This window comes from Acomys russatus, chromosome 5 (assembly GCF_903995435.1).
Source record: "Acomys russatus chromosome 5, mAcoRus1.1, whole genome shotgun sequence".
NCBI lineage: Eukaryota > Metazoa > Chordata > Mammalia > Rodentia > Muridae > Acomys > Acomys russatus.
In genome coordinates, this window is record NC_067141.1 from 11,528,188 (window position 1) to 11,599,247 (window position 71,060).

General features: G+C 48.3%; 1 protein-coding gene across 2 annotated transcripts; it reads left to right on the forward strand.

The window, feature by feature from the left end:
* Window positions 1–1,988: 1,988 nt before the first annotated feature.
* Htra1 (HtrA serine peptidase 1) lies at window positions 1,989–54,911 on the forward strand. 2 transcript variants are annotated; one of them, XM_051145437.1, is made up of 9 exons: window positions 1,989–2,571; window positions 30,224–30,323; window positions 30,683–30,887; window positions 48,287–48,481; window positions 48,968–49,000; window positions 50,708–50,822; window positions 51,355–51,412; window positions 52,843–52,941; window positions 54,210–54,911. In XM_051145437.1, exons 1-9 carry the CDS (start codon window positions 1,992–1,994, stop codon window positions 54,376–54,378), a joined length of 1,554 nt encoding a protein of 517 aa, XP_051001394.1. In that variant the 5' UTR covers window positions 1,989–1,991; the 3' UTR covers window positions 54,379–54,911. The 2 variants fall into 2 exon arrangements, with proteins under 2 accessions (XP_051001394.1, XP_051001395.1); XM_051145438.1 differs by having other exon boundaries at window positions 1,991–2,571; window positions 52,846–52,941.
* The last annotated feature ends 16,149 nt before the right edge of the window (window positions 54,912–71,060 follow it).

The following is a 71,060-nucleotide window of genomic DNA, read 5'->3' on the forward strand; positions in this document are numbered from 1 at the left end:
AGTCATACTGAAAACCAAGATCTAGTGAGCTTTGCCCCTTCTGCTCCGCGGAAGGCTCTGTCTTCCCTGAGCTCACCTGAAAGAGTGTTCATGCTGTTAGCTCAAAGCTGATTCCCAAGCCTCTGCAGTGACACAAAACTAGTGAGTCTACTGTGTTCTCTACAGTGTGGGTTTCAGTACAGACTACAAACGATGGTGGTGCTAACATGTCTAGAACTTTTTGTAAACTTAAAAAGATTCCTGTAAGCTTCAGGGAATCCACTCGAATCCACCTCTCATGAGTCAAAGAGACTCCAGATAAGACCCTGTCCACCAACAGCCTAAGTTTCCCACCTATTGCTTATTCCAGAAGGGTGGGTAATCAGTCCAGAAGACCCAGGTGTATGGAAGTGCAGCACAGTGAGAAACACATTTAAGTCTATACTAAAAAGACAACCAAAGGACATTTAAAACCTCGAGCTTGTGGCTATGACAATGGATCTATAGTGGAAGGCTTTACCAGAGTTAGACTAATACTTTACCATTGATTAATGTCAACACTCTGAACTTTGACATTTCTTTCTTCCTTTTTTTCTTTTTCTTTTTCAGTTTTTTCAAGAAAGTTTCTCTGTGTAGCCTTGGCCATCCTGGACTTGCTTTTGTAGACTAGGCTGGCCTTGAACTCACAGAGATACTCCTGCCTCTGCATCCAGAAGTGGTAGGATTACAGGCATGTGCCACCACGCCTGGCTAACTTTGAAAATCTTAATACAACAATAGCATAGTGACAGGAAAAAATCAGAAGCATTTTTCATTCTTTTTATGTACCTTACATCACTTTGTTATCACCATTTAAGCCTTTATGTATTCCAAGCATCATAATTTCCGTTTACCAACCTTAAAACACTTTCTTAGACCCTAAAACACCTTCTTAGATCCTCACAACTTAAATCAGTATCTTCAGACCTTACATAAACCACACTTTTTCCACTATACAATTATTTACCATGAGACACAGGTGGGGTGGTTGATTACTGGGAGCAGTCACTGTAAAGTGAATTCCTTTAGATAAAGGAATAGTAAAAAGTTATATCTGACACCTGCTTATCTTTTAACAAGCCTGTGAGCTTATCTCAGGGGCATGTTTTGAGGGGAGTTGTATTTGGGAATGTATATATTTGGGAGATATACATATATATCAGGGCACACAGGGGCAGCTCAGATGAGGGCAGCACAAACAGCTTAATTCTCTGGCCCTCCAATACAAGAGATTTGTGTTCACTGTTGGCCAATGGGTGCGCCAGGCACAGAGACCCGCCTCCAGGGACACAATTGCTTTTCCAGATGATTCTTAGACTCTTCTCGGTCCCAAAAGTCACTGAAATCCTCACGTGAGAGTTCAAAGGCGAATATTGGCACTGCAGGCGGGGGGCTCGGGCGCTTCTGTGTAGTAACCACACATTCCCTGACAACTCAGGGTGAAAAAGTACAAAGCGTACAAAGCCCAGCGGCTGCTGCACGCTCCACGAGTCCCTCCTGGTACCAGCCCCGGATACCTGCAGCGTGCGATGGCATGCACTCCGCTGAAAACAACTTTATACTGTCAGTTGCCTCGGCTTTTTTGCTTTTCTCACTTGAAACTAGGTCTGGGCACTGGGTTTCTGCCAGCTCTGCTGATGCTGCCTTCCCACGGCGGCGTCAGGTTCACCACCACATTACCCCTTGCTGGGCACCGGTCCATTCTAGCTATGGCTGGGGTCGATGTGACCGCCCTCCGCGCTGGATGCTACGGGAACTTTCCGAGGCGATTGCGCGATGCTGGGCGGGTTTCCCTCTGCCAAGTGTCACTTTGGTTTTAAAGTCGTCAACTTCTTAGGAAAAAGAAGCCGAGATTGGGAAACTGAGCCAGCCAGAGGGCGGAGTCGCGCTCCGCCCCGCCTCGTCTCCGCGGGCTGTCCCCTCTCGGGAGCGGTGCCCGTCCCCCCCTACGCCTCGTCACTGCCGCTAGGCCAATGGGCTTGGCCGCACGGCCGCGCGCACTCGCACCCGCTGTCCCCAAGACCCCGGCACACGGTCACCAGCTCGGGTTTTCGGCTCTCGTCCAGCCCGTAGCCGTCGGAGTCGCCATGCAGTCCCTGCGCACCGCGCTCCTCCTTTTGCTACTGCTGGTGGCGCCCTCCTTAGCTCTGCCATCAAGGTCCGGCCGCTCGGCCCCAGGTGCCACTGTCTGCCCCGAGCGCTGCGATCCTACACGCTGCGCCCCGCCGCCCACGGACTGCGAAGGCGGCCGAGTCCGGGACGCGTGCGGCTGCTGCGAGGTGTGCGGCGCGCCTGAGGGTGCAGCGTGCGGCCTGCAGGAGGGACCCTGCGGCGAGGGGCTGCAATGCGTTGTACCCTTCGGGGTGCCGGCCTCGGCCACAGTAAGACGGCGCGCACAGGCCGGCCTGTGCGTGTGTGCCAGCAGTGAGCCGGTGTGCGGCAGCGACGCCAAGACCTACACCAACTTGTGCCAGCTGCGCGCCGCCAGCCGCCGCTCCGAGAAGCTTCGCCAGCCGCCGGTCATCGTCCTGCAGCGCGGCGCTTGCGGCCAAGGTACCCGCCCTGCCCTGCACTGCACTCCTGGGTGGCTCCCGACTCTCGCCAACCTAGTCCGCCTAGTCAGAACCGTCGGGAGGGCATGCCGAGGGCCAGTGAAGCACTGCGGGGTGTTCTAGGCATCCAGTCGGTCGAGTAGAGACCCGGCTGGGGGGGGGTGACTGTTTCATGGGCTCCCTCGGGCCGTATTTCTGAGCCCAGTATCGGGTCGTTCCGCGCAAAACCAAGCAGGTGCTTTGCGCGCTTTGGTTTCGCGCCCCTAGGCTGGGGTGATCCGGGATCCCTCTGGAAAAACCGCTTAGCACAGGAATCTTGGCATGTTGACACACATGGCTTCGGGACCACAAGAGCTATTGTCTGTAGCCTTCCCTTCCTTCTCCTCTGCTCCTCCTTTTCTTCTTGGAATTATCCAGGCAGTATTTTTCTCGTAGATCCTCTTCGTGAAAACTTTCACTTTGGGAAGGTGGGAAGAGGGACCGGCTCTGCTTAATTCAGCCCGCACTTTTCTTAACCATGCCTCCTAAGCAAAAACCAAGTTGGTAACCCTGATCCTCTTGCTTCCAATGATTTGAGTCGACTTTACAAAAAAGTCCCACGGCTTGTTTGTTCTTTGACTCTTTTGAATGAGCTCAACCTGGTACAGGACCGAGAAATTGCCGAGGTAGAGGAGAGGCCCGCAAAGGATGAAGAAAAATGTACCCCCTCTTCCCTCTATATGTGATCTTTCTGTACCAAGAGCTGGAGTGTCAGGGAGGTGGTAGTGGTGACGGGGTGAAGGACATTGGAGAAATGTCCAGCTCCCTGCAGAACCTTCCAGAGAAACGCTCCAGTTAATTGAGGAGATAATCTGTGGAAAAACAGTAAATTCATGCCGGCCACTCCAGCGGTGTGGGGACCAGCCAGCTGGGCTCCGTAGTGTACTTGGCTTCAGCTACAGGGCTCCTGCCCAAACCTAGCACCTCCCCTTGGGCATGTGGTGGGGAGACTGGGAAAGCACAAGACAGAGGGATTCAGCTAGATTTTTCTTTATAGGAATAGGGTCCCGTATGACCACATTGGATTTCACAAAATTTTACTCGGGTGGACAGGAAAGTATTAGAGTGGTGTAGGAGAGGTGGCCAGATGTTTATATTCTTAACCACCAGAGCTGGAAGCTGAACTCCAGGCCCAGGAAACTCAGTCTCATTAGAGAGAGGAAAGTCCCCCCCCCCCCCAGAGAACTGATCCAGAGGGCTTCCTAACGGGCACAGGCTTGGTGGGGAGGCATAGCCACCAAGCCCCAGGCCATGCCACCCCAGGTGAGTTACCCTGTGACTGTATTTGGTCCCACTGCCTCTGGAGGAGGATGCTTCGGGCCCCGTAATTGTCTTACACAAAGTAGACTTAAGATTGAATAGCTTGACCAAGGTGGTTCAGCGGGAACTTGAACTCAGGCAGCCTCCCTCAGACCAAGCTAGAGCTTGACCCCCAGGGTTGTGGGAGATGGGCTTCCACGGTGCTGGCCGGACCATCTCACCCTGGGGAGAAGCAGAGAACAATGCAGCCGCTAAGGTGGAGGATAGATTGGTGCTGCAGGTGACAGTTAGAGATGGGCAGAGGTAACCTCAAGTGGCTCAGGAGTCCCCTGGGGAGGAAGAGGCGGGGCCTATACATCCTTCAACAGTTCTTGAATAAGCGCGCCACCCAGAGGAGGGCCGGTGTAGGACAAACCTGGAAGAGGAACGCAGAGGGCAGGGCGTCTGGGCTACTTTGGCAAGAATCTGAGTGTGTGGTGGTGACATTTTAAAAAAGCTTATTTTGATGAAAAACAAAGCAGCTGTTACAGTCTTGCCGCATGGGGCCCTGAGTTACTGACACCATATGAAACGCCTAATTTGTTGCAAGTGAAGCTGAGTCAGTTAAGGCCTGGAGGTAGCAGAGGCCAGACCTTTTGCTGGTTGAATTGCTCTCATTGGCTATGAGCCCTCCCCCGCCCCGCGCCGCAGTGGCCCCTCAGTGTGGAGACAGCCGCAGAAGAGTGAGATTGGTGCCTCTGTGTCCGACATAGTTGTCTGTGTGCCTGGTGGGTGGGTGGGTAGAGAGATAGGAGATACTTGGAGTACCAAACTGACCCTTCGCCTTGCATTGCTCTCACTCCACATCCGAGGCTGCCTCCTGAGGTATCTCCAGGGTCGGACCCTGGGAGTCAGCTGCTTACATTCAGTCCCATCCTGGCTCTAGCTTTCAGTAGCTGGCGCCCAGGGCAGCTAGCTCATTTGATGTCACAGCTGAATAAGGACACTTGGCTGCCTGCGCCTGTGTGAAGGGAGTGCTGTTGAGGCTGGGTGGGCACAGAGGTCCTTTTTTGAGAGGTACCACTGAGTGGACGACGATGAGGGGAAGTGCTGTGAGAGCACACGGAGGTCACAGAGGGTCTGAGGCAGGATCTCGACTGAAAGCTCAGGAGACAGGTGGGAATGTGGTGGGAGGAGATGTCCCAGGCATTGCTGTGGGAGGCATGGTGGCCCTTTGGATGGAGAAAATGCCACCGCTCTGTATAAAACTCTTGTCTATAACTTGGTTAATGAAAACATCAGAAAACTTATCTTGTGTGGAAATAGGGACAAATTATTAGTGCTACAGAGTTTGGCTGAGATGTCCACAAGTCTACCAGAGGACAAGGATTTGTTATTATTGACCAGGAGAGTACAGAAAAAAAAAAAAAAAAAAAAGTGAAAATAAATGGATGTGGTGTGGTGGTTCATACCTGTGAATCCAGCAAGAGCTCCAAGGGTTGGAGGCTAGTTTGGACAACAGATTAAGACCCTGTGCCAAATTAAAAACAAAACAAAACAAAACAAAAAAACTTTCAATCATATAGGGTAACAGCAACAAAGCTTCCATATAGTCTATACTTCTGACCCAGACATCTATTTACTACCTTTGTGGTCCTCCTAACAGAGCCTGTGCTGTAGTTGTCCCGGAACAGCTGGACCATCCATCACACAAGCAGCACCTTGAGCCCATGCGTGGATCATGAGTCCGTTCATAACCACCGCTCCGTGTTGTTGACAGAGCAACGCGGATTATAAAGCAGATCCAGCTAAGTAGCAGCTAAGAGCTGAAATAAACAGTGCCTCCAGATGGCCATGGCTGTGGGACGAGGGGGACAGGCACAGGAGTCAGGATAAGGCTGCTCTCAGTTACTGGCCAAGGAGAAGCACCAGAAGGGGTTGTAGTTAAGAGGTCTCTAAGCCAGAATCCCAGACTGCGAACTGTTCTTGGGCAGGGAGGGCCCTTCTGGATCCAAAAGACTAACGGGCAATGTGATGTGCTGCAAATCTCTCCTCAGATAGGAGAAGGCTACCCTATCTGTTCCAGGAAGGCCCATCCTATCCAAGCCATCCCAAACCGACAAGCTGAGAGGTCTCCAAGCCTCAGGTGGGGGCAGAGGTGGACTGGGGGGGGGGTGGTGCTGGCAGGCAGCTAGAGGTTTTCAAAAGTTCTCACTCCTGGCCTCCACCCCAGAGCCTCTGAAGGCAGAGACGAACAGAACCCTTGGAGGCGTGAACTATTTGCAGAACTGACTTTATTTAGGTGGCTCTTTTATGCGAGTCCTGGGCAGGGCGTCACTGTGAACTTTACATGCCTGGCCTTGCTTGACTCTGGATGTACAAGAGACAGCGCCAAGTGCCTTCCTGAGGGAGCTTACAGTTAACACAGTGCGGGGCAAAGACAGTCACTCATTTCTGGAGATTGCCTCCTCTTGTCTACAGTGCGAGTTTCTGCTATTGGCAGTTGGATGCTTTTGTCACTTAAAAAGAAATGCACGTGCTCCGGACAGGGTTGTAGAAAGAGTGAGTGGGGTTTCCGGCATCTGAAGCTGTCTCCCTAGCCTTTGTAGGGTGCTTCTCATTGGCTGGTGTCTTTCTTTTCATAATGCTCTTAAGGCATGCAAAAGTGTTAAATAGTAAGGCTTGGTAAAATTAATAAGTCAACAGGATCAAAAGCCAGGCGTTTGTTTTTACTTTATTTCATCCTGGGGAGCAGTAAATAGATTGCCTTGAAACTTAAGCTGTGATTGGTCAGGGACGGCGGGACTGTGAGCTAGCTGGCCAGAGGCCTCAGCACAGTTTGGAGCCTGGTGATCCTGGGCAAATTTTGTGCCTTGGATTCAGACATCAGACTTTCCATGAGCTTACATTTCTCATGGACAAAGAGCTCTGGCCCTGCATCCTGTGAGGGAGTGGTCATGCCTGGCAGTGCTTTGGGTACCAATCCCTGGCTCTGGCCTGTGTGGGGCCAGAACTGGCCAGTACCAGCCCCTTTGTCTCCCAGGGCCACAGCTGGGAAGGGCCTGGACCAGTGGCTTCTGAGATCCCTTTTAGCTAAAATGGCCTGTGAGTCCTATAGGGAAACCAGCAGTCTGTGAGGAGACTGTCCCAGTATACCTTTCAAAGGCTTGGCCATCTTAAGAGATGCTCCCCGCTTTATATTACTATGGGTAAAGCCAGGTTGGCACTGAAAGGATGTCCTACCGCCATCTTGACTGTAGCCACCTTTACATCAACTTCCTGTTGACTTAGGAGTGTTTCTGGGAGTCAGTGGGAGCCACATGCCCACTCCCAAGAACCAATGCCGGAGGGTTTGGCAATTCTTCGCTCCTTCTCCATGACCTTGAGCCTTCCTTTTGGTTTTGTTGGTTGAGAGCCCCACTGAGCTGTTCCTTTGTTCTCCTATTTTCTCGGGCCATTAGAAAAGAGAAGAAAAATGCTTCCTACAGAGCAACTGAGAGGGTAGTAGGCAGCATGGATGCTTTTCCTCAAGACTTTTAAAACCTCTGGAAAGTTGATGTGATTCAGTCCTGCTCAGTGACTGCTTTCTAGAACCAAAGGGAACATTAGCCAGGACAGCGTGCTTCAGAACCAGGTACTTAGGGGGCTTGTGTAGAGTGTTGGAAGGGCAGAATTCAGCTTTCAGAATCAGTGCTGTGCATCCCAAATTTATCCAAAGCATTTATTGAACAACTGCTCTGTACTCAGAAATACGCAAAGCACAGGCAATGAGAGGTCAGGTTGGCCGGCCCTTCTTAATTGAGGCGAGAAGCTTTCACAGTGCCCCAGCTGTGGGCTAAGCTTCTTTCTGAACTGCCCTTTCTGGATGCGTGACTGGTTTCCTCACCAGTAAAACAATAATGGAAGTAACGTTGTGTTGGCCCACACGTCTCGGAGCATTCAGCATGGAAGGATACCGTTTCATGAAGTGTTTAGCATCATCCGGTGCATTTCTAGATAGAACTCTGTCCTGTCAGCTGTAATGATAACGGCCGTCCATCCTCAGCATCAAAGCTCCAGTGAGGTTGTCAGAGGAGAGGTTCAGGATGTCTTTGTTCCATGGAACTTTGGGTTGGTGAGTGGGTGGGTTAGGAAAGATGCACAGAGAAGAGGTGATGGAAGCTAGTGCCCTGAGGCTGACATGGAGTTTGCTAGGTTAGAAAGGTTCCCTGGGCCAAGGAAATCAAATGCCACTTTCCCAAACCCTCTGATGGCTTCAGTCATTATGTGGCTTCCTTTGAGTTAAGAGCTGCATGCGTGGGACACCTGGGAGTGTGACTCTGTCCCTCCCACCCACCACCCTCTCTTACACCTGGGAATGTGACTCTCTCTCCCTCCCTCCCCATCTTCTTCTCTTCTTCCCCCCCCCCCCGTGTGTGTGTGTATGTGTGTGTGTGTGTGTGTGTGTGTGTGTGTGTGTGTGTGTAGAGACCAGGGTCCATGTTGGGTATCTTCCTCAGTCATGCTCCCCCACCTTATATTTTGAAAGAGGGTCTCTCACTGAGCCTAGAGTTTATAAATTCAGTTAGACTGCCTGGCCAGCAAGCCCCACGGACCCTCCCCAGTGCTGGGATGATTAGTGGTGTGCCACTGTGCCTGGCCTTTCCCCATGGGTATAGGAGATGGAACTGGAACCTCAGTTTACTGACCTGGGCATTTCCCTAGCCCTTAAGACTTTTATACTCTCTATCTCATTTACTGAGCTGGGCATGCAGGAGAGGGCAGTTGATAGACACTCCAGGTCCCTTTTGAACCTGGCCTGGTTTTGTTTTTATGTTCTGGAAATTCCTCACAGGGAAAAACTTGTTATGTCTCAAGAAAAGAAGGGAAAAAATAACCCGGTTTGGGAGCTTACAAATGCCCTATTATTTTGATGACTAGGATGGCTTGTTGAGTTAGCATATTTTACAAATGGTCCTGTACGGCATTGCTTGACAGTAATGGCTCCCTAGCCACAGGACAGTCACATCTGTGCACTGAATTCTCACAGGGCTGGTTGTCGTGGTTGGAATTTTTGATAATTTCCAAATTTGAATAACTCATGTCTTCATGAGTCAGAGGCTTGTGCAATATTTGAGACTTCAGGAACGTCTTCTTCCCCAGTTGTGCAATGAGCCCTCTAGAAGGAGATGCTAGGCTGCCTGTGCAGCGAGCGTGTTTGTCAGTGTGGATGAGATGTAGGATTCTCTTCCATACCGTCTTGGGCAAGATGCTACTGGATCATCCAACACTTGGGCCACCCCACACCCTGTGACTAAGATGAATACTCAGTCATAACTCTGTGTGGACAGATGGGTACGGAGTGCTGCCAGCTGGGGTTGCCTCAGTAGATGTTGACCAGCTGGATGTGGGAGAGGGAAGGCTCATCCAGCAGTTAACAGCTGCCTCTTTCACACACACACACACACACACACACACACACACACACACACACACACACACAATACACTACCTAGTGGTGGAGCATTATAGTCTTGGGTCAGGATGCAGGAGATGTCACCAAACCACAGCAACCTAAAGAGTGACCACTACCATTCTAATTGTGTAACTGGCCTTGTCTTGTTCCTTCATGGATACCCAGGAAGGCAGTGGCATGAACCCTGCTGCCTAGCTGAAGAAATAGAAGAGGCTCCGGCGAGGTTTCATCCTCCCAGGGCCACCCAGTTAGGAGGAGAGAACTAGGATTTGAACTTGGCTCCACCTCACTATTAAACAAGGGGACTTCCTTGACTCAAGTGCCGTTTAAAAGGATGCTGATTCATCTCTGAGTGTTTGGAGTCTTTTCCAGCCTCTTCCCTTTTATGACTTTCTAGTTTAGTTCCAGTGTGGTCTGAAAATATGCTTTGTGAGAACTGCTCCACATGGGCTCCAGGAAAGCCTGTGCTGGCTGGAATCTTCCAGATATCAGTTAGGGCAAGTGTCTTGGTAGTGCCGGTGATCTACTAGACGATGGTTTTGTGAAAGAAGGATGCTAAAGTGCCCTCAGCTACAGTCTGTCTTCTGGAACTCCGTTTTAGAAAAGTGCATCTCCTCTGCCCCAATCCCCACCCCTGGATGAGTTACTGACTCTGAGGTCTGTTTCCTGTGTCTTGCACAAGGATCATGATACTGCCTGGGGGCCATCGGCAGGATGTCCTGAGGTCAGACAAAGTAATGTGACAGTGAAACAGGCTTTGTCAACAGGGAATACGAATGATTGATCAATAGCTGGACTGTTAGACAGTAGTTCCAAACTCTTCCAGATATCCTGCTAGGAGAAAAAAACAAAACAAAACAAACCCACCAAGACTGAGCCAGAAAAGATGGAAAAGTAAGGCGCATGCTTATTTGGTCTCTTCTGACCACAGTCACCGCCATGAAATACCTGAGGCTGGGTACTTTACAAAGAAAAGAGGTTTATTTTGCTCACTTTTCTGGAGGCTCAGGTGCATGTTTGACTCTGGTGGAGATGGCATGGAGGGTGGCCTCATAATGGTGGGAGTATGAAGCATGCACGAGGCAACATGGAAGTCAGAGAGAGATCAGCAGAGGCCAGGCTTGTTCTGCGATAACAAACCTCTTGTCAGAGCCAGCCAAGGACCCAGGAGAGAACTGCCTTAATTCCCTCTAAGGTCCAGACACTCAGTCATTGGCTGCTTCCTCCTAAGGCCCTGTCTCCTAAACGATGCACATTGTCTCCTAACAGTACCACGTGGGGGACGCGTTCAATTCACGGCAGCTCATCACTTTCCATTCCACATCTCTAGCCACACCAGCTCCTCATTTCATGTTTCCTTGGCTTTTTGTGGACCAGGACATTGCTTTGTGGAGACACACCAGAGGCTGGCCAAAGCCACCAACTGATTGTAGGGAACACAGTATCTCAGGGCACACGGCCTGGAGCTAAAAGGTGCCACAGACCTTATTGTTGAGGGATGTTTTGTGCACTGTGTATTCAAATGCAGGGTGTTCTGTGCACGGTGTATTCTAATGCCAGTTGCTTGTTACAGTCTGGACATTGTCGTTGTCATTATTATTGAAACATTTGCTATCTTAGTGTTGTGTAAAAATTGTTCTCCACAGTTGAGTGGAGAGTGGGATATGACTTTCTCACGAACTCTGGTGCCTCACATTTGACCATGTCCCCTGGAGGGGGAGACCTGGTGGCACTCAGAGGAAGGACAGCAGGTTGCCAAGAAGAGACTTGATACCCTATGAGCATATACAGGGGGAGGTAATCCCCCCCAGGAACAGTCATAGGGGAGGGGAATAATGGGAAAATGGGGGGGGGGGGGGGGGAGGGAAGAATGGGAGGATACAAGGGATGGGATAAACATTGAGATGTAACAAGAATAAACTAATAAAAAAAAAAAACCAGATAAAATAATGGAAACACAGTAGGAAATTTGAAAAAATGCAAAGAATAATAACAAAAACTTAGATCATTAAAAACAAAATTGTTCTCCATTATCTCTGATTGGTTAATAGAGAGCTGAACAGCCCACAGCTGGGCAGGAGAGTCAAGGCAGGACTTCCAATCCCAGTGAGGGCATCCCAGGTGGAAAGCAGAGAGAGGGGGGAAGGTCATGATGAAGGAGTCACCATGAAGACGTGGATGGAGCAAGAATAGCCAGGGCTATACTAAGATGGCAGGTATCGGGACTTGTGGCTGGGAAGTAGGCCAGGCCAGTGTAGTTGGGTTAGAATAGACGAGAGTCTTCCCAGCTATAGTGCCTAAGGCAATTATCAATAAATATAATAGGTCTCTGTGTCATTATCTGGGAGCAAGAGTGGGTGTAGAAAGCCCATAATTTTACACCTTATAGTTCAATCCTTTACTTTATAGATGGGGAAACTGAGGCACCCAAAAGGGCACTCAATTCTCACGAGCTGTGTTATTAGACTTGCTAGGGTCAGAGCCCTGGCAGTCCCCACACCCATATTCAGCTGTGTGGTCTCAGTAGGTCAACGAAAGACACAGAAAACAGTGAAAAGCTGAAATAAGGTATTCAATGCAGACACACTGGGAAGAGAGACCAAGTACTGATCCTTCCCAACTTTACCTGTGGGAGTTCTGACATGAGGGTTATATAGATTTAAATAGAGCACAGGAGGTATGCAGCTTAAGCAATCCAAGTCATGGTGTGGTCCCGCCCATCACTGACCCACCGTTGTCTTAGCTCCAGTCTCACTTGTAAGATGCTCTAATCTGTCAGAACTGCATGAACTTTCTTTCCTGAAGACAAGTTGCTCCTTTGGCTGGCACCAGGCCATACCCTTTTCTATATCCCAGCAAGACCTGGGATGGGTGAGATTTTCCCATGAGGCCTGAGAAATGGGGGATATTTTCACTTACTCTCACTTTTCAAAATGTCATTAAGAGATTGTTGCCCCGCCCCCCTCCTTGAAAAGATGACTACAGATGACTACAAAGCAATCCGTGTGGTAACTGGCTTCTCCCCTCCAGCGGTTTGAGGCCCGGAATGCTAATTACAGTGCACTTGCCCCAGGGGAAAAATCTGCGTAAAACTCAAAGTGAATGAATCGGGGCTGAGCAGCCTTGGTGTCTTAACCTGCGCTTTGAGCCTCTTCAGAGTGATTCTGTTTCCCTCTCTTTGTACAGAGTCGGTTTCTTTGCTCCATATTGCTTAAGCATTGTGGGAGTCCATGTGTGTGTGTGTGTGTGTGTGTGTGTGTGTGTCTGATGATAAAATGTCTGATGATGATCTATTGTGCTTCATCAGCTTTTGAAAGTCAGAAGCATACTGACATCAAAATACACAAGCGAAGAGGTTCATGCTCCCACTGTCACCAAAGAACACAAGCTCACAATCCCCTCCTCACCTCAGGGGCCTGTGGTTGTTAACATGTCAAGGATGGACACTCAATGCTCTTGGGTGTTTTTGAGTGTTGAATTCTTTTAGGATAGACAGTAACAAGAGTGATAGCTGGAGAAGAGGTTGTGGGTTTCCTGTAGCCTGTGCTGTATATTGTCAACCTCTTTCCCCAAAGGGATGCTACAGTATTTTGTCACTAGTGATGAATATATTTTTTCAAAGTGGTTGTTGGGGGAGGGTGTGAATATATATGTCTGGGTGGGGGTGGGAGTGCATGAATCCAGTGGTCAACCTTGGGTGTCACTCTTAGGTGATGTCTGGGAATGTTTTTATTATTATTTTATTGTTTAATCTCATTGGCCTGGAGCTTGCCTTACAGACTAGACTGCCCGGCTAATGACCAGGGCTCTGCCTGTGCCAAGCTTCCCAGTGCTGGCATTACAATCACCTACCACCATAGCGGTCTTCTTGTAGGCTCTTGGCCTTGAACTCATGTCCTCAGTGCTATTTTCCCAGCTCAGCTATTGAAGGAACATCAGCCTCCCAAGTCACGGAAAGTCAACAAGAAGTTCCCTCAAAGGAAGTCCTTCATAATAAATGGCAGATGTTGGCTCAGAGCCAGCTATACCTCTCAGTCGGCCAGTTTCCCTGTTGCCTGTTCATCGCCTGTAAGGGGAAGCAGTGTTGGGGCAGAACGAGCACTTTAGACATTTGGATTCACTTGGGGTAGTGAGTTGTGGTCCTAGACCGTCTAGGCTGGAAGGGCTTGTGACTGCCACGTCAGTCATCTTGTTCATCACTTGTGTTTTTGGGTGAGGAGCCTGGGGCAAGTGAGAGGGTATGAAGGACCAAGGGCATTAGTCCAGCTCAGGGCTCACTCCATGGAACTGTCTAGATGCTAGCTCTTTCCAGGATGTGGACTAAGGCCAAACTGTTTCTGTTCTGAAAAGCGAAGAATGTGTTTATTCAGATGTTTTGGACACACGTAGGAGGGTAACGTGAGCCACATAAATTTAGTTTTCTAGTTCGATAGTTCTATTCAAAAAGAAAATAAAAGCATGACCTCATTCATTTTTATTTTAATGACATATTTTCAAGACATAATTCACATACAGAGTTTTTATATGTCCTTAGAGCCATGGACTTATCACCCCTAGTCCCAGAATACTCTAAAATAAGCACAGCTCACGTTAGCAGTCACCCTGTACTTCCCTTTGTCTGGCTGTAGCCAGCTACCAGCCTACTTCCTCTCTCTGGGAATGTGCTTTTTGAGGACATTTTCTGTAAATCCTATAACATGATGCGCTGTGACTGGCGTCTGTTACTTGGCATCATGTGATCATTTTATGACTGAAAGAAATCTCCTCATTGTGTGGTTATGGCAAGACAGCTCTCCCTGCTGGGGACGCGTAATCCCAGCCATGAAATCCCAGCCATGAAAGTCCAAACTGCTCAGGGAGTGTTTATGTATTAGTGCTTATTTGGGAGGAGACTGGTACCCAAACCATAGGAAGCCATAAATATTCCATAAAGTTGAGAATCTCACATTGGAAAGACCAGGAATTGTACCTTTCAGACTTGTTATTTGGTCGTATAACTTTCTTTGTAGCTATAAAGAGGATGTCGGAAATGGGCTAGTCTTTTACCTCATCTGACAGGCAAGAGGTCTAGAAAAAGGAAGTGCCTTGTTTCTGGACCCAGGGCCCCTTGACACTTCTTGCTTGAGACTTCCTTTCCTTCTGGTGTGGCTCAGGTTTGTAAGCCCCCACCCCCTTGCTGTCTGATTTGTCCATCGAAACAGCAGCTCCTTAACAAGTGGGTGTTGGTAGTCTCTGGCCTCTTGGAGGCAGGACTTTCCCATCTCCCTCCCTAGGCTCTAACTATACCCCCCACCTCCCCCAGCTCCCACCCCCCCCTCACCCCCACCTCTAGAGAAGCAGCCCCCTGGGCCCCACCTCCCAGCCCTGCCCCGGAGGTTGGAGCTTCAGGGGTGAACACCCAGGCTGCCCCAGACAAAGCAACCGGAGGAATCAGAGCAGGAAGAGAGCTCAGTCGAGAAATCTGTGAAGGCCAGGACCGGAGCCAGCCGCTTATCAGGGCAGAGTGGATGGAGATGGTGTGGACTGAGTTGCCAGCTCCTTCCCTGCAGTTAATAATAGACACTTGTTGAGTGTTCAGAGATGTCTAAAAAAGATGACCCACGCCAAGCACTCACCATGGGCACACAAACAAAATTAGTACCATTTTCTTTTTTCTGGCCCGTGAGACTGAGAAGTAATTTTTTCAATGAAAGCATCATTCAACATAGATGTATGCTTCTGTAAAAGGCATCTTTCCCCAGGAAAGCCGAAGCTACAGAATTAGGTTGAGCTTGTGAGTCACAGTACAATTAGGGGCTGCAGGCCAGCTGGCCAGGTGCCCCCAGTTGGGTCCTGATGTGACCAGGTGAGGGAGATAGCCTTAGACTTGTTTGGGTGACCCGCCCCCTTCGCATTACCTGCTGTGAGTGTCTGGGCACCTGGCACTGTTGCCCTCGCCCCCCCCACCCCCATCCTACCTCCTGCAAGCAATCTCTTGCACCACCCCCATCACAGCCTGAGCTCTGGCATAGGGCAAGCTTTTCCCACGTGGAGCCGTCTGGGAGACTGTACCGGAAAGAGGGTCTGCCAATGCTTGGAAGTGCCAGTGTGGGCTGGAAATCAAGGCCAAGCTTCCTGGCTCCACCTCTTCTTCCTTCTTTATTCATCTGGAGGAAAGAAAGAGGTCACAGGAAACGCTCAGGAATTTTACGCAGAAGACAAGGGCAGAATCTGTTTTCTTTCTCTCTCTCTCTCTCTCTCTCTCTCTCTCTCTCTCTCTCTTTCTCTCTCTCTCTCTCTCTTTCTGCAAGGTCTCAAGTATCCAGGTTGTCCTTGAACTCACTATCGACTCAAGGTTGGTCTTGAATTTTTGATCTTTCTGCATCCACTTCCTAAAGGCTAGGATTACAGGGGTGTGCCATCTCCTGAATTGGGGATTGAACCCAGGTCTGCGTGCATACTAGATACTCCCAACGGAGCCACATCCAGTGTGCCCTCCCCTAAAGTTTTTCATTGTAGGAAAGAGAAAATGGAGCCAGGCATGATTGCACAAATCTATCACTCTAGCATTTGGGAGCCAGAGGCAGGAGGATTGCCACACATTTAGCCTGGATTATGTAGTGAGACCTTGCCCCTCCCCATCAATTAAAGGAAAAAGAGGACGGCTCAGTGGGCAAAATACTTACTGCATAAACTTCACACCCTGGACACTAAGGACCATGTCTTTTCTGTTTCCTTCTTGCATCAGTCCTCGGGCAGTCCCCGATGATGGCACGGGGTTCTGTTTGCAGGTTGATCTTAGCTGTCCCCTGGCTGTCCCTGCCTCTGCTCAGCCTCCGCCCTTTTGCACATCTTTTCTCTGCCTAAGCGCCTCTCCCCTTGCCGGTATCCCATGCTCAACCACCTGGAATTTACAGTCACAGCCCCACTCAGAAAAGTGGTTCTGGTTTTTCTGGAATGTTCAAGGTCTTCCTTCTGTTTCTGCTGCCTTCCCACCTCAGACCCGGCACTGGACCCACGGCAGCTGGTGATGACACGGAAGCTAGACCGAGCGGGCCCTGCAGAACACAGCCATGCAGGCTGAGTGTGGGCCTTCTGAGCCCGGTGGGGCATCTGTGGTGTGATTGCCAGGTTATGCTTTTTCTTATTTTTCCTTCTTTCCTTCAGGCACATCTGTTTACTACAGGAGGCCCCCATCTCCTCCTCACTTTAGATGCATCAGCCCTACAGACTTCCCTGCCCCTCAGAGAAAGCTGTCCAAGTTCACTGGCAGAGGAGGAGGCCCCGCAAGTTTCCCTGAGGCCCACGCCTTTTTCTTGGAGCTTTTCAAGCCGCCTCCTCCCCACTCTGCTAATCTGGACGGTTGCCCTAACCCTTCCGGGCCCTTCTCAAATTCAGCAAGAACTCTCTCACAAAGGGAGCTTTTCTTGGGTGGGACAACTCGGCTGTTCCCCTCCATGATTATACAGCACACCTCTCTCCATCTATCTATTCCTCTCCCTCTCCAGCCACAGGTTTGAGTCCCGTCTCAACATGGCACCCACACGTGCCTTGGGTCTCAGCTGCTTGGGTTCCACCCTGACAAGGCAAGTTCCGAGGTGTGGACTTGGCGAGTTGTGCACAGATGTCCCAGGTGCTTTCTTCTTTCTTCCGGTGACTGGCTGGTTCCGGCACTTGGTGATAGCTGATTTGATACCACAGGTTGCTCTTTCTCCCTGCTCTGTTGTGTCTCACTTTTAGAGCAGGCACAACAACCCCAGCAGAGAAGTGTGGGGACCTGAGCTGACTCTCAGCACCTATGTAAAAAAAAGCCAGGCAGGGTGGCATCTGCTTGTTAATCCCAGCACCGGGGAGGTGGAGGCAGGATAGATAGGCCAGCCAACCTAGCAAAATTGGCAGGCTCCAGGTCCCAGTGGGAGACCCTCGTCTCAAAAACACAAGGTGATGGCTGGTCTGAGGGATACCATTTGTGGCTTACCTCCAGCCTCCATGCACATGGGCTCATGTGGGCGTGCTGACACTCAGAGAGAATGGAGAGAGAGGGAGGGAGAAGGCAGTGCACTCCCGATAACTTTGCCTTGAACTGGGAGTCTGGGGCTTGTCTGAAGTTGCACTCCCGGGCCTCCAGCTGCCCCATTCTGCTCTGTACTCCAGCACAGATGCTGCACTGTGAATGGAGCAGCTGGGAACACTTACAGATGTGCCCTGGAGTGGGGGTGCGATTTTTCTTCTGGTCCTGCATTAGCTTAGTAGCTCTTCGTAGTTACTTGTCACTAGGTCATGCTTCGGACTGACCAAGATATCAGATACAACATCTGGCTCTTGGACAGCTTAAAGATTAAGAAGATGACAGACAACACACCCAGTACGCACTCACTTGGCTGTAGATTCTCAGCGGGGACTGGGGGTGGGGGGGGGGGATGGCATTTGTATTTAAGGCCCACTGGCATTTCAAGGCTATGGCATCAGAAGCTGGGCCTCACATGGTGACTATTGACTGTGGGAGGGTGCCGGTGACAGCTGCGGAGCATGTCCTTTACACACTGGGCCTTTCCCAAAGATCACTCCTCATTTCTTCCACACCGGCAGGGTGCTTGCTGTGTTTGCCTGGGTTGTTTATAATTGCCCTGCCAGGGGGAAGAGTGCTTCCTTGTGTCTGCGGGGAGCCTGGGCAAGATTTTTCTTCCCCCCCCCGCCCCCGACTCCTGGGCAGGCTCATAGCCAAGACTCCAGATGGCAACCTCCAAGATAATACAGTCTCCTAGACCTCAGGTGGTGGTCAAGGGGGCCTTTCCAGCACACATTTCCCACTGGCCTCCCTCTCCACTTTCTGTACACGGCATCCTAGGCCCTTTGCAGTGGCTTGTATTACTTGGCCAGCCCTACATGGCAGAAGGAAGCCATTCTGAACATAAAGTGTCAGAGAGGAGGATGTTTTCCCTTCATGGGACTGTCCAATCCTTCCGTTCCCTTGGCCCTCTGCTGAGCAGGCCCTGGCACTTTCCTTGTGTCTTTTCATCTTTTCCCCCCCACATTTCTCCTTTTCTTGAGTCCTGGCTTCTGGCTCAGTTGATCTGTGCTTGGATTTGCTGTCTTTCAGATATGAGTTCAGGCATGACTGCCTGTGCTAGGATTTGGAGTTGAAGAAAGCAGAGGGGAAAATTAACAATGACTGGCTTGAGATCTGGGAGGGACCCTAGAGGCCACACCCAGCAGAACTCTCCCAGTGTGATGTAGAGGAACACCCCGCCCTCCCCTTCCCCCCCCCCCCCCCCCCCCCCCCCCCATCTGAGGGCCATGCCTGTGGTTGTATAGCTTGCCTCTGCCTATGCACACTGACCCACATTGTAGATCACCACGCACAAGGAAGGCAGCAGACGGATGCTGTGTGAGGCCCTGTAGACCGTCAGTGGGCTCGTGGGTTCACAGAGATGGAATATTCCTCTAGCTTTAAAATCAGGTGAACTTGAAATGTTGGCCGACTGACCCCTTCTTTCATGGACCCGTCTAGTCCCACAGGGTCTTGTAACTACAGTTAGAAGGGTCTCACCTGTTTTGATGCTCTGCCACCACTGCCTAGAGATTCGTAATCTTTTTGAACAAAAGCTTCATTTTCATTTTGCCCTGGGCCCTGCAGATGATGGCCAGTGCTGAATGTAGGACAGGGCATTAAAATGCCCAAGGGTTGATCAATCTGTACTTGCAACTGATTTGAATTTGGGGAACAGGCCGTTCCCTCAGAATAAAGGAGGATTCATTTCTTTTTCCCTCGAATACACTGCGTTCTGTTTTTCAAATTAGCTGTATTTATCAGAGAAATTAGATGGCCGGATTGTTCCTGCTGGAAGCGAAGGCTGGACGGTTGGACTTGCATCTTGGCCCCGGTCTTTGAGTTCAGAAGGGTGAGTCAGGTTCCCACAGTGGCATGGCTTGTAAAGCGCTGAAAGCTGAGGCTGAGAAGGGAGGCTGCTGATGTGGACTGCAGAGATCAAGCTAGAAGTCTCTGTTCAAGACTCAACCTCCCGCTGTGCCACTCACCAGCTCTCAGGCTTTTGTGTGTGGGGGGGAAGGTGGAGAGCAGATATGGGACTTCCTTAAACTTGATACACAGTCAAGGATGACCTTGGACTTGATGCTCCTGTCATTTGCAGTCCCACCACACTTGCATTACTGTACGGTACCAGGGACTGAAGCCAGGGCTTCATGCATGCTAGGCAAAGGTGTTTATGAATGGAGCTATCTCCTTAGTCCAGTTCTGCAGTTTCCTTCTGTGTAGATTCAGGCCTAAGAGCCACCCCTAAGGCTTTGAGGAAAAACTAGAGGAAACATCTGTGTCGAGCATTGTGTTTAAGCACATAGTCTTATTGGCTAGTATTGCCTAGTTTTCTATTTCTAATAGCTGATATTGAAGGCTGGGTGGGATTTTGACTAGTTGTAGGGAATAAAGTATTCCAGGCAGGAAGCAAAATGGGTGTGAGTACAAGATCTGGGATGGGACACTGTGTGAGAGTGACATGGGAGTGAGAGGGAGGAGACTAAAATTCTTAGAAGGTTCAGAAACACAGGACTAGCTGCTTGCGGCTGTTGCAAGGCACTGGCCGCAGCATTGGGCTAAGCAAGAACTCTGAGATGATAGCAGAGACCTTGGGATGTAGGGCTCTCTGGGCAGTATGTCACTTGGGATAGCTGCTGTGTGACAGAAGGACAGAGCCTGTGACATCTCTGTTAATGTGTTGTCACTTGATAGGAGCAATTTAAGGGAGGAAAGTGGTTTTTGGTTTTTTTTAGACAAGGTTTTAGGAATCCCAAGCTGGCGTTGCGACTTTTGAGTTTCTGGTGCCCCTGCCTCCCTGGAATGCTGCTGGGACTACCAGCTACTGTACCGGCAACCTAGGGCTTCCCTCATGTTAGGAAAGCAGTTACATCCCCTTTGCCCAGGGAGGAAAGATTTATGGTTAATTGGCTCTATTATTTAGTCAGGCTGTGAGGCATTTGCAGAAACTGGTGGCAGAAGGGTCTGCTCATCTCATGCCAGCTGAGAAGGGGCTGGGAGGGGGAGGAGAAGAGGAAGGGAAGGAGGGAGGGAGGGAGGGAGAGAGGGAGGGAGGGAGGGGAAAAGGAATGATCTGGAGACCAGACACCTTTTAAAAAGATGTACCCCAGTGACCTCCTTTCAACCCTGTCCCGTCTGCTTCCTCCTGGTGATGTCACCACATGATTACATCATCAGTGGATTAGCTCATTGGTGGAGCTAAAGGCTTTGAGTGATTGGATCCATCACCAGTTGGAGACCAGGCCTTCAACATATGAGCCTTGTGGGGCATACTCTATATCCAGCCCACAATATTTAAGCAACCATAGCAGATTAACTGTTTTATCTCTATAAGTTTTCCACATGTTAATGCTTTGTTGTAGCCCTTGCCAGGGTACACGGGGCCTTGTTTGCTGACTTACTTTATTATTATGTATACAGTGCTCTGCCTGCATGTATACCTGCACACCAGAAGAGGACATCAGACCACATTATAGATGGTTGTGAGCCACCATGTGGTTTTAGGAATTGAACTCAGGACCACTGGAAGAGCAGCCAATGCTCTTAACCTCTGAGCCATCTCTCCAGCCCTTGTTTGCGGACTTTCACTGTATATCATCTCTGCTCTGCCTCTTTCACACTGGTGTAGGGATTCCTTGCCATTGGAGTTTCCCAAACCTTCCTGGCTTCCTCCTCCTAGAAGACAGTTGTGTCACAGTAAATATTTCATAACATTCCCAGGCCAAAAGAATACCAGAGTCTCATTTGTCAAGCGGTGATACCCAAACAGTGTACTTGTGTCCTTACAATGTAGTAGCCATTAGGGAAAAACCAACTACCTTTTATTTCACAATCACTGCTGTTTCCTATGCATGGCACGTGTAGACCTCTTTGGTGAGCTTTCCTGGTTAGCTTCCAGTATCCACTTACACAAGCCAGAGTTATCTGAGGGAGTCTGGGGATTACTAATCAGACTGGTCTGTGGGGCATTCTCTTAGTTGCTATTTGATCTAGGAGGGCCCAGTCCACTGTGGGCGGAACCATTCCTAGGCAAGAGGTCTTGGACTGTGTAAGGGAGCTAAAGAAGCTGAGGGGAGGCTAGGGAGGGTGTGCCAACAAGCAGCGTTCCTCTGTGGTTTCTGCCTGAGTCCTGCCCTAATTTCCCTGAAGGATGGATTGTAACTGTCACAGAAAAGAAACCATTCCTCCTCAAGTTGCTTTTGGTTGTGGTATTTACCATAACAATAGGAAAGGAGATTAATGACCCTTGACCTTTCCAGTATTACAGTCAAATTGAATACGACTTCCACCATGTCCAGTGTTGAGTAAGTTTTCTGTGATCTGTTCCTTTTACCAAAGTAACTACCAGAGGCCTCACCTTGCAGAGATAAGGGCTCGTCCAAAGAATGTGGTGACACAAGTTTTGAAACTGATTTGCACAATATCCAGTAGATGCTGAGCATGCCTGCTTTCCCAGGAGCAGGAAGTATCCCATGGACTTGCGGTATGCTCTGGAGTGCCTTGAAACAGACATTGAGAATTGTGGCATCAATCCCATCAAGATTTTGCTTTCTGGCTCCACTCTCATCTTTGAGTGACATTTCTGCTTTAAAGGTGAAAGAAACATACATTTTCACATATCTAAGACACATACCTGTTTTTGTGTGTGTGTTTTCTTTTGAGAGACACTAAAAATAAACCAAAAAGAAAAAAAAAAAAGATTCTGTGATTTTTTTTTCATTTTTACTGCAATCAGTTTTGTTATACATAATTATGTTTGATGTCAAATAGCCAGCTCTGTGTGTCTTCAGGGTTCTCATCCACGGATTCAGCTGGCCACACATGGAGCTCCATGGCTGTCAATCATCTATTGTCAATTTACTTGTTGTTGCTGTTTGGACAAGTAGCCCAAGTGGGCCAAGGACTGCTGCAGCTGAGTGTGATCTTGATGTCCACTTAGAGTGGTTGGGATTACAGACTTAGGTGACCCACCATCCCATGTCAGGCAGTGCTGAGGATGGAGTGCAAAGCTTCTGGTGTGCTAGTCCTGCCTTCTACCCATGGGCTACATCACTGTCATGATGCCATCTTCACTGGTCACCTATCATTTGTCCCTGCTCCCCTCTCTATATATGTATACACACACACACACACACACACACACACACACACACACACACAAACACCCACATGTAATCTTATGTGCACAGAAGACACTTCTAACTGTACTGACCATGTGTGAAGGCTTTCACCTTGTGAAAATCCCTTAAGCAACAGTATAACAACCATTTATGTGCCTTTTACACCGTATTAGCATGTCTAAATATCGAGAGCTCGCTTACCATGCATAGGAGGATGTGGTAGGTTGCACGAAAAACCACCTTGTCCTTTTCTTAAGGAACAGAAGCATCTTCAGATTGGGAACCTGCAGAGGATCTGAGAACTGTGTGTTTCTCTTCTTGTTCCTAAAAGGCAGTTGTTGAAAATGGTTAATACCTGTAGTCTCAACTTTCTTAACATTTATATTTTATTATGAACCCATCAAATGAGTGTCTCCCTTATAACCCGACTAGCATAAACCTGAGGAAGAGAAATGGAACCTTCTGGATATCAGTTCCCAGGAACAACTCTGCTGGTGCTGTCAGCAGGATTTTTTTTTTTTTTCTGCTGGAACCTGGAGCAACTGGAACTTGAACCTCAGCTACAGCCCAGAGCCCCCAAGCCTTCACTGGAGCAGTTCTCTTGAGGAGTGTCTCCAAAGCCAGTGATGAACAGCCCAGCCACTCAATCCAAGTCTCCAAAGACCACGCCGCCTGGTTTTGGCTCACATTTATATCTCCTCTCAGAATTTGTTCAAGGATGTTTTTCAGCTGGTAACAGCCGAGCTCCCCCACCAAGTGGTTTGACATCTAAGGGGATAAACATCAGCTACTCTCTCACAAGTCTGTTCCTCATCCCACACTGGGGATCAACACAAAAACATGTTCATCTCTCACTCATTTCCCTCTTTCTATTAAATACAATAAGCTATGTACAACAAGAATTATCCAGTAAGTCACATTTACAAGGACCAGCCCATTTGTAGTTGACAACTTTTGAGAACTTAATCCACTACCCCTCCTATGCTACTGAGTCTTATCCTAATGTCTAAAGTTTTTTTTTTAAAAAAAAAAACCCTTAAACTAAAGCTTAAGCTGTGGCTATCTTAGTTTTCAACCCCATCAGAAGGAAATACTATCTAATATGAAGGAAGTGTAGGCAAGCAATTTCCAAAAGTATTGACGGGACAGACAGCTGACTGTCTGGACAGTCGCAAGTTCCTCTCCACTGTCGGGGCATCCAGTCTTCAGCCTACTGGCCCAAAATTTCTGACAGACTGCTTCTGGACTGTCCCAAGTTCCTCTCTGTCATCAGTGCATCCTGCCTTCATCCAGCCGGCCCAAAGCATCTGACAGACTGCTCTGAAGCAGGAATCCTGAAAGATTGCCCCACCTAATCTCTGCAAGGTTGGGCAGCCAATTTCTCAGTATCAGGCTTGATCATAGTGGACGGTCAGTCTGTCATCAGCAGTAGAGATAAGCACAGTTTGCCAGAACACCCATTTTCCTGTACTCCCAAATGCACCTGTTTGTTCTACTGTATCGGCTTTGCCCTTAATATAAGGAAACAGTAACAGCTGAGCAATTCTCTCCCCTGCATTAATTCCCACCTCCTTCTTTACACATGCCATGACTTTGATCTCCTCTTTACAACCCCTATCTATAATACTGGGATGCACAATAAGACCTTGAGAAGTCAATCCACTTCTCCCCAGAATTATTCCCACTGTCCCTGGAGGCAAAGGGACGTAAACACCAGTACTTAATTTGTAACATTCAACCTGTGGAGACAATGTAATAGATAGATCTGAGGCCAGATCCAAGGCTGTGCTGCCTTCAGTAGCATGCATTAGGTCACTAATACCTAATTCCCGTTTTCCTGGGAGCCTGTTACTTCTGGACTGGCCAGGGGAATTCGGCTTGTATTGTTGTCGGTGGGGCCCTGAGACATTGGGCCCCACCTGCCATTTCCTGCTGGCAAAATATTACCTTGCACATCTCTTTTGGATTGACGATCTCTAGCCCAATGTTTTCCTTTCCCACATCAGCTACAATACCCAGGAAGTCTTGGCACCTCGTAATCATCATGGCTAAATGCTCCTTGTTCTGCCCTGCGGGTATCATTTACTCCAGATTGAGTGTTATTTTTAGGTCTGAAACTTTTAACCTTACAGTTTCTTTGTACATGACCAAGTCTGCCACAATTAAAGCACCAAGTGTTATGATATCTGGGACCTCTGGCTATAGCTTGACCTACCATATTGTTTTGATTTTCTGGAAAGCTAATATTAACTGTTTCTCTTACCCATTCATTCTAATGGAGCTCCTCTTTTCTTTAAGGGTCTAGTTGCCCTCTTACATTCTGTGTTAGCATTCTCATATGCCATAATGAGTTTCAATGCCTGTTTGGTGTCAGCATCTGCTATTGCTCTATCTAGCGCTAATCCCAGTCTCTGCAAAAATTCTGTGAAGGCTTCCCCAGGCCCTTGAAATACCTTAGTAAAGGGAATGGTTATCTTACCAGGTTCCTTCACCATGTCTCAGGCTCTTAAGACTGCAACATGACATTGTTCGTTCACTATGTCATCATATTGGACTTGTCGTAAGTCAGCATATCGCCCTTCACCAAGCAGTTGCTCTTTGCCAACATTTACCTCCCTTCTCCTTTTATCTTGTTCTGTTCTCTCTACCTCCCCCGTCACCACCATGATAGCCATTGCAGTTTTTGCACTGCTTCTAATACCACTGAAACCAAACTTTTCCAATCTTGGGGAACAAGTCTATGCTGTGTGGCCCAGTTACTCAGCACTTGTTTAACGAAAGCAGAATGTAATCTATACCTGACGACAGATTCCTTGAAATGTTTTAAATTTAGCATGTCTTTTGGACTCCATGCCATTTCATCATAACCCTGAGCACCATTCTGAGCAGGCACGTGTCTTACAGTAACTGGAAAAGCTGATGATCACTGTGTGGCTTTGGAGGGCTCCTCTATGGGAACATTTTTCTCCAAAGGCCCTTTTCTTTTCTTTTTCTGCTGTCCTGTTCCTCTTGTTTTTTGTTTTTGTTTGTTTGTTTGCTTTTTAACAACCTCTCTGGCTTCCTGTTTCTCTCTGCCCCCTTCTGCATGCATGTGTTCTGACTACCTGGTCTGTGAAGCAGGGCATCCGCAATTGTGGGAAACACTTGCTCTCAGTTACCAGGTTTTTCTCCTTTATCAAAGGCGCTTTTTGTTTTCCACTTGCCTCAATCTGTACTTTCAAATTTTCTAGTTGTGCTGCCAACTGCAATCCTTTCCAGAACGATAGAATTTACTGACCCTTCCAGTTTCCACATCTTATTGGTCTTTTAAAAAATGTTATACAGAAAAAAGACCAAGACAAAACAAAAAATATCCTCTGGGTATAACGCAAGAAAGGACTTTGTAACAACAGCTGTGATTTTGTCGACACCCTGAAAGAGCATTACTATATCTTGAAAACCATTATCTTCCTCCACAACATTAGAAGTTAAGTTACCCATGATGCCCAAGCCACATTGGGCGCCACTTGTAGGCTCAATTTTTTTAACAATTATATTTTATCATGAACTTATCAAATGAGCGTACCTCCCTGATAACCAAACTAGCATAAACCTTAGGAAAAGAAGATTAAAGAACACAAAAGCGAAAGCTTCTGCGTATCAGTTCCCAGGAACAACTCTCCTAGTGCCGTCAGCAGGATTTCTTCTGCTGTAACCTGGAACCTCAGCCAGAGCTGAGGAGGCATGGTCTTTGGAGACTTGGATTGAGTGGCTGTTCATCACTGGTTTTTGAGACACTCCTCAAGAGAACTGCTCCAGTGAAGGCTTCCAGGCTCCAGGCTCCAGGCTCCAGGCTTCGGCCGAGGTTCCGGGTTCCAGTTGCTCCAGGTTCTAGCAGAAAAAATCCTGCTGATGGTGCCAGGAAAGTTGTTGCTGGGAACTGATACCCAGAGGCTTTCATTTTTGTGTTCTTTAATCTTCTTTTCTTCAGGTTTATGCTAGTCAGGTTATAAGGGAGGTGTGCTCATTTGATAAGTTCATAATAAAATATAAATGTTAAGAAAATTGAGCCTACAAATACCCCTAACCCCTACCCCCCAAAAAAAGGAAAGAAAGAAAGAAAGAGGCCAAGGGAAATCTTGTAGGCCTTTAATTGCGGCTTCCGGGAGGCAGAGGCAGAGAGGCAGAGCCAGAGGCAGAGGTAATCTCTGTAAGTTCCAGGCCAGCCTGATCTATACAATGAGTTCCAGGACAACTCGGACCATGTAGAGAGAACTTGTCTCAAAAATATAAAGAAAGAAATAAAAGAAAGTGGTTAACACATACTGTCTGTAAAACCCCAGAGATGATGGGCTCGGAGGGTTTAACAATCATGGAATGGTGTGCCTAAGAGTTTATAAAGGAGAGAGAGCAGCAGTTTGCTTTCCTTGGTTGAATCCTGGCAGCCATGAGCTCATAACACTGTAAGAAATTGTTAGCTGTACTTCATGGGCCATTTGTTGTGTTACAATCAGTAGTACTAAATATTTATTAGCTAAGTGGAAAGATTTGTCTCTGTAAATTGCCGTGACTCATCTTTCCATTCGCTGTTCGTGGTTATTTAGAATTTTTTTGTTTAAGAATGAAGCCCTGTTGCAATCAATCAGTTTTCTTTCCGGAGACTCTCTATGCCTATCGCCGCCGTTTATGTCGACATACAGGTTAGACGTAAGCTATCTGTTTCTACCAGAACTCCTGAGACTTTCAATGGGAAGTCTGTTTTAATGTACACTTCCACTGGGGAGACCTGAAAACTTGGCAACATTGAGTTTGCTATTTCTCTGCATTTACTTAGGTCTTATTTAATTTGTTTGGACACCCTTTTGGATCATTCCAGGGACAGTTCTTGCACAACCTTGTTACTATTTCCCAAGCATTTTTTTCAATACTTTTGATTTGTCATTATGATATCTCTTTGTTACAATTGTTTGTTGCTAACTATACAAAATCTCACGGATCCTGTGTATTGACCTGTTTTCCTATCGTGCTGGTAAACTCACTTATCCTGGTATTTTATTCTTATATTCCTAAGGGTTTTCTAGGAATAGAAATAGAGGTAATTGTTATGCCTCCCTTTTTCATCTCCATGCTTTTTATTTTCCTCTCTTGCCTCATTGTACATGGTCCATTACTTCAGGGCAGCCAGCTCTGGCTCTCTGCTCTGTATAGCCATGGGACGGTTAGGAAGGGCTAGCCTCAGCCCCACAGACTTTCATCCTTCCATGTTAAGGGAGCAATGCTTGTGTGTGTTTGTGTGCATGCGTGTGCAATGTGTGCATGTGTGTGTGTGTGTGTGTGTGTGTTGTTCCTTAGTGTGTGCTGGACTTGCTGCTGCCTTCGGGTGGGTTGCTCCATTGGGGTTGATGCCCACTTGGGCTGCAGTTTGGGCTAGATCATGTACTAACCCAACCACTGGCCTCTTCCACAAAGCGGTGGGTTTAACTTTGTGAGCTGGGAGGCAGGCACAGGTTATGATTAGAGAACGAGCCTGTTCTCTCAGGCTCTACCCATCAGACCAGTGCAGGAGTGGCCTTAGTGATGCTGTTGGGAGCTCCAGGACCTGCTTGAGTTTTCATAGCTTGTGCCTCTGCTCCTCTTATCCCCGCTGGTTCACTGATGTCTGAAGTGCTCCAATCCGCCCGGAGCCTCCTCTGAGCAGCCAATCTCTTCTTGAACTACATGTATCCCATGGCTTCATCAAGAACTTTCTGGGCAGAAGATCATACATTCTCATCCTGCGAAGCCAACTCTGGGTTCTGTGCTCTTATCTTCACGCTATTTTTTTATGACAAGGGACTAAGCTCAGAGGAGTAGAGTCTGGTGATGTGACCGAGGCACAGAGCCATCAATGACCATCAGAGGGCAGAGCTAGTGTTTGGCATTCTTCCAAGGTCTGGATGCAGCATCCTCCATCCCTCTGCATTCCCTGGGAGAGCAGGTTCTGGCAGAGCCAGCCTGGTTACAGCTATGGGGTGATTTTGGCAGAGAAAGCCTGGCTTTGTCAATGGGGTGGATGTCTGTCTCTGGGCTGACCATTCCACAAGGAGGATAGAGGAATGAAGTGGAGATCGAAGCAACAGGGACACCAGGGTGTCTGAAGACACAAGGAGGCGGCAGCATCTGCTCCCTCCGGTTAAATGAAACAGGGATGGAGCCCCTCCAGCATGCTGCCCTTTACATGGGAAGATGCTCTGAAGCTGCAGGTGCAGAGGACATGCATCTCTGCTCTAGGGGGTCACATTTTGTCCACCTTTGAGCAAGTTTTGACGTCCCTGTGCTTCATTGCTTCTGTTTTCTCTGTGGACAGCAATGGAAGCCGGCAGCCGGCTGATCATCTTCCCTGCTCCTTCCACCTCATCTAGAGAATGGAGGATCCCTGTGCCTGTTCCCAGAGCCTTATGCTTGCTCTTTGTCTTGATGCTCCTGTCAGACTGAGAGCTCCAATCGGGCATCAGACCCTAAGGAGCAGACCACACACACAACTCATCCCAGAGACAATGAAATGGAGTCTACCCTGTGGGTTGAGGATGGGCCTTAGGCCTTCATGTGTGTAGGCCAGATCCTTGTAGCTTTCTTGGTGGACAGTTATTGGAGCCATTTTCCCTACTATGTCCGAGAAAGACACCTGCTTCTCACTGGAGCCTGAAACCCCATATTTGTGTCCACCTTGGTGTGAGCAGTTCACCTTGTGCCTAATACAGCACTTCAGAAAGGAGAAGCGAGTTAATTATTTTTCAGGACAGGAGTCCCAGAGCTGTACTTCTGGTGGTTTCAGAACAACCACGTGCCCTCTGGTTGCTGGCCAGCTGCAGTTAAACCTCCACTTGGTCCTTGCCCAGGAAGCTGGTCCCAGGAAGCCCAGATGCTCTCTTGGTTTACAGCTGTCTCTCGGTGATGTTCACCAGACTCTGTTCAGAAGGAACGTTTCCACTCCCATAGTTCCATCGTTTATTTGGGCATTCAAGGGGACACACTGATTAATCAAACTACCTAGAAACCTGGGAGAAGAAGTGTGCTGCTATAGATGAAATAATATCGTTTGGGGAGGGGCTTGCTAGTGTTTCCTGTTATCTATATTTGTTTTTAAGACCATTTAGTATCCGTGGAGAAATTCTTGCCTCAGTTTCCCCAAAGACGATATGGTAACAGTACCCATTATCAAAGTATGCCACAAAGTAGAAAATTAAAAGGGTTTGAAAGCAGACATAATAAGATGTCTCTGCCATGAATTTGTCAAATTAGTTTGTCTCCCACGAAGTTGCAGTCGTTTTCTGAAACTCAGGACATCACACCATGGGAAGAGAGATTTATGGCTATATCAAGCAGCTTAGGGAGGGAAACCAGGCTGAGGGGAAGCAAGAGGGGACCACAGGCCTCCTTGTTTATGGAGGCTCGCTTCCTTCTAGCATAGGAAGCTGGCCCTTGCATGTCCCTGTGCCCAGTTATGTGGAACAAGAACAATCCACAGATGCCCCGGAACTTCTTGGGGAACCTGGAGCCATGCAGCTGTGATGGGTCATAAGAGGACTGGAAAGGTCCCAGTTCTTACTCATAGGCCAGAGCCTGGAGAACGATTGCTTCCCTTCCACAGAGAGGCATGTGTGTGTGTGTGTGTGTGTGTGTGTGTGTGTGTGTGTGTGTGTGTGTTGATGTTTTAATTCATTTTTGGCTCCCTCTAACACATATCTTATTCCAGGCCTCAGCACAGGCCACCGTCACTAAACCCTCTCATCTTTGCTTTTGTCCTCAGGGCAAGAAGATCCCAACAGTTTGCGTCACAAATACAACTTTATTGCTGATGTGGTGGAGAAGATCGCTCCTGCTGTGGTTCATATTGAATTGTATCGCAAGTAAAGAGGCTTCCTTTCCCCCACACTAATAAATAACACAGAGCTGCTTCTGAAGCGCATTAAAATGTCAGGAACGTCATCCCCGTGTTAGGACCAAGTTCTCTGCCGTAGGAAAATTTCCCTATTTAGATCTATCATCTTGGCCCTGTTAGCATTTTAATAACTTCTAGCTCTGAAGAGATTCCCAGGGAATATTATCTAAGTGGAATATTTTTGATGCATTCCAAAAAGTGGCTTAATGTTATTTTTAAAATGTTAAATTCTCAAGAGATTGGCGCGGGTTGCTCTCGCAGAATCATCTACTTGTGTGTGTAAGTGAGGGTTTTGAGGTGCTCAGACTCAACTAATGTCTGTTGCAGGCTCCCTTTCTCCAAGAGGGAGGTGCCAGTGGCCAGTGGGTCTGGGTTTATCGTGTCTGAGGATGGATTGATTGTGACAAATGCCCACGTGGTGACCAACAAAAACCGGGTCAAGGTTGAGCTGAAGAACGGAGCTACCTACGAAGCCAAAATCAAGGATGTGGATGAAAAGGCAGACATCGCACTTATCAAAATTGACCACCAGGTGAGAAGCATCTGAGGCCAGCTTGCCTTTCCGGTCTGCAGAGCTCAGGTCTCAGAGACCGGACATGGGGATGGTGAGGAAATCAGAGCTCTCTGGAACCCTGGAAACTTTACCACCACCACTACCACCACCACCATCACCATCACCACCACCACCACCCACCCACCACCACCACACACCACCACACCACACACCCCACCACCCACCACCCCACCACCATCACCACCACCACCATCACCACCACCAACCACCACCACACACCACCACCAACCACCACACCACCACCACCACCACCATCACACCACACACCACCACCACCACCCCACCACCACCACCACCACACACCACCACACCACCACCACCACCACCATCACCACCACCCCACCACCACCACCACACACCACCACCACCCACCACCACCATCACCCACCACCACACCACCACACCACCACCACCACCACCACACCACCACCACCACCACCATCACCACCACCACCATCACCACCACCACCACCACCATCACCACCACCACCATCACCACCATTACCATCACCACCACCATCATCACCACCACCATCACCACCACCACCACCATCACCACCACCATCACCACCATCACCACCACCATCATCACCACCACCATCACCACTACCACCACCATCACCACCATCACCACTACCGCTACTACCACGCCCCCCCCCCCACAGAAGCTTTAGGGCCAGACAGGTCTCACCAAAGAGGGCCTTGGTGGGAGAGGAGGGGCTCCAGAAGGCCTTGGAAGAAGCCAGCTCTCAGATCAGAGGGTTTTGAAGTAGCATTGTACCTTTATAAAACAGTTGGCTGCAAAGAGGAGAGTGGGTATCTGGGATCCGGTGAGACTGAAACTCCTGCCCCTGATGGTGAAGTGCCTGTTACAAAGTTATGTTTGTCTCCACTGAGGGGTCCTGGATTCTCTGGGTCTATGGAATAGGGTTAATTATGTGTTGTGTTTGTATGTGTATGTACATAGAGATATTGATACCCTGGGGCTTTGGTTACAGGGTTAAAAGCCACCTGACACCAGGTGCCTGTGACATTGGGACTCCACAAAAAGCAGTGTGCACTCTTAACCACTCAGGTATCTCTCCAGCTCCCCATTAAGCTTTTTATACTTTAAACACACAGCCCCCTGAAAAGGGTTAGAATGTAATATCTGCCCAAATTATCATTTTCTATGAGCATGTAACTTAGAGGCAGGGCCAGGTACAAAAAGAAGACATAGCAAGAGTGAGCTCAACTTGAGAAATTTTATATGGAATCCCTTTGGGGGTTGTTGGAGTGTATGTAGGTCTAGTCTTATCTGATTGGTTGATTGATTTTGTGTGTGTGTGTGTGTGTGTGTGTGTGTGTGTGTGTGTGTGTGTGTGTGATTTTGGGACAAGGTCTCAAGTTCTACCTGTCTTGGAATTTACTTTGTAGACCAGGCTGAACTTGAACTCATAGAGATCCTCCTGCCTCTGCCTCCCAAGTGCTGAGATTAAAAGGCATGCACTACCATACCCAGCAAAAATTGTTTTATTAAAGGAAAAGAGAAAATGCTTTTTTATTTAATATTGTTTGCAGTCATTTTTGCTCAGCAAAAGTTTTTTTTTTGTTTTTGTTTTTTTTTTTGTTTGTTTGTTTTTTTTGTCTCCTATAGCACAGGTTGCCTTCAAACACCTGTGGGTGGCTTTGAACCTTTGACTCCTCTGCCTCTACTTCCATATGTGAGGCCTATGGACGCGTATGACCAAGCCAGGTTTATTCAGTATTGGGGGTCAAACCAGGGCTTTGTGGGAGCTAGCCAGGCACTCTTCTAACGGAGCCACATCCCCTACCCCTCATTAGCAAAGTCTTCATGCCTGAGACTAAATCTAGTTCTAATTGGATCACCAGCAAAAGTCCCAGTCCACCTCATGTAGCTCACATGATGATGTGATCTTCGCTGCGGTTTCTGTTTTCTTCTTTTCCTTGGAAATCTCTTCAGCTAGAAGGTAGAGGGGTCAGTGGGAACTTGGTGGTTGGTGCAGAAAAAGACACTGGGTAGGGCGGGTAATGAAGGATGGCATCTTTCTGTGATGCTTTTGCTTGCTTCTCAGCTTCTTATCTGACTGAAATCAGCTACGTGTAAAGTCCGACTGTGTGTTCTCAGTCTTGGATGCAGAAAGTTCAGTGTACTGTTGGAGCAGCAGGATTCTGAGCCCCGCCTTTTTTTGTTATTTCTTTTAAAATAACATTGGGCAGCCTTTCAGAAAACTCCCACCACTGGCCTATTCCCTTACCTTCTTCAGCTACCACTTGTGGCTAAAGGCTATAGTCGGTACAGGCTCTGTGCCCATGTAGGCGACTGATTTTTTTTTTTTTTAACGAGGTCACAGTTGTGTGCTGTTTCTGCTAAGTTACTGTGGAATTTCTATCAACAGCTCATCTTTCTAAACGTGTTTGTTGGTTCCAAGATAACTGGGTCAGGCTCCGCCTTCACATCTAAGCATCCTCTAATATGCAGAGTAGCTGTGTTGGTCCCATTTCATAAAAGAAGAAAGGATGCTCAGAGACCACACCTGCACCTTATCACCCTTACTTAGCCTTCTCAGAGCCAGGCTGCAGATTCCAGGCACCACAGGGACACAGAGATGGAATAGCTTGGCCTTAAATAGCCCGTGGAAAGATCGCCACATCTCCATTTACAAACAGCGGCTAGCGAGGTGTCTAGAATGCGGCACCGGAAGGAGGTTGGCTGAAATAGCACAGCCAGTGGCCACATGCAGGACCTTCAGACTTGCTGAGCTCATGGAAGACAGCCAGCACTGAGGGTGTGGGGTGGGGGGCCTCCTGGCCATCTGCAGGCAGGGCCCAGGCCTGTGTGTTTGTGTGTGTGTGAGCTGTCTCTTCAAGTAATTTCATGTTTGGAATGCGTTGGGTGCATACCAAGCGACTGCTTCCAGCCCAGGGATGTTCTTTTCTGATTCTGAGCCAATGTGGAGACAGGAGCCTCGTGTCACCTCTGGCATGTCCAGGCAAAATGTGAAAGCTCTCAACAGAGGAGCTGTGTGAAGGATTTCAGTCTCTAGGACTCTAGCTCTTTAGGAAGCCTGCTGTTTGACATGTGCTCCCCCCCTCCTGCCCCACCCAAGGGTGTTTGGAAATGTAAAATTGAACTGTTGTAGCTTTTGAAAACGGAATTGGAAATGAGAGGCTATTAAGTTGCAGACACCCACCCACACCAAAGCCTGATTTCTGGTGACTAGCCTCCCTTTTTTGTTTGACCCTGTTCTGATGAGTTATTTTTGGGGAGAGTCTGGTTCATAACAAAGCTTTGATTAGGAAGGAACTGGTCACCCAGGTGAGTTGCCTTCCAGCAGGATCTACCCCTTAATGTGTGGTGTGATTTAAGGTGTGGTGGGCTGTGGATGGGAGAGGCACTTGCTTGGTGGGCAGCAACGAAGGAACAGGTCAGGGAAGGACAGAGGAAGCAGACAGCCTCAGCATTTGAGGCAGGGAGGATGTGGAGGCAGGAAGATGAGGGGCTTAAGGACAGCTTCCCCTAAACATCAAGTTCAGGGTCAGCCTACGCTTCAGGCGGGAACATCATCTGCAAGGGCACTTTGTCTTGTGAGACTATGATTGGACCTCCCCAGAGCCATTTAAGGACTGCCCAATGAAGCTAGCGTGGGACCATGACCACATCCGCAAGCTAATTCAGGGCCTGGTGACAGGGCCCAGTTTGTCATCCTCATCATGGGCTTGCTTGAAAGGTTGTCTATGACTCACACACAAACTGTCCTTACTGAACATGTCTTTTATGAAAGGGAAGGTGCAGTGGACGTCTCATGTCACTGTCCTCTTGATATGTATCTCTTTTTGTTGTTTTTCCCCCCTGAGAGCAGCAGCCATCTTTCCTTTGGGAGGATGTTTTCCTCTGCCAACAGACAGCCTGGGTGGGGCTGGAAGCCACAGTGCCTCAAGCCCCAAGGCCCAAGCAGGGCAAGCATATGCTGCCCTTTAAAATTGCAAACTGTTGATGGTGCCTGCTCATGCAAAGGCCACTGTGTAAGGCCACTGTACTACAGAGAGAGGGGGGGGGGGGCTTCCCAGAGTCTCTCCACTTCCTCCCACCCACAGAGTTCCTCACATCTCTAAGGGCTTGAAGCTGCTTGGTTTGCAGTTGTCAGAGAGGTTTCTGGGCTTGTGACCAAAAGACTCTTGTTTCTCTCTGCTGAGTTGACACATGTGGACACAGGACTCTGCTTGCTGCATTTTGAGACCCTAAAGAACTTAGTGGGAAAGGCTCACATGGGGCAGCCTGCTGTGAAGGAGAGGTGACCCCTGTGGGTCTTCCCTCTGGCCTCCTGGGATGCTCCTGTTCCAGAGCTGAAACTAAGGGTCCTCAATGGCATCCGTGTTGGTCTGGAGGTGGGGGTGGGGTCACACATGTAAACATTTTAATGGAAAGCAGCTTTGAGGGCGAACTAGTTCAGCTGGGGATACAAACTACTTCCAAATGTGTTTAACACGAACCACTGGCCATGTGGATGGAATATTTTTAACTTTAATCCAAAGGCAGTTTTTTTTTCTTTCCTTTTTTTTTTTGCCCCCCCCAACCCCCTGCACCCCCCTCCCCCGAGCACTTGAAGAAGAGGATAGAGCTCATGAGAGATGGAGGGAAATGTAAAAAGTGAGCCTATTGGGTGTCTTTAGCCTGGAGCAGGGGCATGGGCAGAAATATGGGAACGTGTTAAGAAGGTAGAGGGAAATTTTGTTCCACAGCTGGTTTTCCAGCTGTACTGATTTCTTCAGATGCAGTTCCACCCAGTCTATGTAAACCTTCTTTCAGAGCAGCCATTCTCTGCTTGTGGGTCCCAACCTCCTTGGAGGGGGCAGTCACGTGTCAGATGTTTTACATGAGGATTCATGACAGCAGCACAAGTTACAGTTACGAAGTGGCAACAAAATAGTTTTATGGTTGAAGGTCATCACAACATGAGGAACCATATTAAAGGGTTGTAGCACCGTTTCAGTGTCCTGAACTCGTCCTGGGACCACCTGCCTTGATCTGGAGCCTCTTCCTTCATCCTCCTACTCCTCGCCATCTCTGCACAGCTCTCCTCTCTTCTGGCCTTCCCTTGTCCTTCAGGTATGCGATCACATCCTGTGTTAGACTCCAGGGACGTCCTTTGCATGACTCACTGCATAGAGTAGTTCCCCACACATCCAAGTCCCCTCAGCCCCTCCCCCATCATGGGGAGGGACAAGCCTCAAGATTCCATACATTCTGTAGTTGCTCTCCTTCCTCATTTAAATAGGAATTTGTCACTGTTTATACTTCTGTAGCGTTCCATCATTTTTGGGTGTGTATGTTTTACTATGTTGCTCAGAATAGCCCCAAAGTGCTGGGTTCAAGTGGTATTCCTGTTTCAGCTTCCCAGATACCTAGGATGTCAGGCATGTGACCCTGTACCAAGCTTCACATGATTTCAATTTCTCTTTCCCTGTCTGTCTGTTTCTGTCTGTCTCTGTGTCACTGTCTGACTCTGTCTCTGTCTCTCTGTCTCTGTGTCTGTGTCTCTGTGTCTGTGTCTGTCTGTCTGTCTGTCTGTCTGTCTGTCTGTCTCTCTCTCTCTGTGTTTAGGTCACAACTGCTTTCCACCCTTTCTTTGAGGTGTGGTCTCTTGCCGAACGCGGAGCTTATTGATTTTGTTAGACTGGCTGGCCAGCAAGCTCCAAGGCCTCTCTCATCTCTACTTCCCTAGTGCTGGGATCACAGGTGTGTGCCTCTGCACCCAGCTGTTTTGTGTGTGTGGTTCAGAGTATCAAGCGCAGGCCCGCAGGCCCGCATAGCGAGTGTTTCACTGACTGAGCCATTTCCCCAGCTCTTCACTTGTTTTTCTCTGACACAACATTCCTCTGCTTGAGCATGAGGGACACGTTACATTTGGCCTTCGGGTCAGGTCATGGGTGCTGGACAGCTGTGCTGGCAAGTTTTATGTTAGGTTGACACACAAGCCAGAGTTATCTGGAAGGAGAGATTCTTAATAGAGAAAAATGCCTCCATAAGATCCAGCTGTGAGGCATTTTCTTAATTAGTGATTGATGGAGGAGGGCCCAACCCATTGTGGGCGGCGTCATCCCTGGGCTGATGGTCCTGGGTTCTATGAGAAAGCAGGCTGAGCAAGCCATGGGGAGTAAGCCAGCGAGCAGCACCTTCCATGGGTCTCTGTATCAGCTCCTGCCCCCAGGTTCCTGACCTGTTTGAGTTCCTGTCTTGGCTTCCTTTGATGATGAGCAGTGATAATGAAGTGTAAGCCGCCAAATAGTTTTTCCTCCCCAACTTGCTTTTTGGTCATGGTGTAGACCGTGACCAGTGGAAACCCTAACAGAGACAACAGCATCTTCTCAGAGATTAGCCAGGCCCACAGCTCCCGTGTGATGGATCCAGAGAGACACCGTGCCAAGTACGTAGCTCTTCGGATCCAGTTTCAGATAAGAGGACTGTGTAGTCGCTGACTGCGCACTCTGGCCTCCCACTTCTGGCTTTGGCCTGATAGAGCCCGAGCGAGGCCTACACTGAGCCTGTGGTCTTGGGACCTCAAGAGTGTTGATGAGGCAATGAGACTTCCTGTGGGTTCTCTTCCCTGACGCCAACCACCAGGTAAATATTTGGACACAAGCTTTACCCAGGCTTGAGGTGGTTTTCTTTTTCCCCTTAGGCCTACAATGGTGCCTGGCCGTCTTTGGCTCACCAGCCCCATGGACCTGTTTGAAGTGGTGGAGGCATAGCCTCTGGGTACTGTTGGTTTTGTTTACTGAGGGTCCTCTTACTGCTGAGCCTGCTGCTGACAGGACCTGAAGACTGATGCTTGATCACAGAGTTCAGAGCAGGGTCACTGGTGCTGTGTGTGTGTGTGTACTGGGGCTTTCATATCTAAACGTCTCAGAATTTGGCCCAGGGTGTGGAGAGTGGCCTCTGGTGATCTGAGGGAGGAAGGCCCAGGCGGCCTCTTGGCATGAGGCTGGAGCCAGGGAGGCGGGGCAGCATGAAGCTGGGTGTGACTCACACTGGTTCTGTTCTCCTCAGGCAACCTGACTGTTAGAGGGTGCTGACTAAGCCCCATGCGCTCCTCCAAAGCCAATCAGATAACCAAAGCCTGCATCTTTTGGATGTTTCCCTTCCTATCTGGCTTTTGTGTTTGTCCATTTGGGATGCTCTTCCGCTCTTTGTGTGGCCCTTTCTCCCAGAAGTAGGAAGACTTCTGCTGCAGTTGTCAAAGATGCCGCAGATCCTGTTGATACGACAAAGCTGCTATTATTACCTGATTGATTTTTGCCTTTTTTAAAATTGGGGTGTGAGCATGCGTATTTCATGAGGGAAGAAGTGCAGACAGGGTCGTGGAAGGTGGCTTTTATTCTGCAGTGCCAGCCTCCTGTCCAGAAGTTGATGGCGGCTCGGCTCCCTGTTTTGATTGTAGATCATTTTAGCATGTGAAAATATTTCACTTTCCAAAACTCAGAGCCGGGAGCCCTGTGTGTTCTCTGGCTCCATTTCAAGAACTTCGCTGATGGTTGAGGAAATTCTTTGGCTCCATTTTTCTCTTAATATGGCAATGCCTTTTTCTGCTCTGGCACTCTTTGCAGGGAATCAGAGGGAGAATATTATGGTTCAGGCAAAGCAAATCTCTGTTCACCGGGAATCTCTCCTGCCCTTCTCATGGAGGGGGAGACGTAATGGGGTCTACTCAATTGTCATGATCATGTCTGTGTGTTAGAGTCTGGATTGGCCATCTGTAGCCTCTTGTCCATATCTGACCCCCATGTGCTTTTGTAAATAAAGTTTTATCAGAACACCCATGCCTGTTCACTAGATAGCTGCTTTCGTTCTGTACCAAAGGAGTTGCATACTTGGCCTGGAGACCAAATGGCAAGGGAAGCCAGACATATTTGCTTTCCAGTGCTTCGCAGCGAGGCTTTGCCAACACTAGTGACAGATAGAATCCTTATTCTGAGGGAACAGGAAGTGTCTGGAAAGAATGCGTACCAAGTGAAACAGAAAGGGACCAAAAGAAGTGCAGACAGTGAGGCTGACTCCACTTGTCTTTCTTTGGGGAGGAGTTTGCCTCTCTGGAAATGAGGCTTTGGTTTTGGCAGACTGACTGAGCAGAGAGAGAGAGAGAGGTGTCAGTCTGTCATTTCTTTGTGGTGTTGGTAAACAGGACTTTACTAGAATTACAAGATTTTTAAAAAAGATTTATTTATTTTATTTATTGCATATGAGTGCTTTATCTGCAGAGGAGGGTATCAGATTACATTATAGATGGTTGTGAGCCACCATGTGGTTGCTGGGAATTGAACTCAGGACCTCTGGAAGAGCAGACGGAGCTCTTAACCACTGAGCCATCTCTCTGGCCCCTACAAGATGTTTTATAAGTTACTCTCCGGCGTTAAGCTCCTCTGGGTCCTCGCTCACTTGCTGGTGTCGTATGTGCTTATTGAACACACGTCTTGGCCAAACATTGCTCGGTCTACTCATGTTGCAACAGTGGGCACAAGCCATGGAGCTGAAGATTAGTGTGGGAGACGGGGGTGCAATGGAGTGAGGGCAACAAAGGGAAGAAGGGCAAGAATCTGTGAGAGGCCGGATGGCTCCGTAGGAGGCGTAGGTGGGGAGCTCATCTGCAGAAGGGACAGTCTAGGTGAGATGGGATGCCTGGAGCTAGCCATAAGGACAGGTAGGAGATGGTGAGTGAAGCTTCTTAATTCTTCTTTCCTGTCCAGCCTGGATGATCTGGATCTTTGGCCATGGGCAAATGGGCCTTTTTCAGTGAGCCTATGATAACTTCTAGACCACAAGGCCAGCGTTTCTGCTTAGCCATTATCTTTTTGTATTGTCTATGCTTCTTATTGGCCTTGGTTTGTTGCCTCCCCTGCTCCTCTTCTGGGAATATCCAAGGCCTTCTATGTATGTAGTCAATTTCCCGAGAGGCTCAAAGTGAAAAGAGTTCTTAATCCTCTGGACATAGGACACAATTTCCTTTAACTGGTTTCTGAACTCTCCAGAACTCTTTGTATGGTTAGGGAGAGGTAAGACCTTGTGGTAGATTGAGGACTGATTGTTCTAATAAACACACTAATTGACAAGACACTTGTTATACACGACACTGAAATCTTATAGCAAAAACACTTTATAGATAATTGCAAACCAAGGCATTTCATGTTAGTTACCATGACAAAATGCTAGACCTTAGCCCTCCTGCCCCTTCTCCCCCCCCCCCCCCCCACCATCCACATCCTTTCTAAGATCCTAATAGATCTTTTAAGGTTGTTCGTTAATTTTTCTAAGAATTTATTGAGTATCTGCCATGACCGGACATTGAAGTAGCAGCTATGCTGAGGTCTGTGGTCAAAGGGTTGATGTATCGAGAAGGCTTTATCAACATCCTGTTTCTTCTCCTGTGGGTTCCAGGAGCCCCTGGCTGTTGGCTCCCATATAGAGCTGTTGACATTTTGTGGTCTAAAACAGAGCAAGAGGATATTCGAAATAGCAAACATTTCTTGATATATCTCACAGGAGACTAAATATTATGGTGGTGTTCATAAACAGGGGAAAGGAACTTGCACTTTATTGTTTATATTCTTTCTTTCTTTCTTTTTTCATCCTGCATTCTCTTTCTCTTCCCATCTCCCCCCATCGCTCTCACGTCTTCCATCTCCCTCCCAACCAACTTCTCATGTGTCCTCCATCCCTAGGCACCAATAGCATGTCAGATGAGGAAATGGGTGCTGGTAACACAGCGGCACCAATCTCATGAGCCTGGATACATTGGGTCATCTCAGTATCCACGTAGCAGATCCTTCCTGCCCTGGCCTCTCAGCTCCTTAGTCTCATTCCTTCATGCAGCACAGCCATCCTTGACCCTGCCAAGGTTATACTTTTGACCTTGCTGTCATTCATACCCTTCTTCTGTAATCTAAATTCTAAGCATCTCACTCTTGGTGCACTTGGCAGATAGACTCTATGGACATGTGATTTGTACATTTATTTATAAGCCCTGGGCTCAGAAAGGTCCTGTGCTTTGAGGCTTTTGTCCCAATTTGATCTTTGAATTTGGGTCTTGTCCTAGATACCCAATGGAGCAATGGTGTATGCTTAGGTAGCCTTGAGCCTTGGCTCAGGTGATTCTTTCTCCTTAGTCTTCCTCAGGCTAGCCCCTGGTTTTTCTACTACCATGCTACAGGGACTTTTGACCCTGCCCATCCCCCTCTTCTTTTCATAGTGATTGTAACTATATCCCATGCCTGGAAGAGGCATTGGCATTGGGTTATTGCCTACTTCACAGATCTTAGGGCAGAGAGTTATACAGGGCTTGGAGTGACAGGACTGATGGTATGTTCTGAGGATCACCAGGCAAAGAAAGCTTCTACTCTGACCTAGGTACCCAACATATCCCAGAATAGAAGTGGTAATGCCGAAGCCTTTGAGGTCATCCATCATCTATGGGTTGAGCCTTGGGAAGGAGAGATGCCAGGCTTTACTTCCCTACCTGAGTTGGCTCAGTGCGCAAGTTACATAGGCGGGTGGCAAATGCTGGGTTGTGAGGCCAATTGGGTGTCTGCACTTGGCAATCGAGGAATTTTTTTTTGTTGTTGTTCTTCAAGGACCAAAGCAAATACACACCATGAAGATATGGGGAGAGTATGTAGGAAAAAGGAGCAATCCTATGAACAAGGCGCCATGTTTTGTTTCACATTGCCCTGAAGATGCTAGGCCTGGTCCTCAGCAAAAGCTTTGATTTGCTTGGTCCACAGCCCATGGTTCTACCACCCTGGCTGGTCATGTGCTGTGTTTGTCATCACCCAGGTTGGACACGCTCCCCTCTCCTTTAGGCAAGCTCTGATGGAATCATCTCCCTCCCTCAAACCCCCTCTGCTTTCCTCTTCCCTCTACTGCACAGTTTTAAAGAAAATGAAAGGTTGACACAACTGTCTCCAGAAGGCATGTTGAGTCACTCAGTTGAGCTGCAGCCAGTGGCTGAAACATTAGCCTTTGAAGAAAACTTCAGCCAACATGAGGCCCAGACTGAAAGCCCCAGCCCTAAACAGGAGTGTGCTGGGCAGCTGGCAGACACAGGGAACTGCAGACTCAGCAACAAAAATATTTTTGCAACTGAGGAACCTGTTGTACTTCTCAAAGGAGAGAAAGAAGTGATTGAGTTGGCTCATTAGGTTACAAAAAAAAAAAAAAAAAAAAAAAAAAAAAAGAAAAGAAAAAAGAAAAATTGGCCACTTTCCCTTCATTTTGGCTTCCTTGGTTTGTTTTATTGCTCTTCGTTTTAGCTTCAGGAAAAAAGGTGAGTGCCTGGGCTCAGCAGCTGAGCTAGTGAAGGGGCCTGGCTTTTTGCAGCCCTTTCTGGAGGACAACTGGTTAAATGACCACCTCACAAACTCCAGACATCTCTCTGAGTGATGCTTCAGAAGTCTTCAGAGATCTTGAGACCTCACTGGGAGCCATCTGCAGTCTAAGGGCCCCATTACCTCTCTGATTTCACCTATCTTGTTACCACTAATGGAATTTTCAGTAATGGCCACATCTGGAAAGAGCCTTAATCATCACAACTGACTGGACTCGGCTCCCTTATTCTTGGAGGAGGTAAAAGAAAGAGCCAGAGGAATCAATCAGGCAATAGGCCGAGTTAATATAGGACCCAGGGCCAGAAAGATGGCTCAGTGGGTAAAGGCGCTTGCCACGGCAAGCCTGATGACCTGAGTGATTCCAGAGCTATGTAAAGGTGGAAAGAGAGACCTGACTCCACAAAGCTGTCCTCTGACCAACATATATGTGCTGTCACACTCCTACACACATACATACATACTCACACACACATACATGAACACTAATAATAATAATAAATATAACAAGCAAAACTACAGGCTTCAGCCCAAACCCACTATGTTTCTCCTAGGAACATGGAACACATTGGAAGTATGTGTACATGTGAGTGTGGAACACATTATAAGCATGTGTACATGTGAATGTGGAACGCATTATAAGCATGTGTACATGTGAGTGTGGAACACATTAGAAGCATGTGTGCCTGTGTGCGTGTTGTGCCTGATCCTTTCTTGGGCACCAGCTTGTTTGGTGTTGGACCCAGAGCCCAAATGAGCCATCCTTATGGGCTGTCACTTAGCAGGGGCTCAGCTTTCATGCCCTGAGGACTTCTGGCAGTTGAAGTTCACCCTGTGTTCACTAATGAAACCTATATCACATGACACATTGAAGCCAAGGCCAAGCTTACCAGGGCTTGGCTGAGGGTACGACAGACTCCCCCAAAAGGTTCCGTAGCATAAACAGCCAAGGCCAAGCCTTTACTTGAGAACTACTGGCTCAGCTCCTGTTGGCTGGTCCATCTGGTTGTTGTTGTTTTTTAAAAATATCCTTGTGCTGGCTGTAGAACACAAGGGCTTGCATGCCAGGTAAGACTTCAGTGAGCTCCACATAGTCCCTATGTCATGGGTCTTAAACTGCTTTGTCTATTTTGTTCTGTTACAATGGCTCTTGTCCCCTCCCTCTGTGTACAAATTGTTTCCTTCACCACTGGCCAGCTTTGTGCCCCAAGGATCTGTATACTGGGCAGAGGGTCTGGTGAGAACACTTGGGGTAGATCTACTGCCGAAGCTTAGTCAGGAGGGAGTGAGTGTTGACCCCTCCCCAATAGACACACACACACACACACACACACACACACACACACACACACACACACACACACACACACACCAGCCCATTGGGTACAAGCCTGTCCTGTGTGTCCCACAGATTGCTTTTCGGAAATAGCTACCATGCAACAAGGCAGGAGGAGGCACTTGCGTGAGGTAAACCAGAAGTGAACTGGTCCACTGTGGCCAGGCTCCACTCAGCCACCTGTGTCTTGACTTGGCTGAGACACACGTTGCAGCCCAGACCTTGTGGATCGTTTCCTGGGTTTGGAACCCCGGTTGCTTTTACCTGATGAGCCATCTTACTGGTCCCTTTGCCTTTCTGAGGAGTCATGTTGCTACTGGACATCTTGCAGTCTCTGTGTGATGTCTGGAGTGGTGGTGACTGTCTTGTGACCATGAAAGCATCCTAAGGTTGATGGAGTAGAGGAGGCTGGTGGTTCTGAGTGTTGTCCTTCCGCGTTTGAAACCCGGGCTCAGTGGATGAGCCCACTCCTAGTTCACCTCCGAAAGTGTGCCTCCTTTTTCTCAGTCCTGGTACAAGCCTGGCCTCAGACACAAGGCTGTATTCATTTTGTATCGGGATTTCTGTTCCTTGCATGTGAGACAGACACAGATCCTCGCTGTAGTGCTCTGTGCTTAACATTGTAGATGGCTCTGTGCCCTGTTGCCCACAGCAAGGGCACGGACTCCGTTCTCCTTTACCCTTGAGCCCGGGATGTTCATCCGTGCTCGGCCCATCAGACAGGAAATCTGGAGAGCTGACGGGATATGTTGGTCCTTGAAATCCTTACGTCAGGCGCTGGGAAGACAGTTTGTTTAGGCTGCTCCCTCTCAGGTAGACAGAGTGCCCTGAAGGTGAAGGTCCAGGGCCTCCTTGGTGTGGTAGCTATAATATAATTTAACCAGCTAGGAAGAACCTTCTAGAACCATGTTGTGCACCAAGCCCTTGGCCTATTTCACCATAGGCATCTAGCCTATGGCTGGCATTTAGCAATTTATGTGGCGTCTATATCCAGGACCACCAATACTGTCCCTTCAACTCATTTCCCCTGATTATGACTTGAGAATTATTATGGTTTTTTAAGTGTGTGTGCAAGCATGTACGCAGATGTGTATCTGAAGATTAAAGGAAAGCTTTTTGGTACTAGTTCTTATCTTCCACCTTGTGGTGGTTTGAGTGAAAATGGCCCTCAGAGCTCTATAGGTAGCGTCACTATAGGAAGGTGTGGAGTATGTGTGACCTTGTTGGAGGAAGTATTTCACGGGGCGTTTTGAGAACCCAGAAGCTCAGGCCAAGCCCAGGGTCACCCTCTCTTCCTGCCTGTTGATCCAGATGTAGGGCTCTCAGCTCCCTCTCCAGCACCGTGTCTGCCTGCATGCTGCCATGTTTCCCCGCCATGATGACAATGGACTAAAGCTCTGAATTGTAAGCCTTTATAAAAGTTGCCATGGTCACCGTGTCTCTTCACAGCAACAGAAACACTAAGATACACCATGTTGAAGATCTCTCTTGTTTCTGCCACTGCCCTGCGTATAATTATCCAGGCTGCCTGGCTGAGCCATCTCTTTCCCTAGTCACTTTCTTGACTTTGAGGCTACCTACCCATTTAGCGTCAGGCAGTGCCCAGAAGATAATGGTGCTTATACACTTCCCCGCTTCATAGCCGTCTCTTATGCTGGCTTCTTAGGCTGCTGTTTCTCTCCAGCCTGGTGAGAACTCATCCTAGAAGGACTTGAGTTTTGGCCTAGTGCGAGCTACTGGCCCTCCTGGTTGAGGCTGAGGGCTCCCTCTTGGCTCCCTCGGAGCTGTTTTTCCATCTCATGACTTTATTATGACCACACATTGCTTTTTCGTGTCTCCCCAGCAGTGAGGCCAACAGGAGCGGCTTCGCCTCCGCTTTTGCAACGATCAGAATGGATGTTTATCCTGTTAACTTCTTGGGGGATCTTTGAGTTGTGGGATGAGGGGATGTGGGGATGTGGGAAGTGGTTGTTGGGAGAAGAGCTGGTCTCTTGGATGGCCTGTAGCTGGTGCTGCTTCAAAGGGAGCCCCAGACAGGGTGTCTGCAGCCAGGAGCCTGGAGACAGCTTTGATGTGGGCACATGAAGCAGCCTGTGGACAGAGTAGGGGACCCTGACATGTGGCAGGGCGCCTGCAGGTCAAGGCTGCAGTGCTGCTGTGGCTTCCAGCCATGTACATATATTTCATCTCCTCTGTCCCCCTCCACCCCCCAAGAGCATGGCTGTCTAGACAGGGACTGAATTAAAGGCTTAATTACTGAGCAGGAATTTGGCCAGTGGAGGCATAGCTACTGAGCAGACAGGCCTAGGTGAGGATTGTGGCTGAGGAAAAGCCCCATTTGGACCTGAATAAGGCTAATGAGCCTGAGGCTCACAGCCAGTGAGCACCTGCAGGGAGCAAGGGCCAAAAGGGCCCCCTTAAAGGCAGCTGACCTCATGGAGCTGTAAATCTGGCTTGGCCGCCATCTCGCCATCTCGGCACCCTTGCAGGAATTTCTGCCTATAATTGGAGTCCAGCAATTAGAATTCCTGTCTGATGGGGATGGAGGTCTGAGGCTAGAAGCTGGTTCTCCAGCTTACCCAGGCTTCTGACAGCTGAGAGAAGTGCCTACACATTGAGCCTTAGTTTCCATATCTGTAAAATAGTGTGTGTGTGTGTGTGTGTGTGTGTGTGTGTGTGTGTGTGTGTGGTGGGGTGTTATGCCCCCAGGTCATCAGAGTGCCCTAAAAACACTTTGTCATCTGGCAGGGAAAGGATTGTTCCTTTCCTATAAATTTAGGATTTAGACTATGCTATCCTGTTCTTTACCCTGTCATTATGTGTCTGCCTGTTTAGCTTTTGTGTTCACCATCACCTTTTGTGATTTATAACATGTGTTTAAGGAGACATGATCATCGGGATGGCCTACCTGGGCAGGTGTGACAGGGTGGTCACATGGGCATCCCTATGGAGTCTCATCATTGTTTTCCCCCTTGTCCAAGCCCATGATCACCTCGGTGACACTGTATGAGATTGCTGTTCTTGAGCCTGCCATGTCTTCCCAGCGCTGTATGGCAGAGAGGCACATATATCCTGTCATCGTGGAGGTCCCTGCCATCTGTCCACAGAGATTCGCCTGCAAATGTTTGTTTTCTTCCCAGCATCCCCTGGGCCTGAGCTCAGACTTAGGACAGATGCACTAGTCAGGGTTGTCATTATGTCCCTGCTGTCTAAGGGCCCTAACAAGCAGACGCAGTGGCTAGGTAGTGGTACAAGCCAAATGCTGATAAAAATTCTCACAGCAGATCTTACCTTGGACCTGATGTAGTCCCCACTGTGTAGCTAGGCCCACTGTTCCAAGTCTAAGCCCGCTTCTTAGCCACGTAGTTCCGCTTCCTCAGATGTCCAGGCTGACCTGCTGCAGACCCTGGCTGCCACCCCTCTTGCCTGCCCTTCACAGTTATTCCTGAAGTTTCTAAGACAGGACTTCCAACCAGCCCTGGGGGCCCCAAAGGAATGGTTCTGTCCTGGTGGGCCTCCTCCAGTGTGGCCGAGCACACATCGGCAGCCAGACTCTGCCCCACCCTGCCATGATTGCTGAGGTCATTCTTGGCAGAGTTTGCTGGCAGGGACTGTTGGCGCCCACCCAGGGTAAACACGTCGCGCTGAGCTTGCTGCGTGCCATTGGATGGCGAGTGCGTCTGTGTAGGGAATGCCATAGGCTCTGGCCTCAGGTGACCCTAAAGTGAAAGGGTCATAGCCAGGGTGGGAACTCTGTCTGGAAAGGTGATATACACTGGCTTGTCACAGCACAGTTGCTGGAATCCTTCATTGAATTTTTAGGGATTTGAATACTGTTTCCAGAGAGCTGTTAAGGCTCCTACTTCACTGGGTTCTTACAAGAAACCAGTGATATTGGTGGACTTTCTTTCTTTCTTCTTCTTCTTCTTCTTCTTCTTCTTCTTCTTCTTCTTCTTCTTCTTCTTCTTCTTCTTCTTCTTCTTCTTCTTCTTCTTTTTAAAGATGTTTTCTCTGTGTAGCCTTGGCTGTCCTGGACTCACTTTGTAGACCAGGCTGGCCTCGAACTCGCAAAGATCCACCCGCCTCTGCCCCCCCCCCCCCCCCCCCCCCCCCCCCCCCCCCCCGAGTGCTAGGATGACATGTGTGTGCCCGGCTCAAAGATTTATTTATATATTTTTATGTATATAAATGCTCTATCTGCACATACACCTGCATGCCAGAAGAGGGCATCAGATCTCATTATAGGTGTCTGTGATCCACCATATGGTTGCTGGGAGTTGAACTCAGGGCCTCTGGAAGAGCAGCCAGTGCTTCCTGTAAGCCACGTGTGCTCAGGAACCCTGTCTGGGACTTTGATCTTTAAGTCTTAAACCTAGGCTGTCTCCCTTTGACCTCTCTCCAGCTGCACAGATAGTTCCAAGATGTGAGACCTAGAAACGGTTTGTCACCTCTTCCCATTTTCCTTCTGCTGTATTGACTCGCTAATGGCCTGTGGTGTGTAGATTACAGCAGGGGTTTAGCCCTTAGGAGAGAGTGTCTGCCTCAAGCTCAGCCCCTAGAGACCAGGACTGCTCTGGGCCCCCTGTATTTGTATTATCCAACCTGCTAAGCTGCAGTGCACCAACGTCTGCCTTTGTGCTTGCAGGGGAAGCTGCCAGTCTTGCTGCTTGGCCGATCCTCGGAGCTGCGACCGGGAGAGTTTGTGGTCGCCATCGGAAGCCCCTTTTCCCTTCAAAACACAGTCACCACCGGGATCGTTAGCACCACCCAGAGAGGTGGTAAAGAGTTGGGGCTCCGGAACTCCGATATGGACTATATTCAGACAGATGCCATCATTAACGTGAGCCTTCCTCTCCCTCTACCTACTGCGGGGGATGGGGGTGGGGGGTGGGACAAGCTTTTGCCAGAGGAAGCTGGCTTGCAGTCTGCATGAATTCCTGGAACTAGACTGAACCATATGGAGTGTAGTTCTAGCAGTGTGTGTGTGTGTGTGTGTGTGTGTGTGTGTGTGTGTGTGTGTGTATGTGCGTTCCACTTGGAGCTGTACAGAGTTGAACTATGGGGACCTGAAGCAAGTGGGTGGTCAGTCTCATCTGAGGAGGAGGTGAAAGTGAGGCTAGGTGTTCATAGTGGGCTTGGAACTAAATCAAAACTGTCAAGAGCCCTTCCTTCTTTCAGCCAAATATTAGGTGAGCAGAGACAAAGCCTGGGGAAGCCCCTGCCAGCTGCTTCGGTGCACTGCTTTGAAATCTGCTGAGCAGAGGCATGGATCAGAGGGTGATACGATGCTGACCTGACCTTCCATCCCCTTTCTGTTCTGTTTCAGTATGGAAACTCCGGAGGCCCGTTAGTAAACCTGGTAAGGCCTTTCTGTACCCATGCTTGCTTGTCTGTAGGCATGCTCTTTTCTCTACTTTCTCTTTTGGACACAAGCTTGTCAGACGTAATTAGCTTTAGAGTGAGCTATGAGCAGGTGCACTGTATCTTACCCCACCAGCCCTTTCTGGAAGCCATAAGGCCAGAGGACACTCGTGGGCTTCGAGCCACAGGTGGATGGCAGGGAGCTCAAGGCCAGTCTAGGCAGAAATGGGACAAAGTCCCTGCAGTGCCGCCAGCTGCAGGAAGGTGCCTTCAGCCTGGAGGGTGGCTGAGTGGACATGAACTGGCCTGGCTGCTCTGATTGCCTGTGGCTGTGACGGGAGCCACCTGCTTGCTCACAGATGTCTCACTTAACCTAGACTTTAATACTTCAGCATACAGTCAAAGGCGTCAGGCCACAGAATGCCAGAGCTTGGGGCTTGTTCAAGAAATTATAAAATCGCGGCCGCCCACTCGTACTTCCGGTTGGGTCTCCTTGATGTCAGGAGCTGACATGTACAAAGTACACCGAGAGTGATTTATACTGAAAGTTTTTAGGGTCCTTTTTGTCAGCACAGCATTAGGTCACCAGAAACTTCTCAGGGAAGAGCCACATGCTCACTTGCCCCCATCATACCCTGGGGCAGCAGTTGGGAGTAAGGCCTAGGGGCCCGGGCTTAACCCAGCATCTCTAGTCACCGCCATGTCACTGGAAATAGGAGAGGAAGGAAGGGCAAACAGTCACTCTAGCAATTCAGAGACTCTGGAAACATCCTTCCAGAAAAAAGAGAGAGAGAGAGAGAGAGAGAGAGAGAGAGAGAGAGAGAGAGAGAGAGAGAGAGAGAGAGAGAAAATGGTGTGGATTTTGAAATAATTTGTATATGCAACGAGACAAGCTACATGTGGCTGGTAGTACACAAACATCCAAATGCCGACCCCCTCGACGTCCAAGGGCCTCCTCCTTCCAGCCCTCTTGATTCTCAGACATAGCCCAAATACGTTCCCTGCTACCTGTGCTTCGGTGTATATGAGCATTTGCAGATATGTGGCCACGTGTGTGTGTGTGTTGGGGGAGGTTGCCTGTACATATCTGTATTTGTGCCTGTGGAGGCCCAACACTGATGAGGGGCTTTTTCATCCTCTTTTCCTCCTACTCAGTGAGACAGGATCTCTCATGGGGGCTCAGAGCTAGGTGCTGCAGCCTGTTGCACTAGCCAGCCTTCTCTTAGGATCCCACCTCTGCCTCTGAGGCTGGAATTAACAGGCAAGCTGCCACACCCACCCAGCATACACACGAGCTCTGAGGGTGCCAACTCCCAGTCCTCTCATTTGCATGGCAGGTGCTTTAAGCCATGTTGTCATCTTTTCTGGCCCACGCTTCCTTTTTTATTATTTTAATTATACACGTTTGTGGGGGTAGAGTGTGTGATGACCAGTCGAGATAGAAAACATCTGTCTCTCAATCTTATTTTATTTTATTTATTATTATTATTTTTTAAACTGGGTATCAAACTGTGTAGTTCAAGCTGGCCAGGATCTCACAGTGATCCTATCTCAGCTACCCGTGGATGCTGGAATTGCAGGTGTGAGGCGCCACACCTGGCAACACATTCCAAAGGCTCCTGTCATATAGATGCTCTGCTCCCTTCCAGCCTGTGCCTGCCTCTGACCCTCCTGGATTTAGTGAGCTGTGCCCCTTGCTTTTCAGGATGGCGAGGTGATTGGGATTAACACCTTGAAGGTGACGGCGGGCATCTCCTTTGCAATCCCATCCGATAAAATAAAAAAGTTCCTGACGGAGTCCCATGACAGACAGGCCAAAGGTAACTAGGCCCAGGCATTTCAGGGATCTTTGCAGGTTCAGACCAGAGGCTTAGATGCCCCTTAAGGACTTGGGGAAGGAGAAGATGACAGTCTCTAAGATCAGCCCTCTTGAGTTGAGAGCAAATATATGTTATCAGGGTGGTGGCAGTAGAGAACTGAAGAAAGTCTGCTCTCATTCCAAATACCCTGAGGGGTTAGCAACAAAGGGTCATGCCAGAGTTTCTGACTGGTTTTTGAGCTGAGCCATATCCCTAAGGTCCCCTTGTAGATCTGGAGTGCAGGCCAGGACCGAACTACAGTCTTTTGGTGCCATCCAGACAGGCCAGGACTGAACCACAGTCTTTGGGTACCCTTCCCCCACCAGACAGGCTTGGGCTGAACCACACAGTCTTTGGGTCACTCTTCAGATAGGCCAGGGCTGAACCACAGTCTTTGGGTGCCTCCCTCTGGCTCATGTTACAAGTGGGAGTCCTGGGTCCCCTGCACTCCCATGAATGGGGCTGACCTGTTGTCCCTTTGCTGTCACACCAGGGAAAGCTGTCACTAAGAAGAAGTATATTGGGATCCGAATGATGTCGCTCACATCTAGGTGGGTAAACAGGAACACATAGTTATATAAACACCAGTGTCTGTCCTGTATGTATATAAACTTCTGCTTCACAAGTCTTCATGGGCATCCTTGAGAGAAAAGCATTTCCTTCAGAAATCTTGGTTTCTGCTCAAAAGTAAGTCACACTGGGGTGGGGGAGTGGCCATGGCTTGGGCTTCTCTTTGTTTTTACATTTCTGACCACCTAGACAGCTCTGCCCTCCTCCCCAGAAGACAGGCCTGGGCAGCAGAAGGCTGGCTAACTCCTGCACGTTTTTTGTGCCTGCCTCTCACTGCTTGTTCTGTTGAAATTCACATTCCAGGAGTGCCCCGGTTCCCTCCCGGGCCCGGAACACCCGCCTCCCCTGCACACTGCCACGTGGGGTGTGGCTGCAGGAATGCCAGGGCAGGCCGTGCCTTGCGGGGTGGGGTGGGGTGCTGACAACAGATGGCGTTGTTTTCCTGAGTGTGGAAGTTGCTGCCTGGGGTCGTCCGGCTCATGACACATGGAAAGGGGTGGGCGTGGACCTGCTTAACATACAGGAAAGCGAGTTGACTGGCACTTCCCAGTCTCAAGAGCAGGATGTATTGATAGTACTGTTTTATCCAGTTGTCAAAATATTAAGACATTCCATACAGATTATGAACAATGCTGCTTTTCTTAGTGTTGCCAAGGATGGGACAGCTTGCTGAGACTGAAATCACACCCCTTTTTCTTTGGAAGCCAAAGAGATAGAAGTGTCATGGAAGGAAGCTGGGCTATGGAGTCACCTTCCTTGGTCTCGCCCCCCCACCCCCACCCAAGGCTCCTGTGATTCTTAGTTTACTATCCTGGGTGCTCAGCACCCTCCCCTTCAGGATGAGGTTAGCAGTGCAGGTATGCCTACTGTATAGCCAGGTACAGCTCAGCCTTGGCAATGACAACCAGCCACACCAGCTGTCCTATGCTGACGGTTAAACTAGTTTTCCTGTTATTGATTATACACTGAACTATTGATGCTGGTTTTTTAGTAGAATGGGGGCTGGGGTGATGGCTCAGTGGGTAAAGTGCTTACTATGCAAACATGAGGGCCTGAGTTCAAATCTCCAGGAACTGTGTAAAGCCAGGCATAGATGTACGTGTCTGCAGTAACAGTGCTTCTTCTATAGAGAGGGAGATAAACAGAGGAGATTTCCCATCATAGGCCAGCTAGCATGGCGTATGCAACAGCAGCAAACAAGAGACCTTGTCTCTAACAAGGTATGAGGACTGAGGTGGTCCTTGCACACTTCATGTAAGTGTGGTGCATGTGCCAAAGCCTGTGTGTGTCACGACCAAGTAGAATCCGAAAACCATGAAGCTGAGAGTAAGAAGGGAATTTGCTGTGAGCCTAGTGTCAGCACAAGAAGGCCGTGGGAGTGTAATAGTAACACAGGTTTTTCCTCCTAAAGCAGCAAGGCCAAAGAGCTGAAGGACCGCCACCGAGACTTCCCGGATGTGCTCTCTGGAGCGTACATCATAGAAGTCATCCCCGACACCCCAGCAGAAGCGTGAGTGGGCCATCCTCCCTCTTTTTCCTAATATCCATGTGGTCTGTGGGGGCAGGGGGCAGGGTTCTCTCACGTGCTGGCTCAGATGGCCGTGTCAGCATAACACTCCCTATGAGCCGGGGCCTCTGACTGTGTTGGACTCGGGACTTGTCCACAGAAGGATGTTTCTTACCTTGGGTCATCTCTGTGGTCACTCAGATAGAAAGAGCACTCACTGCTGGGCCTGCTGGCGGGGGGTGGGGGCTGGGGAGGGGCGTTCCTAGGAAGCCTGGCTGTAGAGAGAGGTTTATGGAGCGGGATTCATCCTTTTTAGAGTCTTCCCTAGTTGTGTTTATGACTAGTGAAGTCATCCCTGTCAACACCTAGAGAAACACAGCCCCGCCGGCATCAAAACAGTGGAAGGAATAGTTCAGCCAAAACTTAACCTTGTTTCCTGGACCTCCATCCCGTCTGGACAGCAATGTGGCCTGAAGGGCTGTAGATGAGACCAGGGGCCAGACCTGGCCTGATGCCTCTTTGTGGATAACTCGTGAACTGAGAAGAATGAGAGCTTTTGCACTTTTTTTTTTCATGGTTGGAAAAAGAATCCAAATGACACTGTTTTGTGATACTGTAAATTCTCTGAAATGCAAATGTGTGCACATGTTTTATTGGACCACAGTCGTGTCCCCAGACAAGATGACATCTTGTCTGGAGCAGTTTTTATGCTGCTGCAGCAAAATTGAATAGCTAAGACTCAGAGACCAAATACTCTGTGACGCTTAAGCTATTTCCCATCTGGCCCTTTGTGGAAAAAGTCTGTAGATGTGTATTAGGACAAAGAGGACTTTGGTAGCATAATGATCCTGTCACGTATGAGCTAAAGTTACAGCCACAACACAAAGGAGTCATCTCTGGATAGAGGCCTCCAGCATCCCTGAAGGAATCGCTTTCTGAGTGATAATGCTATTTATGAGCAAATTGGCTGTGGTCATAGTATCTGGCAGATGGTACCTGGTATCTCCTTGTCCCCTCTGAGGACCATCAATCATAGTTCACACAACTGTCATAAGCATTTCTGCAATGGACATCAGTGATTTGGCCTTTAAAAAAAAAAAATCTCAACAGGAAATGCCATCTACTCTGGTCAAAGCCATTCCCACCTGAGCTCACCATTTCCTATAACCAACCCCTATCTGTTCTGGGATCTTGGACTCATCTAAGCTTTGCCTTTCTTGATAACTGGGAGGAATAGAAATGTTACCAGTGTGTTTTCCTTTGTGTTTCAGTGGAGGGCTCAAGGAAAATGACGTCATCATCAGCATCAATGGACAGTCGGTGGTCACTGCCAATGATGTCAGTGACGTCATTAAAAAGGAAAGCACCCTGAATATGGTTGTCCGCAGGGGCAACGAAGACATTATGATTACCGTGATTCCTGAAGAGATCGACCCGTAGGCAGAGGCAGGGGCTGGACTTCATGTTTCCTAAAAGACTCCAATGGATGACACATGAGAACTCTGAGCTGGTGACACAGGAGGACATCCAGGACCTCTGTCCAACACTTAACTCGTTCAGGGAACACCCTGCTGGCAGAATCCTTCTTGATAGTTTGCGGGCAAAACAAATGTAGTGTTGCAGGTGCCCAGGCATAAAGCCCCGCCCTCTGTATGCTATGTATGCAGCGTGCTTTTTCTTATAAGCTTGGGCTGTTCCTGCTTAAACAGTCAACGTTTGTCCCTTCCCTTAGCCCTGGTTGTCCAACTAACGCAGTCGACTGGATGCATAGAAAAAAGGAAGGTCCTCCCTGCCAAGGTCTTGGGCGTGTTTACACTTTTCCTCCGAGTCAGCACCCAGGGGATGTTGATGCCCTGAGACCCACAGGTGGGTGACCCTGGCTTCTGAGATGGCCAGGGATGCCTCTTAGGAACCCTGGCACCAGGAGCACAGTGACTTTGAGTTTCCGCTATTAAAATACTTCTTGATACTTGGATTTCGGTGTGCTCCTTTTCTCCGCTGGCTGCGGTCCTTTTGAAATGGCCGTGGTGTTGGTGGCCCTCCTCATGCAGTCACATTGCGCCTACAGGGCTGAGCTTTGAGATATCTCAAAATCTCCCCTTGGGATTTGCCGATGTTATGCGACTGTGTTTGGCCACCCTGGCTCACTGAGTGGATAGTTCTACTTTTATCTGGAGCTCGTCAAGCTAAGGAGAGTGTGTCAATCTCACTCATGCAATCAGCCAACAACCACTTCCTGGGAGTTCCTGCTATGTGCCCAAAGATCTTGTATCTGTCCTGCTGTGGGCCAAGTGTGGAGGACAGCCAGAGCAGGACAGATGCAAGCCATCTGCTCCCTTGGTTCCTACCAGTCAGTCAGGTCTCCTGAAAGACAGCCAGTTTAGACCAGGTCCGCATAATGCACAAGGCTACTGCAAACTAACTTATCCTGGGTCCAAAATAAGAGCGAGACCTCCATCCTCCAGAATTTAGAGCAGAGCTCCCTCAACTTGCCTTCCACAGGTATAGCCTCCACAGCTGCGGGAAGCTTCCTGCCTGCACCGCCCCCCTCCCCGGCCCCCGGAAAGCTTAACATGGGTCTAGATAGGTGCACTGAAGAAAACCACTGCACAGCTTTAATTGGAGGTGTCCTGACATAGCCCTAGGTCCCCTTAAGGAGCATAAATGTGTGGAGGAGGTGGTGTCAAAGATTGAGTAAGCATCATCATCAACAAGATGGCCCCGGCACTGGAAAGCGGTTTCTTTGTCCAGATTGAGTTTCCTCTCTCCACCAAGAGAACCTGGAGAGGCTGCGGAGGGCCAGACAGCGGGGACTTTGGCACTGTTATGCAAAGTATATATCAGTGCTGGAACAGACTCTCTGTGGTCCTTGCATCCTGGCCCAGCATCCTTGTCCCTGCTTAGATGATGTCATGAGTCAGGAAGGATCCAAACAGTCCTTGTGTTCTATGTTCTGTCTCTTAAGGGGGCTGGTAGCTTTCAGGTTCATCCTTAGGTGTATTGGGGGAAAGTGTTCTCTGGGAGGTTTGGGGGCTAAGGTGCTGCAACAGGGTGGAGGAAGTGCTGGTGGCAGGTGCAAGGCACGGTTGCCTTAACCTAAGTGTGAAGATCATGCCACTCACACTGAGAAGCTGGGAGACAGAAAAATTGCAAAAGGAAGGAAACTTGTCTGGGGACACAACAGATTGCAACTAGAACAATGGATGGAAACCCCATGCCACGGCCAAGGATGCCTGTGCCACGTACAGTTCAAGGCATCACACACACTCTTCCTTCAGCCCTTCGGTAAGCAGGGACAGGGGCTGCTGCTTCCCTGTCTTATAGGTGTAGAAGTGACAATCAGCAAGAAGTAGCTTCCCTTGGGCCACCCTGCTGGTCACTGGTGAATGTTAGTGGTGGTTTTGTGGGCATGTATAGAAGCAGGGAACAGTCTGGGGACAGTGACAGCAGGGTCTGTCTGGCACAGTGTTTTGGGGACACAGATGAACACTGTTGGGCCTTTAGGCTCTCAGAGACAGGTCTTAACACCTTTCTAGGACCCAAAGTTTTCTATCTGATTCAGTCCCCGCTGCCTTCCCAGGCCACTGCTCTGTTCCTTCAGGGATGAGTCCAAGCTGTTGTTACTGCCGTCGTTGTCATTCTTCTAATAGGCTGTTGTCTCTCTAATATTGTGACCCAAAGCGTGCTGTTCCCTGCCCTCTGCACAGTAGACCCTCCTGTCTTTCCACCATCTCTGCCTCCAGGAGTGGACCAGTGCTCGGGTGACCCACAGCTCTGGCCTTGTGCATTCCGACCTCTGGCTGTCAGGGTGTCCCATGAAGTCGCAGTTCCACAGCTATAGCAGTGTGAGATTTCCTCTAAGCCCTCTAAAGCCTGTCCACAATGAACTGACAGCAGAGAGTATATTAGGAAGGAAGACGTGATATAAAGGTATCAATGATCTTGGGAGCTGTAAGAAGGCATGGAAATGGTTGAAGCTTGAATGCCCTCTATAAAAGTGAGGGAAATGGGGGTGAGGCCGTAGGCAGTTTTAAAGGGGTAGTAAATGGCTTAGGAAAAATAACTGGCTCAAAGTGTGGACAATGGCTGGGCCAAAGTTCCTCTCTGCTCTGGGACAAGTTAGGCCAGGTAAGGCTGCAGCTAAGTTCAGGGTGCCTTATGTGGATGAGGCCTCCCAAGCTGTCTCTGCCTAAAGGGAGCAGGTGAAAGGTGCTGATGGGTGTGGGGAGGACTCTACGGTCCAGTCATTTCCTGGTTGATTGATCTTCCCAGTGTGGCTATTGTACTCCTCGGTGGAGTTCCCACCACTGTTCTTTTTTTTCCCCTCCTACAATTATGTATTGTTTTATCACTTTTCATCCTGATCCCAGCCCCCTCCCTCCTCTCCTCCAAGCTCCACCTCCACACCTCCCTCCTCTAATTCCCCCTCTTCTTCCTCCTAGAGAAGGGGAGGCTTCCAGTTGGTACCAGTCCACCCTGGCATCTCAAGTCACTGCAGGACTAAGCACATCCTCTCCCACTAGAGAGTGACAAGGAAGCCCAGCTAGGGGAAGGTGACCCAGCAGTAGGTAGCAGATTCAGAGGCAGCCGCTACTCCTATTTTTTGAGGACCTACATGATGACCAAGATGCACATGTGTTACATATGTGTAGAGGAGTCTAGGTCCAGTCCATGGTATGCTCTTTGGTTGGTGGTTCAGTCTTTGTGAGTTCCCATGGGCCCAGGTTAGTTTACTCTGTAGGTCTTCTTGTAGTGTCCTTGACTCCTCCAGCTCCCTCTATCCTTCCTCCCACTCTTCCATAGAACTCCCTGAGCCCAGCCCATTGATTGGCCTTGGGTCTCTACATCTGTCTCCATCAGCTGCTAGATGAAGCCTCTCAGAAGACAGTTACGCTAGGCTCCTGTCTGCAAGCATAGCAGAGTATCATTAATAGTGACAATGGCCGGTCCTTTCCCATGGGGTGGGTCTCAAGTTGGGCTAGTCACTGGTGTTCTTACTCAAGTTAAGGAACTTTCATTGAGAAGAAACCTTTCCCCACCTTGGGGAGAGAAACAAGGTCAAAGGTGCTCAGAGCTGGAGGGGAGCTGTGGGTCGGAGGAGGTCTCCAGGACCCGAGTTCTGTTTTCACAGTTTACGTTAGGACATCGTTTCTGAGCTCAAGCAGGACTAGGTCCATCAGCCTTTCCCAAGGCTACTGGCCTTATGTTTTGTGAACAAGCTTGTCTGCAAAACAGCTTTTGGTCCAAAAGGAGTAGATGATAACCTACTTTGAGCCAAATATGGGTGACCATAACCTGGGAGCTTGGATTTGGGTTGTGCCATATGGCATGTTCCATCATGGACTTGTTTATCCGAGCCCTTAATGGTCACAGAACAAAAGAGGCCATAAATTCATGCTGTTGCAATTACATTGGTGAGGACATTGGGTAGATGGGTTACACCAAAGTGGGCCCCCGATGGTATTGATGCTATTCTTAAAGACTGTATCTGCTAGTCAAAAGAATTTTAGTTCAGATACAGAAGTGGGGAAATTAATGGTTATTAATGGGACCAAGGTAATTTTAGCAGTCATGCCCACAGTCAGGAGCAGAGAGGGATGCATCAATGCCAGTTCTCGTATCACTTTCTTCACTCATACAACCAAAGGACCCAAGCCCAGGGAATGGTGCCACCCAGAATGGCCTGAGTCTTCCTATGACAATTAACATAAGGCCATCCACTCAGACATGCCCACAGGCTAGCCCAATCTTGACTCTCCATTCAGACATTCTCCCCCGGTGATTGTAGGCCATGTTGAGTGGACAGTTTAACTGTTACAGGTGCAGAGACAACTCCTGGGGTCTGACTAGGCAGCGAATGTTGTAGGAGGCACAGATACATGTGTGTGCTCTTTGTAACCAGATCCACTGTCACTAACTAATCTATTGTTTGTTCTGAGTGTGTGCAGAGTGAACATTAGCATATGCCTGGTATTCATTTATCATGAGGGGAAATGGTAGCACAAAGAGCTAGAGAGAGGCAGGGCCAGATTCAACCCTGCCCCCACCTTTGTCTCCTCACTATCTCCTGTAATTATTACCTAGTTCTGTAAAACTAGCAAAGTAATGGCCAGACGAGGCTTAGACACCACCAATATGTGAATGCTCAAATGACTTGAGAGTTCGGACACTATTTTGCCTCCTCGCTTGCTTGGCCCTTCACAGTCATTGTGTGTGCACAACAGCTTTCCCATATCCCTGGAGAAACTGCCCAAGTCACCTTGTGGCATATCTGGATCTGACTTCCCCTTTGGTTCCATCCAGCTAGCTCCCAGGTGCACACACTGTGCTCCCCAACCTCCAGCCTAGCAGCAGCAGCAGCATGAAAGGAGCTCAAATGCCAAGCAAGATGCCAGGCCTTAGGATCACATCAAGTCAGTCTGCTGCAGACACAAATCAGAGGGACCAGCCTTTCCAGGGTACTGAGCCTGGCCTTGGGAGAGCGAAGCTGGGAGGTCTGCCCACTGTGTCCAGTGGCTGGGGCCTAACTGGGCTGGATTCATGGGCCCTCTGCTGTTTGCATGAAGATGTAGATGGAGCAGAGCCAGGGTAGGGGCCTTCCTGCACCATGATGTTTTATTTAGAACTTTGCAAAGCTGTTGCCTCAGTGTGGGGCCCTGCCAAGAGCCAGCAAAGATCAAATGCAACAAATGCTAACACATGAATTTTTCTTTTAGTTTAAATTAAAAGGGCTTTTTTGTTTGTTTGTTTTGTTTTATTTTGTCTTTTTGGTCTGGTGACCAGGTCAGATAAGATGGGGAAACATGCTAAGGAATTCACTGCTCTCTCTGTCTCCGCTTTCTCATCCACCATTAGTCTTTACCACCAGCATGGAGACCATGTGTAGTTACAGCCTCTGACATCAAGAGACAGGGAGTGTTAGAATCCCCATTTGACAAATGAGGAAGGACATCAAGGCTCAGGACAGGTCAGTGACCAGCCTGAAATTGTTTACAAAGAGGAAAGGTAGCTGACACATTGGGAGCCATGACACCAGGCTCCAGAACCTTCTCCCCTAACTCTATGATCCCCTCTGTCTGATACCTAGTGACGTTTGTAACTGAAGACCTACTTTCTGCAATGGCATCTCAGTAGCATTAAAGAGAAGCGGGCCTGACCCAGGCTCAGGGGTAGAGTGTGACTGAGTTTTCAAGATTGATAAATTCTCATCGTTGTTTCACAGGCTCTGATGACCCTGCAAAAATCATGGGTGTTGTGGGGAGTAAGAGGGAGCAGGTGGGCACAGAGAGAGAGAGAGAGAGAGAGAGAGAGAGAGAGAGAGAGAGAGAGAGAGAGAGAGAGAGAGAGAGAGAGAGAGAGGAGGCGGGGATACTTTTCCCTGTGCAGCTGCTCAGGCTCCATGAACTGGAACTTGGAATAGTCTTTCAATTTCAACAACTCGTTGAACCATGATGTGAAGTCTGAAGGGAACCCCGGGTTGAAACTTAGACGGATGCAGAGCTCAGGGAAGGTGTTCTGGGGTCGGTGGAAGAGGAAGCCAAGACAGATTGTACGCAGAGCTCCATCTTCCTCCACTGTGCCCACAACCCAGACTCCCTATCTCCAGCCACTTTCTACCCTGCGGAGTCTTGTTCCTGTCTCATTAACTAGTCACTCTTGGGTATATGAGCAACCTGAAATGGAGAAAGATGATGTTTTAGTTAGTTTTAACTGTCTGGAGAAGGGACTCTCAATTGAGAGACTGCCCAATCAGATTGGCTCGCGGATGCCTGCTGGGGGATTGTCGTGTTGGCTTGTGGGCAGGTCTGCAGAAGAGTGCCTTGTTGATTGATGTGGGCAAGTGGCCTTGAGTTTTCTAACAAGGCCAGCTAAGCACCAGCCTGTGAATAAGCCAGCAAGTGGTGTTCCTCCGTGGTTTCTGCTTCAAGTTCCTGTCTGAGTTCCTGCCCTGACCTCCCTTAGTGAGGGAGTGTGGTCTGGGAGAGCTCCTTACCCATGATGCTTTTGGTCATGGTGTTTTATCACAGCAACAGAAGAAAGTGGATGGAAGTCAACAGAGGTTTCAAGGCAATGGTCTCTGAATCAGGGACCAGAGTGGGGGTTGGCCAGGTCATTTCCCTCTTTCTGGACAGGCACTGTGTTACATACACACGGTCAACATCCCACTGACTTCCTATGGTACTGCAGGCAACGTATGGATGTTTTTGAGAGATGGAAGGCAGTAATTCAGAGAAGCACCTTCCCTTGCTCCAGGGCACACAGCTACAAAACCCAGAGGGTATGTGCCTCCCAGTGCAGTGGCCATGTTTGCATTAGGTAGTCTAGGCACTGTAATCCTGGCTTAACGCTCAGGGGGTATTCAGCCCTGTTCCTTTTGGTGTTTTTGAAGGCTAGGAGGGAGTAAACATTCATCAAATGTACTTTTCTTGCTCCTTAAAATACTTAAAATAGTGTTTTAGGAAGTATTTTTCTTTTATGTGTATGGGTGTTTGGTCTACCTGTATGTGTGCACAACATGCATGCAGTACCTATGGAGAACAGAAGAGGGCGACAGAACCTCTGGAACTGCATTTGTAGATGTTATGGTACTGGGAACTAAAGCTGGGCTTTCTGCAAAAATAACAAGTGCTCTCACTTGCTAATCATTCTCTTAGTCCTTAAAATAGTACTTTAAGCAAGAACCCCATATATGACAAGATTTCTCTTGGGTATCCTGTAACTCACTCTGTAGATCAAGCTGGACTTGAACTCATAAAGATCCACCTTCTCCTGTCTCCCAAGTGCTAGGATTAAAGGTGTGATCTACCACTATCCAGTGCACTTTTAAAATTTCTTTATGGTGCACACCTGTAATCCCAGCACCAACGAAGTGAAGACAGAAAGATCAGGAGTTCAAGGTCAGCTTTGACGTGAGCAACTTTGAGGGCAGCCTTGGGGAGCGGGACTTAAAATCAATTTTGAGCAGATAACTCAGACTTTATGCATATTTGCCCCAAATTACAAGCAACAAAGATGTCCTTTACTAGTTAACGAATAGACACACTGTAGTGTAGCCATATAGCCATTGTCAAGCCGTGAAAATGAAATGGCAGAGGAAGCTGAAATGTTTACTGCTGAGAGAAGCTGGCTGGAAGAAGCCACACTCAGATGGTTCCAACCAGAGGGCAGCCGGGAAGACTGAGATCAGTAGAAACAAGAAGTGGGGCCAGGACAGATGAGTCAGAACTCAGGGGAAGCTTTGGGGCTGTGTAATGACTTTGTATGATATTGCCTCGGGGGGAGATGCATCATGATGCATATAGGTGACAAAACCCATAGAAGGGACAGCCCTAGGGTCTGGGGACATGGTTCAGTGGGTTCGTGTCCCCAGGACCCATGAAAAAGCCAGGTGTGGTGGTGTATGTCTGTAACCCTAGAGATGGGGGCAGGGCACAGATGCATGGCAATCCTAAGGCCTTGCTTGCCACTTCCTCTAACCTAAACCACAAGTGTCAGGTTCAGTAAGAAACCCTGTGATGCTACCTGGAGAAGACACACAATGTTGATCCCTGGTGTCCCCATGTGCAGGCATGTACAGCCACATCCACACACCTCACCCCCACCCCAGGACTGACAATATCGAGTAACCTCGGGTAGAGTGGTGCACACCTTAATCCCAGCACTCAGAAAGTGGAGGAAGGCAGATCTCTGTACCTTTGAGGGAAGTCTGATCTACATAGTGAATTCCAGGACAGCCCGCCTCAAAACACAGGGGTGGAGTGCTGAGGACACAACATGAGAAATGACCCCTACGGGACACATAGGGTGACAATGAGGGGCTGATGAAGTTGGTGGTGGCTACTGGTGGTGGGAGAGATAGTTGGAGGGCCAGGTGTACATGGGCATTTCTTATACTTTATATTTAGCTTTGCCGTGAACCTAAAACTGGTTTAAAAGATAAAGTTCACCAATTTTTAAAAAAAACTAAACAATAATGAGGCAGTAGTCAATCCTGAGGGAGGGGCCTGAGTGACTCAGAAACTCCACCCTGACCTCTGCCACAGCCTGTATCGGGCCGTACTCCAATTTAAGACATGTCCTGGGCAAAGGTGAATAAGGAGAACCCATCAGAGAAGGAGGAGCCTCCCAGCAAGCTTATACCTGTAAAATGAACCTGAAACAAAAAGGGGAAAATCCCACTGTAATTGCTGGAAGCACGGGCAGATGGCTACCACAGGGCTGCCGTGTGGCTCTAAGCATTATTCGGACTCTGCCAGCACTTCTGGCCACACCCTTTTCCTATGATAGAAACACATGTTCCTGTAAAAGAAAATTTGTTGTGCTCTGTGCCTCCTTGGTGCTGTAGGGTTTTAGGTGGGTTGCCTTCACCATGTGTTTCTGTACATGGGGGCACGGACCCCTTTCCTGAGGTGGTGAGGGGGACAGTGACCTGTCCTTGTAACAATTACTCTTCAGCCGCTCACCCTCTCCGCTGGCCTCGTAAGCTGCTTTTCTTCGTTCTTTGCCTCATCAATCCACCCAAATTTGCCTGCTTGGATAGCATGCTCACTTTTCTGCTTCCTATATCCCAGGATGCTTGGGGTGGTAAATCTGATAGAGTGGTCCCTACTCACACAGGGTCCCCGCCTCTTACTGACTCATTATATAGCCTGAGTCCTTTTTCATTCTTTGTGGGTGTGATAGCTAACTTTATAGCTATGTTTCCCGGGCTCGGCCAAGGGAAGCCCAGACAGCTGGTAAAATCTTATTTCTGATTATGTTCAAGGAAGTTTCTGGAAGATATTAACTTTTGAATTAGTGGACTGGATAAAAAATGATTGCCCCCTAAAACTATATGTGAGCGTCACTTGACTCACCAAGAGCCAACAGGACAAAAAGACAGGGAAAGTCCCCTCTCTCTGTCAGCTGGCACAAATACCTTCAGTCCTTAGATATTCGTGTCCCTGGGTTTGTTTTTTTTTTTTTTTTTTTTCCTTCTGGTTTGCATAGGAACAATACCACTTGTTCTGCTGTGGAATTCCACTTGCACATGTAATCGTGGGACTTCCCAGCCTGCATTGTCATGAGCCCACCCCTCACAGTCCACGTCTTCCTATGTACCTAAATACAGCCTTTTTTTTTCCTGCTTTTCCGCAGACCCTTAACTTATTCTGTAGTGGGATTCTAGAAGAATCGGTGTATCTCGGGTAAACACCAGAATGAAGCAGTTGTCATCTTAAAAGTGTTTTGACCTTGAAGAAACCACTGTAGAAAACAGTGGGTTGTTTTCTGTTATCTTTAGAGATTTTTTTCTGAAGGAGTCTGACAGCCATTGCATGACTTTGGTCACAAGGCAGTCGCGGCATAGCTGGTGTGTCTTGCGTTACTGAGCGCTGCAAACAGTGCGCAAGTAGGACCGAAGGTGCAGGGGCGGGACGTTTTCCTTCAGCAAACATATAGATTAGGGGCTTTGGTAAGAGGAACTCGTTTTACCCCAAAACAACTTCTGTGTAATAACCAATAAACACGCTTCTGCAAGGCTGTTCGAGGTTCATTTCATTGACACGGTTCCTTCCTGCTGCTGCCTCGGAACCTTAATTACATTGTGGAGTGGTGACCCTCTTTCTTCGATCAACCTGTGTAACAAAATTCAGAACACCAGCATTATTCACTGAAGAAGGCATATAGCATCCGAGGTCCCGGGTGCTTAAAATGTTTCCTACTTTGCTGGGAGAGAGGAAAAATTAAATAAAAATTATGCATGTGGCGATGTGTGTCCACTAGGTGGTGAACTGACTTCAGGGAAGTCCAGGGAGCTCACCTGTGAAAGCCATACAGACCTTCAGGAAGGACTGGCGAGAGGCTGAGCGTGCAGATCTGGTAGCAAGAGTGGGAACTGCATCCTGCAGCCTCACCGTGGAGAAGAGCCCAGTAAGACCCCAGGCACGGGCCCAGAGCCCACTTTGCGTCTTCCTCTGCTTCAGCCATGTTCACTTCCTGCACACGCCAACCTCACTCACGCGCTTGGTTATTCCCAGTTTCTCTTGCTAACATCTAACCCCCATGAGAGTAAGGACCTCATAAGTGACTCCTTCAGCCTCAGGAACATGGAGCAGGATGATGCTTCTGATAGGAACTTTGCTACTACCTCAGAGCTGCCATACCGAAGGACCAGAGACTGAAGTCTCTGAAACACTCAGCTGAGACAACCTTTCCTCTTCTTAACATGATTATGTGAGGTGTTTTGTCACAGGGCTGAAAATCTGACCAAGTCAAGAAGAACATGAACAGGAAAGAAGAAGAAAAAAGATCATGAGAAGCCAGGTGGCAGTGGCACGCTCCTTTTCCCTAGCACTCAAGAGGCAGAGGCAGGTGTATCTATGAGTTCTTAGAGTTTGAGGCCAGCCTGGTGTACAGAGCAAGTTCTTGGACAGTCAGGGCTTCACAGAGAAACGCTTTCTCAAACAAACAAACAAACAACAAAAAACAAAAAACAAACAACAACAACAAAAAAACAAGGAAAAAAAAAAGAAAAAGAAAAGTTCATTAAAAATGTCCTGTATCTGGCTCACTCTAAAGAAAGTGCCTGCTGCCCCTGGCTTTAGGCAACTTGAAATATGGGCACCTTTTGGGACCTACAGGCTTAGGGAAACATTGCTTAGGACAGGAGAGCCTTTCTGAGGTTTTTTTTCCAAGAGTGTACCTCATCCCTCTGCACTTGTCTTTCCTAAGAAACTTCCTAAAGTTTCTCCTATATGGAAAATTAGCAAGGCTTTATCTCCATGATGACGCTGAGTGATGAGTGGGTCTGGACCTTTGTTCACAGGGCATACTGTCTGGGAATCCCCACCAGCATGGATTCCTCACCCTCCCTCATCTACCCAAGGTTGTGTCTGCAGATAGACATGCAAATAGGCATAAGAACTCCACCAGGGCAAGAGCTTGTTACCAGAGTTAAGAGTTAGCTCCTGAGCCCTGACAGCTCCAATATCCAGGTGAAGCCACCCATCCTTATTAAGTCAATTAAATAACTAATAGTAAAAAGCAAGAAAAAGCAACTCATTCAGTGTGGCCAGCAAGGGCCTACTTCCTCCACAGGAAGTTTTCAGCATCTTATCTTGAGGGTGAGGTTTAAATGGAAGGTAAGAGATATGTATAATTAAGTAGCCTTGGTCAAGGTGCAGTTCTGCTCAGCATGGAACCATCACTGCTGAAGCTCCAGTCTCTCCTGCAAGGTGGGATGACAAGCTTTGACACTGAGAAGTCTCTTCCCATCCCCAGAGACAAGGTCCCCCTCTGCCTGGTACCTGTCCACAGCCTCTTTTTCCTCCAAGCCCTAGATTTCTTGGGGGCAAAAGTCCAACTACCTGTGATGCTTTGTTTCAACACCTCAGGTAGGCAATACAGAGTCAGGCCTGTTTCTGTCTCTTTCTGGATCCGCTTCCTCTCAGGAAAAGAGCTGGGAACCAGGTGACGCCAGACTTCTCAGCATGGCACGGATGATTAGATACAGCCATCTCTGCCTTCCTTTGTTCTCCCGAGGCCCTCTTCCATCATGGCTGCTTCCCTAGGCTGTGAAGTGAGGCACTCACTCCCGGGAAGCTGAGCAAGCAGTTCATCTTCCTTAAACATCTGGAGTTCCCCCCCCCCCCCCCTACTCAGAGTTGGAGCTGCAAGAATCCAGGAGAAAGGGAGACACGGAAGGATGAGTTGTCATTTGCACGACGGCTTTTCTCTGTTAGCTTTTTCAACACAGTGACAGAATGCCCAGTACAAATGACTTAAGGAAGGACAGCGTTTAGCTCATGCCGCACAGTCCTTTGTGCCGTTGATTCTGGCTGGAGCTGTTGTGAGACAGAACATCATGATGGGAGAACATAAAGGAAGGGCTTATTCACATTGTAGCAGAACGGAAGTAGAGAACACGGAAGGGACTAGGCGTCATATTTAAAGACACACTGTTGGTGACCCACTTATCACAGTGAGGTAACACCTTGAAAAGTTTCCATATATTCCAAAAATATCAACACCAGCTAGGCACCAAGCATTCAACACAAGAGTCATGGGGGGCATTTCATATTGGTATGGTTCAGGTCCGTACGGGGGCAGAAACAGCTGCTGCGCCGGTCTCTGTGTCCTACTTCTTTGATGGTCATAGTGACCTCTCCATCAGAAGTAACTTGTTTCTTCAGTTTGTTGGACTGCTAGGTGTGAGCAAAAATTTCTGAAAGAAGTTATGTCTACCTGTGAACAACAGCAGCAACAACAAAACTTCTGGGAGGAGACTGCTGGACAGACTAGAATTTCAGTACTGTGAAGAGATTGGAGTTTTGTAGGTTCAGAGACTAATTACTTTATCTTGGGCTAGTTTTAGCCTTCAGGAACAGCCATCCCTTACCCCACTTTGTATCTTAGTTAACACCACATAATAAACACAAACCTCTCAGAAGCTATTAACTTAGCAGATCACTAGCTTTTGGGAACCCAAGAGCTACAAATGTCATCAGATAGTATCTTGGGCTACAGGATACGTCGCCCAATGTATCAGTTCCTCTGGTATACCCACCAATGCATTTTAAAGTTGCCTTGATTTATGACTTTCTTTTTTCTATAAAACTATAAAAATCCTGTGAAACTGCTTTCACATTGGAACATGGAATTTGGGGTAACTTAAATCTGTGTTCCTGGCCCATGGTCACCCATAATAGCTCCAAAATAAAGTATCTACCATTATTCCCTTTAAGATGAGAGCTGTGCTGTTAAAAAAGACAATGACATCATGAAATTAGCAGGCAAATGGATAGAACTAGAAAAGATCATCCTGAGATGAGATAACCCAGATCCAGAAAGACAAATGTGGTATGTACTCACTTGTAAGTGGACTTTTGCTGTTAAGCAAAGGACAATCATGCTACAGTCCACAGACCCAGGGAGGCTATGTAAAAGGCAGGACTCAAGGAAAGATGCATGGATCTCCCTGGGAAGGAGAAATAGATTTTTCTGGGTGGACTGGGAGTGGGTGGGGATGGGAACAGCAGGGATGTAGCTGGTGTTCCTACTTTGTGGGTTCTTCTTTCTCCCACCCTTTTCCACCCTTTCAACACCTTAACACTTGATAGGAGGGAGAAAAAAAAAAAAAGGATAGAGAAGAAAGGAAAGAGATCCTGGAATAAAGTCAGGGGTTGGAAAGGGAGACTACATTATTGTTAGACTATTTCCTGCTGATTAGAGGGGTGGAGCTCCTTGGGGCAAGTTGATCTTTGCCATCAGGGTATTTAATTTCTTCTTTTTACGTGACTAGTAAAAAACTGTAACCAACAACAGCCAACAGCAATCAACTAACAATCCATCCCTGCCTCTTGGGGCCCCTAGTATAGACATAATACACTCTGGAAAGTCCCCAGAATTCCAAATGTCACATAGTCACAGAAACTATCTGCAGGTGGCAAAATCACACCCCTGCTAGAGCACGAGGCAAATCACAGTCAGCTGTTGCGGACCATCTAAAGCGGTGCCATGTCCCACACCTGGGATTAAAATGAAAACACATGCTATAATATTGCTATGTTTAAAAAAGTATCTCTCTACAAGGGATCAAGTTGAGGGGTGAAGGAGAGAGTACTGGGAGAGACAACTGGAATTCAGGAGCATCTGGGGAGGGGTGACACAGAAACTCAGGGCAGTGGAAACTCCCTGGAATCTATGAGAGTGACCCTAGCGAAGTCCTCTAGTGAGGGGGGGATACAGAGCCTGAACTGGCCATCTTCTAAACCAGGCAAGGCCAGGAAGCAGTGGAACAGGGACACTAACCTAGCCACAAAATGTCTGACCTACAATTTGTCCTGTCTGTAAGATGTGCTGGGGTAAAGGTGATGCAGAACTTATGGGAGTGGCCAACCAATGACTGGTCAAGCTTGAAGCCCATGCCGTGAGAGGGGGTCCACACCTGACACTGCCTGGATGGCCAGGAGCCAGAGACAAGGCAGTCCAGAGACCCAGGATAGAACCAAACATAACTGGAAAAAAAACCCTCATTGACCTCTGACCTACCTACCTACACACACACACACACACACACACACACACACACACACACGCGAGAGAGAGAGAGAGAGAGAGAGAGAGAGAGAGAGAGAGAGAGAGAGAGAGAGAGAGAGAGAGAGAGCAGAGACCTACAACTTTAAGCTTAGAATATCTTTGTTTTGACTTCCGTTGATGTAAACTACACAGTGCTCATCTTGTTTTTTTTTTTTAACTTCTAGAAATATTTCTTATTTTTACTTTGGTTAACTTATATAGGCTTATATAAGGATACTCATTTTAATATGCATTGTCAGTGAAATGATTACTAATGATATTCTGCTATACCCATAGATCAGGGCCTAGTCCTATTGTCATCAGAGAGGCTTCATCCAACAACTGATGGAGGCAGATGCAGAGACCCACTGCTAAACACCAGGCAGAGCCAGGGGAACCCAACCATAGAGGGGGAGGAAAGATTGTAGGAGCCAGAGGGGTTTAGGACACCAGGAGAACACAGCCCACAGAAGCAACTTAGCAGGGCTTATAGGAGCTCACAGAGACTGAAGTGACAAACATGGACCCTATGTAGGTCTGAGCTAGATCCTCTGCATATACCTTATGGTTCTGTAGCTTGGTGTTCTTGTGGGACTCCCAATAGTAGGAGTTGAGGGAGGGACTGGGAAGAGTGGAGGGAGGGAAATTGGTTAGGATGTAATGTGTGAGAGAAAAAAAAAAAAGGAGAAAAAATATATTTATGACAATAAGATGACAATGAATGCATATTATAATGAAAGTCATTATATAAGCCTATATAAGTTAACCAAAGTAAAAATAATATTTCTAGAAGTTAAAAAAAAGATGAGAACTGTGGTTTTTATATCGACAGAAGTCAGAACAAAGACATTCTAGGCTTAAAGTTGTAGGTCTCTGCTCTCTCTCTCTCTCTCTTTCTCTCTCTCTCTCTCTCTCTCTCTCTCTCTCTCTCTCTCTCTCTTTCTCTCTCTCTCTCTCTCCTTCCCTCTCTGTGTGTGTGTAGCTCAGATCTTAAGATGTAGTTCCTTTGTTTGGTGTGTGTGTGTGTGTGTGTGTGTGTGTGTGTGTGTGTGTGTGTAGCTCTGATCTTAAGGTGTAGTTCCTTTGTTTGGTATACGTGTGTGGGTGTTTTGCCAGCATGTGTGTCTATGCATAACATGTGTACCTGTTACCTGTGAAGGTCAGATCCCTAGAAATTAGAGCTACAGATAGTTGTGAGCTGACCTGCAGGGAATCGAACCTGGGTTCTCTTGAAGAACAGCCAGTGCTCTTGACTTTTGAGCCATGTCTGTTGTAGAAATATATAAATATCTAATAATGTTTATTATTAAATACCAATAATTATTATGGCAATATTATCTAACCTGCTATCATAATTAATAAAGACAAGACACCTGCTGTATTTTAGATCTCTCCTGTATCTTTCTTTTCTCTTTCTCTCTGTCTTCATGGTCCCCAGACCCTAGGTCTGTGAACCTTACACTCTGCCTCTCTCTTCTGCCACATCCCAAGCTTCAGCATTTTTTATTAACCAATCAATGTTATATGGGCAGAGCAAGGTTTACATAATAAGCAGAGGTGAGAATGTGGGAACCAGGTCTTGAGGACCGGTAATTAACATCAGAATACCTCTAGTTAGTTTTTTGAGACAGGGTCTTTCAGTTGGCCTGCTGCTTGCTGCCCTGGGTAGGCTGGCTGGTGAGTGACCCCCAGGGGTTACTCTGCCTTTTCCACCTCTCACTGAGGTGGTGAGATTACAAGGGCAGGCAGCTAAGCATGACTTTTTTCACGTGGGTTTTGAGGATTGAACGCAGGTCCTTATGCTTGCAAGCATTTTCATGATGCACTTTCTGGCCAGGCCAGGCTTGTTTGGGCAGCCTTGAGAAGGACAGATGAAGGAGGTCTTTGCAGGTATCAGGCAGGGAAGTGAACCACGTGAAAAAGGTGAGAATGAAAACTTGTTTCAGATTGACTTCAGCAACCTGGAGCAAGACTGATGTCAGATGTACTTAAAACATAGTACAATTTGGAAAAACATTTTGTGGTATACAAAGAAATTACATCAAAACTCAACTCAGGGCATGTCA

Excerpts from the sequence above, each read along its gene's own strand:
- Htra1 (XM_051145437.1), top strand. The coding sequence starts at position 1,992 with ATGGGCTTGGCCGCACGGCCGCGCGCACTCGCACCCGCTGTCCCCAAG. Across the intron at positions 2,572-30,223 it reads GCGCGGCGCTTGCGGCCAAG|GGCAAGAAGATCCCAACAGT; the intron begins GTACCCGCCCTG and ends TTTTGTCCTCAG. Across the intron at positions 52,942-54,209 it reads CCCGACACCCCAGCAGAAGC|TGGAGGGCTCAAGGAAAATG; the intron begins GTGAGTGGGCCA and ends TTTGTGTTTCAG.